The sequence below is a fragment of the Sceloporus undulatus genome, chromosome 8 (assembly GCF_019175285.1).
Source record: "Sceloporus undulatus isolate JIND9_A2432 ecotype Alabama chromosome 8, SceUnd_v1.1, whole genome shotgun sequence".
Taxonomy (NCBI): Eukaryota; Metazoa; Chordata; class Lepidosauria; order Squamata; family Phrynosomatidae; genus Sceloporus; species Sceloporus undulatus.
The window spans coordinates 28,869,454-28,941,542 of NC_056529.1; the positions used below are offsets into that span (position 1 = coordinate 28,869,454).

At 42.6% G+C, this 72,089-nt stretch overlaps 1 protein-coding gene across 3 annotated transcripts; it reads left to right on the forward strand.

The window, feature by feature from the left end:
- Positions 1-14,454: 14,454 nt before the first annotated feature.
- On the forward strand, positions 14,455-58,520 carry PDGFA (platelet derived growth factor subunit A). Of its 3 annotated transcripts, XM_042438730.1 has the most exons (7): positions 14,455-15,313; positions 17,457-17,553; positions 42,501-42,605; positions 43,968-44,155; positions 54,364-54,490; positions 55,632-55,707; positions 57,674-58,520. In XM_042438730.1, exons 1-6 carry the CDS (start codon positions 15,230-15,232, stop codon positions 55,685-55,687), a joined length of 657 nt encoding a protein of 218 aa, XP_042294664.1. In that variant the 5' UTR covers positions 14,455-15,229; the 3' UTR covers positions 55,688-55,707; positions 57,674-58,520. The 3 variants fall into 3 exon arrangements, with proteins under 3 accessions (XP_042294664.1, XP_042294667.1, XP_042294666.1); XM_042438733.1 differs by lacking the exon at positions 55,632-55,707; XM_042438732.1 differs by lacking the exons at positions 55,632-55,707; positions 57,674-58,520 and adding an exon at positions 55,292-55,623.
- The last annotated feature ends 13,569 nt before the right edge of the window (positions 58,521-72,089 follow it).

Genomic DNA, 72,089 nt, shown 5'->3' on the forward strand with positions numbered 1-72,089 from the left:
TTCCAGTCCACCTGTTGGCAACTCCCAAAGGGGTCCAGGCACTATTGGGTGGGTGCATTGGGTCCTCTCCAGGATCTTGCATCTCTTGGAATCCTGATCTACATATGGAAAGTTGAAGCAGGACACACCAGAAGGCACTCCCTTCCCACAATTGCACTAGTAGTCGCCCCCTTCTGAGGTGTCACCCTGTATGGTCTGCACCCCCTAGAAACACCCCTGCTTGGGCTATATAGTTTCTGAATGGTGTTCCAGTTATCAATCTAGGGATTTTTTGTTTTGTTTTGCACTAACTGCAATTTCTGAATCATCTTCAAGGGCAATTCCATGTTCTGAGTACTGCAGGTGTGTTGTCTTTGTGGGTTGTGGGGAACGAGCTGAAATCTGTTTCTCGCTTCACTTAATCTTTTAAAATTATGCATGTTTGCATACCTGCTTTAGATGACATTCATTGTTTGAATGCATCCTTCCCGTTGACTATAGCGTGTTTAAGCATTTTTGTGCACCTTTGAAACAGACAACATTTGTGTATCTGCTCTTTTAAAAAATGCATCGGCAGCAGTTCATCAATGTGAGGGTTCCTGGGTGAAAAAAAAATGCCACGGTTCTGCAGATAGTCCAAGGAATATGGACTGAGATCCAAAACAGAAACCGGATTGGCTTATCTGAACAGCATCTGTTTTCTCTCCTGGGTAGAAACAGGAGAGGAAACCTGTGATTTGCTTTCATATTTTTGCATCCATCCCGATTGGGCAAAGACTGCAAAGAGACTGTGATTTTCCAAAAATGCCTAGTGACACTTTCAGCAAAGGAGGGATACCAGATTCTTCCCCTTTAAATGTTCAGGATGTACTTACATTGGCTTTTTAACATACTTGTGTGTATGCGCCTTCATGCTCAGCAATACCATACAATGTATATAATAAATCATTACTAAATATTACCATTTTTACACCAAATATATGTCAACCTTCTCCCTTCCCCTCATTTAGTAATTTAGTATCCAGTACCTATAATGTAGAATATCTTATTAATAGTTTCCTGAACTTCATTTTATTCCCTTTCAGCCTTGATCCAAAAATCCTGTTTGTCAATCCACATATTTTCATTTTCTTTCCTTTAAAAAAAATCAAATAAAAGATATTCTGCTATTTAATGCAACCAACTTTCCTTCCCAGCATTGTTTATTTCCCCACCCCAATGCCACTAAATGCAACAACAACATCACTGTGTGAATTGCTTAAGGTCACCCAATAGGTTTTCATGTCACAGTGGAGATTTGGACCCTGGTCTCCAGAGTCTTAGTTCAACACTCAAACCACTATTCCGCAGTGACTGTATAAGATTGTTGTTGTTGTTGTTGTTATTGTGTGCCTCCAAGTAATTTTGTGACTTATGGTGACCCTAAGATGAATTTATCATAGAGTTTTCTTGGCAAGAAGGAGTTTGCCATTGCCATTCCCTGCGGATGAGAGAATGTCACTTGCCTAAGGTCATCCAGTGGGTTTTCATGGCTGAGCCACGATTCAGATCCTGATCTCCAGACTCATAGTTCAATGCTCTAACCACTATGCTACACTGGCTGTGGAAGATTCCTTATACAGCTTGGAAAAGTAACTTGATTTTGGAGTGTAGCTGCTTCACACCCGCAAGCAGAAGGTCCACTGGCAATGCTGGCTGGAAGGTTTTGGGAACTGAGGTCTAAAAAAGGAACTTTCCCGATCTCTGGGACTACATCACCAAAAGCCCCAGCAAACCCACCAAACCACAGTGTTGATCTGAGACCTTACAGTCCCTGCAATGGAGTACATATTACCCGGCAGAGACATTTCCAGCAGGGATTGCAGCAAGAAGGGGAAAGAATCTGACAGGGGCTTGCACACAATGGCTGCTTCGCATTCTTTCCTAAGCGTGGAATTTCTACAGGCTGCAGAATGGCTTTATTATGTTACCATGTGTTTAAGATAATCTGTTGATTAGCTGTATTTCCACTGGGTTTTATTCCCCACCACCACCATCACCACCTTTAAGCCACAGCAGCGGCAAAAAACAAAGAGAGAAAGGACGGGGTGGGAAGCAACAAGCACATATTTCAAAATCATTGATTCGATTTGCCTTGGGCAGAGTTTTCGGCACAGTCCCCAGTGGGCTAAGGATTTTTTTTTCCAACAGAGAGAGAAGACGAGGAAGAGATTAAAGCCTTCCAACTTTTGGTAGAAACCAAGATGTGGTTGGAAGACTGCCTTCCTGGCCCAGCTTTATGTTGGGCTTAGGAACTGGCCTAGGTTGAACAATATGGATTATTTCATTAAGTCTTTCCAATATTATCCATGTTGGCTCTCCAATTCCATCCTCAGATCTAAAATGTGCAGCTCGGTTGTTCCCGAAGTCTTTTCCAGGCAAGGTTTCCCTATTTGCTCCAAGCCTTAAAGCTCATGAAAGGGTGCAAAGGGACTCAATGTAGATACTGTCGACATACTAGGCTGCATTTACACTGAAGAATTAATTCAGTTTCACACCGGTTTAACTGCCATGGCTCCATGCTATGGAATCTTGAGATTTAGTATTGTGAGATATTTAGCCTTCTCTGTCAGAGAGCTCTGGTGCCCCAACAAACTAGTCAACTTAAGGCTTCCATAGTTAAAGTGGTGCCAAACCGCATTAAATTCTGCAGTGTGGTCATCTGCATCATGAATAACAGATCTGAATAGACCTGGGATAAAATGCTGCATACCCAAAAAGGGGTTCTGAATGCATTTTCATCATCAACCCCATCTTTATTCGAATGCTTGCACATGTGAGCAGGCGAACTCGCAGAGATGCACATCAATGTGGCTCCTTAGTGTGAATAACAAACCCAGAATGTGTGAATGAGATGATTCCATTGTCACACTTAAAAAAGTGATGTCTGAATGACCCCTAAGTACGCGTAAAGTTACGTAATGCGGACAGCAGCAGAGAATCCTGGCCAAGCTTTTCAAAAGAGGGACCTCAGCGTTTTCCGTTGTTCTCAAGGAGCTTGAGAACTGTCTGGCCAATTTGTTGGGTGGCAGGGGGTGGGGTGGGCACGACGGCAAAGGAAATTGTAGCGGAACCTGGCCCAGGATCAAAGGGAGCCCGTCCAAAGAGTCATGGACAAAATGCTCCATTTGCTTTGCATGTGGGGCTGGGGGGGGGAAGAAGCATTGTGCCAGGAGCACATTCAACCATGTTTGCTTTTTTGGTAGGGGCTCAAAGAACCACACCAGGGGCGGCAGCTGTAGCTGTTGGAACTGGGCCACTGCCTTTGGCAGTTTGGGGAATGGGAAAGAGGGAAGAACGGCAGTCGGGTATACAAATTATTAACTTGAGGCAAAGAGTACACCTGCCAGGCTTTCAGGATGCAGAACTGCAGGTGCATGGAGGGAGTCCATTGCTGCCCAGTCCCCAAAGGCTCTAGCTTGGCAAGATCCAATCACAGATCTGAACTGTGGCCTCATAGAATCCTAGATCTGGAAGGGACCCCAAGGGCCATATAGTCCAAATGCCTGCCAGTCAGAAAGTCACAGCTAAAGCAGTCCTGAAAAATTCCTACCCTAACCTCTGCTAAAAAGTCGCTTGTTTGCAAGCATCCAACTCTTTATGATCTTATTTCTTGCATCCAAGGGGGAATCCCTTTTGTGGAAATGCAACTTTGTGTTGCTGGAGCAATTTTAGATTGTTTCCGTTCCAGATGCTCCATAGACATTTTCTTGTTAATCCTTACAAGACCAGGCTGGCCTCTCATCCTCCTTTACCAGCCAGGACATGTCCTACATTTCAACCTTCTATCCAGGAGGAATTCCAAAATGTCCTCCATTTTGAGCATGACTGTAGTAGTAGTAGTAAAATTTATTCAGTCATTGACCAATAAAACTGAGCATGACTAAGAAGTATGAACTTCTATTTCTGTTAGTGTTTTTAGCTTTTATTTGGCAACGTCTTACATTTTTCCTGAATATCCTCCCTTGTGGTTAGTTTGCTTTTGCCTAAGCCTACTGGGAAGCAATAGCAATAGCATGTACATTTCTATACTGCTTGACAGTGCACTTAAGCACTCCCTAAGCGGTTTACAATGTGTAAGCCAATTGCCCTCAACACGCTGGGGACTCATTTTAGGATGTCAGGCTGAGTCGACCCTAGTTCTAGTTTAGTTATTTCTTTTTAAAAAGGAGGTTTGTGTGTCTTGGCCATGTCTTATTCTAGAAGGTCTAATATAAGTGTGTGCACACAGAGGCATCCCTTTTCCCCATTTGGATTCAAGTGCATTCAGCGCCTTGTTTAGGTGATGCGATTCAGCGAAAAGCCATTCATATTCACCCCTCGCCTGCTTGCCAAACAGATTACACTCAGATTAGAAAGATAATCCGCATCGGAAACCTCGCTGGCTTTCATTTCCAAAGGTAAACAATCCCTCTTGCAACAGGCAATATTTGTCAAAGATTATATGGAGATTCATTCCAAGTGTTGGTCCTCACCTTTAAAGCCCTTAGGAGTGCCAAGGTGGTGTTGTGTTGGATTGTGTGTGTGCGTGTGTTATGTGCTTCATGTTGTTTCTGATTTATCACTTCACAGCCTAAGAAAACCATACATGAAATACATTGGGTCACCATAAAGCAATAGATGACTTGAAGACATATTCTACTCCTAAACCCTGGCATGTCCTCACCATGTTCCAGTGGTGATCAGTCTGGATGATAGATGCAGAAATACATAAATATTATGTTATATTATATTATATTTATATGTATCCTGCTTTTTCCCTAGAACTGTGACTCCAAAAAGATGCCCACCCAACTTCTGTTTAAAGACCTCCAACGATGGAGAGTCCACCATCTTCTGAGACAAGCCACCCCATTGCCTACAGATGTGTTTCCTAATGTTTAGGTAGAATCTCTTTCGTTGTATCCTGAATCAATTGGTTTGGATTCTAGTCTCTGGGGCAGCATAATGCAAGCTGTTTCCATCTTCTACATGACTTTACCAGAGCTCTCCTTGGATAGCCATTTTAAAATCTGGAATCATACCCCATGTGGGTCCACCACACCCCTGGATACACAAACCTCCAGCTGGGCCTGTGTGCTGTGCAGGAAAAAACATACAGTAATCACAGTAAAAAAGTCATCAGAGGCACTACTGTGAGGAATTTCATGCCATGGGCCCTAAAGATTTATCGCCTTTCGTGCCTTTTATAGCCAGCCTGAATCCTTCCATTATCTCTTTATGTCTGGCCATTTCTCTAATAGCCACGGACAGCTGTTGCCACACGCAGAAACCAGAAGGACCTTCTTGCTCAGCTAAGTCAGGCCAGATGCCAGCTGGGGAGAGATCTTGGAGGAGCGCCCAAAAGCCGGTCTCCTCTCGATGCGGATCTCAAAGGTTACCAACCAGCCTTTCTCTCACTCTTGTTCATAGCATAGCTGGACCCAGAAATTTCTCAATGTGCATGCCTATCTATCTATCTGATTTATAAGTTGCCTTTCTCCCTATGCAGCATCCAAAGCAGCCTGCAGCATTTAAAAAAGAGGGCACAGTGGGTCCTTGGTATCCATTGGGGTCTGGTTCCAAACCAGAGGTTGAGAGAAGGAAGGCAAAACCCAGCTCAGTGGCTCAACTCCAGAAATCTAGATGGATCTTGGGAGCCTTTCATGGCTTTATTTCTCATCAGCCCAATTTGGGATGGACTTGCCACTGGACCTAAGAAGGCCCTTCATGGCCTTTACTCCAAAGAGGCCCAGAGAGCTGGCACCAGAGCAATTTCTCTCCCTTCTCTTTGGCTTTTTCAATTACTTTCTGTTTGCTTGATCTGCTACCAAAATATACCCTGCGGTTACCCCATTTTTCTTTAGCCTCTGCTAAAGCCTTCAGCCTGCTTCTTCTCTTATGACAAAAAGTATGTAGAATTGGCGAACGGGGAAATTCTTGTTCTCACAACATTTGGAAGGAAAGAAAGAAAGAAAAAGAAGAAAAAGAAGAAAGAATCATCTCGTCTTTGTTTCAGAAAAGGGAAAAAGAAATAAAAGGAAAGCACATCAAGTACTTTTTAAAGTTATGGCGCTTGCCCAGATGGTTCCCGAAAGGATCGCGAGTGGCTCCAGTCTTTCTTGAACCAATTTGCTGCAGCAGCTCTTTGGAATGTGTCAAAAACCACTATAACCAGTAAAACAAAAGAGCCAATAGACTGGGACTGAACCACAACGCTTTGCTGCCTGAGCAAAGCATAAGAAGTTGCCCTGTTGCTGATTCTTCAAAAGAAGCATAACTGTTGATTCTTTAACTTCCAGTGGCTGCAACTGCACTGCAGAAATAATCCAGTTTGACACCACTTTAACTGTCATGGTTCCATCCTAGGGAATCCTGGGATTTGTTGTAGTACCAGAGCTCTTTGACAGAGAAGGTTAAATAGCTCACAAAGCCACAGATATCAAGGTATCTGTGAGGTTAAGAGTAAAGACCCCCACATTTTGCCTCCGTGGTGGGATTGCCTAAGAGACATCCTCACAGTTGGTTTGTAGAGAGATCTTGTAGCACCTTTGAGACCAACTGAAAGAAAGAAGTTAGAAGCATGAGCTTTCATAGACTCAAATCCACTTACTAAGATTTATTTGGAAGGTGCCGAGGAAGTAGACCTAAGTCTAGGAAAGCTCATGCTGCCAGCTTCTTTCTTTCACTTAGTCTCAAATACTGACTAACAAAGCTGTATCTTTGAATTCTCTCACAACTGGTGATGCTGATATGATTCCCGAGTGAAAAACCCAACATATGGTGGTTGCAGTGGTGAGACCTAAGCAGAGGTCCCCAAACTCTCCAATAGAGTAGATAGTGTTAGATCGGATAAACCACTGGCATAAGGCAGCTTCTTATGTTCCTGGTTGGATCTCTGAATGTCACATCCACCAAGTATTCCAGCAGCCAAGCAAATACTTTCAGCCGCAGGGTAGGCTCTGGGTCAGAGCCACAGTCCCTTGAAGTGCTTCATCCATGACATCAGTTTGGGAAGACCACCTGCTGCACAAGGGAGGTAGGTCATGCTCCTTGTTCCCCTGCCCTTAGTTTTGCAGCCAAAGCAGGTGTAATTTTATGACAGTGTTGTTGTTTTTTAAATGACGTGACCATGGGTACACTAGTCTGAACAGAACTGAGGCTGGGTTGGGCAGGGCAGCCACCTATCCAAAGCAAGAAGGACATTGAGAGATCCTACACAGCATCATCATTCTTCTCAGATCACCATCATTTTCTTTTTTGCTGCATTCCAACACATCTGGATACCAAATTCCCCTTTCTTTCTGTTGGAAACATCTTTTCAAGTCCAATTTACAGCCACATCCCACTTCACTGCACCCCGGTGCATTAAACAAACACGAGATTAAAGTTTCACAAATCATGCCGCAGAATGAAATGTAATCTGGACAGCACTTCGGCAGAACTGTGTGTGCTCTGCGCTTGCCGCCCCCAATGCGGTCTGTGCCATGGAAACCCAAATGTACACTCCGACTTAAGTTGTGTGCAAAGTAACACTCATGCTTATTTTGCCTAGTTTCTTCAATTGAAGCTCCATCCTCCAGATTGCTTTATGCTCTGCCAGGTGTATGTAAGTGCCCTTCTCCCTCCTATCACCTGCAACTTACTGTTCAGGTGCCAGGGAACATTGAGAAAATGAGCCAGCATGGTGGAGTGGTCTGAGTGTTGGACTATGACTCTGGAAACCAGGGTTTGAATTCCCACTTGGCCATGGAAACCCACTTGGTGACCCTGGGCAAGTCGCACTCTCTCAGCCTTGGAGGAATGCAAAAGCACACCCTCGCTGAACAAATCTGGACATGATAGGTTCACTTTAGGGTCTCTATAAGTCGGAGACAACTTAAAGGCACACATCAACAACAACTAAATTCGAATATTCAGCCAGAGTGCTCCAGTGTCTCACCAAACTCCAAATCTTATTCCATAGGATGCAAGCATGGCAGTTAAAGTGGAATCATAGCACTATAATTCTGCAGTATGAATAGGCCCTGGCTGTAACAGCACCACCATTGCCAGCAGCTTCCTTATTCCCATTATTATTATTATTATTATTATTATGAGCTAATATTACCAAAAAAGTCGAGTTCACCTGGTTTTGCAGCTTTGGCTGCTTCTTCTTTTGAAAAGAAATGACCGCTGATGATTTCTTTCCCCCCGGGTTCATTTCCAGCCAATTTCATTTCTAGATAAGCCTTTGCCAATGAACTAATGTGGGGGGAAGGATAATTGTTCCATGAGATTCCTATTAGGAAAATCTTCAAGGCCTCCTTTTGAAGGAGTGGTTGTTGTTGTTATTACTATGACAACCCTAATCGTATATGGGTGGGTTGCGGGGGAAAGAGACTTCTTCACCCCCAAGAATGATTATGGGAGGTCAGACGTCTTTAACATTAATAATCATTATTTTTCTTGCTGGTTGCGTGAAGTCATCCATTTCCTTGGAAAGGTGTGAACGGTCAGCCTGCCTGGCATGAGGCCATGCATTTGTTGCTCCTCTGTCTGCAAAAATGAGTGATCAAATGTCTTTTGCTCTCCTTACAAACCGACCCTTGTCCCTTCAAGAACCAAATGCATTTGATTTTTTAAATACAATAACTATAAAAAAAGACCCTCCTTTATATTGGCCAGATGCTTCTGCTTGCATCTGTCCCTTGACTAGACTAAAAATGCATAGAATAACTTGTAGAACTGATTTTTCTTCTTGGTTCAGAATATTTTGGGGGGCTGCATTTTAAATGCATGAGCTACATCAGGGCTGGGAGTGAATCAGGTCTCCAGATGTTGATGTATTACCACTCCCAGCATAAATGATCATTGGTTATGACGGCTGTGGCTGTTGAGAGCTGCAATCCAAAACCATGTGGAATGCGGAATGGTCCCCACCCTCTGATCGAGGCTGCATCTGCACCACTGAAATAAACCAGTTTGACATCTCTTTTCATAGCTTGACGCTATGGAATTCTGGGATTTGTGAGATTATTTAGCATTCCCTGTCGGAGAGCTCTGGAAATGTAGTTTTGTGAGACATTTAGCCTCGATCTGTAGGCAAAGGCGGGATATAAATTTATCATCATCATCATCATCATCATCATCATCATCACTCTCTGCCAGACAGTTCTGGTGCCACAATTCCTAGGATTCCCTAACAAGGAGCCAGGGCAGTTAAAGCAGTCTTGAACTGGATTATTTCTGCAGTGTGTTTCGGAGCTCAAGTCTACTTCTTCATTAGGTTTCTGCTAGGGATTTGTAATGTAAACGGTGATGTAGGTTCTCAGCCACAGTTTTACCTTCATTAGTGTGTGTGTGGGGGGGATATTTGATCCCATTTGGTACTTTTTTGTAAGTAGCTCTTCTTCCAAATCTAGAAGATAAAGCCACTTACTAAAGGCTGGACTGCCAGTGATCTTTTCAAGAGGGAAGACTCCTCCAAAGACCACCCTGGAAGGCTGAATGACATCTTGGGGGCACTTCAAAGACCACTTATGTTTTAGGAGAAACCTGAAAAAGGGCCCATTAAAAGAACATTTTTATACAATGGAGATGGAGTGGAGAAGAAAGCAAGGAAGAACATATTCAGGCCTGGGGCTGTAGCTCTCCTCCAATGGACCACCTTGTTTCAAAAGACAAGCCTTCCTCCCCTTTGCAAAATGCTGAAGGCAAGCTGCAGATGCAACCTTGGGGCTGTGCATTTTGCAGGCAATTGTCTCACCCAGTTATCGCCCCTTGGGTTGTGTTATTGCAGTTAATCCACTTAAATGCTCTCCAGGCTTATTAGCCTTTACCACTGAATTCCTGGCTCTTTCTATTAACATGCTTTGTTTAGACAAGGGGAGAAAAAGAAAAAGATCTGTTGTTTAAAAGAAGAGTCCCAGCAGGGAGCAATGGCAAGGTAGAGTGGGTGAGAAGGGTGCATCACCTTGGATTTTTGCAGGTACTTAAAAGGCTCAAGAGAGCATCCTTGTATGTCACCACGATCCTTTTAAGGTGGGACACCAGTTTGTTGTTGTTGTGTGCCATCAAGTTGTTTCCAACTTACCTATGACAAACCTATCGTGGGGTTTTCTTGCCAAGATTTCTTCAGAGGAGGTTTGCCATTGCCCTCCCCTGAGGCTGAGAGAGTATGACTTGTCAAAGGTCTCCCAGTGGGTTTCATGGCTGTGCTGGGAATCGAACCCTGGACTCCAGAGTCGTAGTCCAACACTCCAACCACCACACCATGCTGGCTCTCACAGCAGGACAGTGGTATTATTCCCATATTACAGATGGATACGTCGAGGGCTGAAAGCAGAGATTGCCTAAGGGCACCATGAATTCAAGGCTGAGATGAGATTTATATATAGGCTGAGCCTCCTTTATCCGAAATGCGTGGGACCAGATGTCTTTTGGAATTTGGATTTTTAAAGAATTTTGGAATATCTGTATTTGCATAATATGATGTTTTGGGGATGGGACCCAAGTCTAGACCCAAAACTCATTTGTTTTCCATATACCCATAGACTGAAATCAAAGGCTGCATCCCTAATGCGGAAATAATCTGGTTTGACACTACTTTAACTGCCACGGCTCAATGCTATGAAATTCTGGGAAGTGTAATTTGTCACGGCACCAGAGCTTTGAATTCCATGGCACTGAACCATGGTGGTTAAAGTGATGTCAAACAGGATTCTTTCTGTAGTGTGGACGCAGGCAAAGACATAGCCATGTTAGTCTGGAGAATCAGTATGCAAGGGCATCTGGTAGCACCTTTGAGATTAACTGAAAGAAGTTGGTTGCATGAGCTTATCCCTTGAAGGAAGCAAAGAACGGAAATCACCACTGACTCAGTAATAAATGCCCAAATATTAATCTTTAACAGATTTCTGTAGAAGTCAATTTGGAGAGGCATCAGCTTGGCTGGGTAATCTCTACTTGGGTTCTTAGCTTCCAGAAGGCCAAGGAGGGGCCAAATCAATATAAAATGGGTTTAATGTGTAACCCAAGGGTTGTGATGTTGACTTTGAACTCCTCTGGGCCATGCTGCAAAGACTCAGACAGACGGAAACCCAGGTCACACTGACAACTTCAAGCAGAGATTCTTCCCAGAGAGGCTGAAAAGTCTCCACGCTTGAAGTTCTGGGTCACTTCCCAAAGTCTACTAGACAAGTCTGCGGAAATAAAACTCTGTAAACCAGGGTCTTCTTAGTCCAAGTATTAAAAAAGACCTGATTGAGTGATCTTGAATGAGTTGTGCATTCTCAGCTCCCCCAAAAACACTACAATAGGTTCATTTTAGGGTCGCCGTAAGTTGGGAACAACTTGAAGGCACACAACAACACACCAGCAACAATGTTTGCATTAGTCCATTCAAACAAGAAAAATCAGTCAACTGATCCTACCAATTTGAATCTATTTTGTTTTTGTACACAATTTTGCACCAAGGAGCACACATTCTTTGGCAGAGATGCTGCATCACAACAACTTAATGGTGACGGAGCTATGTCACGGACACAATACACAACCATGCTAGCGAACTGTTAAACGAGGTATGCCTGTATGGATACAGCTGTGTGTATATGGGACAACAGGTGTTTCTGAACACAAACACAATTTCTTCCTATTCAGAGATTTGCAGATAGGAGACCGTTTGGGTTTCGGCTTCTTTTTTATGCAATGGTGTTACTCCTGTTTCCATTTAAACACTGGCACCTAAAATGTGTGAGGCGCACACTTCAAGGCATGGTTTGAGAAGTGTGCAGGAAACACTCCCCTAGTAGATAGGAAGCTGAAATTGGGTAAAAGCATAATCCCAGATTCCCTTATGACTTCAATCCTGAAGGGCTGGGAACATATTGGTCCATTGCCCTCTCCAAACCGGAGACTCAGAATGCACCTTCCGATACAGAAAGTACTTCCAGATGATGCGGAAAGTTGAAATTTGGCAAATTCGTATTTATTCCAAGCCGTCGTGACTTCTACGTTTCTCTCTATAGAGTCGGAGGAAAGCATGCCTTCCACTTCCATTGTTAGAGTGACTCCAAGATGTTCCCAAAGCCAGGAACATGCGCCTCTGCTTGTAGAAAGCACTGTGGCATGTGTACATGTTGCACTGTTCTGGTGTGGAAAGTTGGCTGTTGCTCTGTGCTACCAGTCTTCTTCCAACTTATGGTGACCATAAGGCTGCTCTATCATGGCTTCGGCTTCAAGTCCATATTCACTTTGTTGTTCTTTTTGTGGCCGAAGGCGAAGATATCATGGGGTTTTCTTGGCATGATTTGTTCAGAGGAGGTTTGCCATTGCTTTCCACCGAGGCTGAGAGCGTGTGACTGAATTGAGGTTACCAGTGGGTTTCCATGGCTGAATGGGGACTTGAACCCTGATCTCCAAGTTTGTGGTCCAACACTGGGGTTGAAAGAATCCAATTCAAACCATCACTTGTCATTCAGGGTGCATCTACACTGTAGGGACAATGCAGCTTGACACCACTTTAAGTGCTGGAACACCATCGTATGGAATCCTGGGATTTGGAGTTTACAAGGCCTTCGCTGTCAAAGAGTTGATTTGGATGGAGCCACAGCAGTTAAAATGGTCTCAAGTTGCATTTCATTTCTGCTTCTTTCTTCTTCTTCTCTTATCTTTTTAACTATTGGTTTTATTCTCTGCTTTAATATCGTCAAAACTGAATCCCGTTTTCACGCAACACTTTCCTACCTTTTTTTGGATTGTACTTCTTTGAATCTTGTAAGTCCTTCTGAGTCCCAGTTCTGGGGAAAGAGCGGAGGTATAAAATACCCGATTTGCTTGACTATAAGTCGACCGCATATATAAGGAGAGGGTACGTTTTGGGGCCCAAATTGTGGATTTTGCGATGACCCCTGGATAAGTCGAGGGTGAAACGTAAGGGGCATATAGCAAAGGTTCATTAAATTATTGCTCAAATTAAAAAAAATGGTTCCCCCTTTTTTAATATAACTCTCTCTCTCTCTCTCTCTCTCTATATATATATATATAAATTTTGCAGAGAGGGAACCAATTTTGTATGTATGTATGTATGTATGTATGTATATATATGTGTGTGTGTGTGTGTGTGTATGTGTGACAGTGTGTGATATACTGTGTGTATATATATTGTGCATATATAAATGTATGCACAGTATATATCTGTGTGTGTGTATGTGTGTGTATATGTATAGTACCACTAGAAATCAACCAGCAACTCTATCTTTAAAAGCAGGGCCTCCCCCTGCAAAAGAATCAGTATGAGATAACCACCAGAAAGGGGCAAACCCAAGTCCCCCCCCCCCCCCCCGGAAAAAAGGTACTTTAATTTCAATTATTCCATGTGGGAGAGGGTTAAGTCCCTGAAAATGATCCCCGATCATTGATTCCCCCATTTCTGGAAAGGGTTAAATTGATGAAATTGATCCCTGATCATTTCTTCCTCCTCCTGGGAAAGAGTTAAATGGATGAAATTGGTCTTTGTGTGTGTGGTGTGTGTGTATATAATATATATATATATATGAAAGTGCATATATATGTGTGTGTTATATATATATATATATATATGAGAGTATATATAATATATGTGGTGTGTGTGTATATAGATGTTATAATGAGTGTTTGTGTGTGTGTAGATATAGTAGGTATGTATTTGATAGGTTTTTGAGTGTATCTTGTGTGTGTGTGTGTGTGAGAGAGAGAGAGTGCGAATCTCTCTCTCCTCTCTCTCTCTGGTATAAAGAGGTATATGTGTGTGAGGGTGCGAATAGTGTGTGTGTGCGTACCTAAGAGAGAAACAGCGGGGGCATCTGTGTGTGTGTGTGTGTGGTGTGTGAGAGAGAGAGAGAGAGCATGGTGTGTGTGTAATAACAGTGTGTGTGTGTATGTGTGTGTGGTGGAGAGAGAGCATATGTCTCTTTGGTGTGTGTATAACTGTGTGTGTGTGTGTGAGAGAGAGAGAGAGAGAGAGCATATGTCTTGTGTGTGTGTGTGTGTGGAGAGAGAGAGAGAGCGTGTGTGTGTGTGGATAACAGTGTGCGTGTGTGTGTGTGTATGTGTGTGTGTGTGTGTGGAGAGAGAGAGCATAGTCTCTTGTGTGTGGTGTATAACTGTGTTGTGTGTGTGTGGTGTGAGAGAGAGAGAGAGCATATGTCTCTGTGTGTGTGTGTGTGTGTGTGTGTGTGTGTGTGTTATAACAGTGTGTGTGTGTGTGTCCGTGTGCCTCGCACAGAGCAAGCCTTCTTCTGTGGCCCCTGTGTCTGGTGTCTCCCTGGGGCCGGGGCTTGAGCCTGAGGGGTGTGTGTTGTTGTTGTGTGTGAGAGAGGTGGAGCCTGTGTGTCTGTGTGTGGTGTGTGTGTGTGTGGAGGGAGGGAGGGAGGGGGAGGGGCGGGGGGCCTGGCCAGGGGCTGCCTCCTCCTCCTGCTGCTGCTGCTCCTGGCTGCCTCCCTCAGACGCAGGTGAAGGAAGCAAGCAAGGAAGGAGGGCGTTGCGAGAGAAGAGAGAACCCAGGCGGAGGCAGCCAGAGCCAGAGGCAGCTCCCTCCTTCGCAGCAGCAGCTCCCACCTCTTCCGCAGAAGGACCGGCGGCGGCGGCTGCCTGAGTCCCTCCTGCTGCTGCTTCCAGGGAAGAAGAAGGAGGAGGCAGGCGGGAGAGAGCCCCGGCCCCGACGCCCCTCTTTCCCCCTCCGACGAAGGGCACCAAGGAGAGCCCGCCAGGAAAAGGAAGCCCCCGAGGAAGAGGAAGGGCTGTCTGAGGGGAGCCCAAGGAGACCCCTGCTGAGGCCCCTCGGAAGGAAGGAAGGAGCCCTGAGAGGGAGAGAAGACCTCCAAGGAAAGAAGGAGGGAAGGACCCCCTCTTCCCTCAGGTGCCTTGGAAGGGAGAAGAGACCCTCCAAGGAAGGAAGGAAGGAAAGAGCCTCTTCCCTCAGGAAGGATCCCGGAGAGGGAAGGAGTCCCCTGGGAAGAAGGAAGGAAGGAAGGAAGGAGGGAGCCGGTTCCCTGCTGGGTCCCGGAGGAGCCCTGAGACGCGGCGGCGCTGCTTCCCCGGGCGGCCCCCGAGGGATGGTGGCTGTCTTCCCCGGGGGCCGAGGAGGAGGAGGAGGAGGAGGAGGAGGAGGAGGCCTCCGCAGCCGAAGCAGCAGCAGCAGCAGCAGCGAGAGGTCGGGCTCTTCCTCCGGCGGCGGCGGCGGCCAAGAGAAGGAGGCAACGGAGGAGACGGCATGAGGCGCTGGGCGGCGGCGGTGGCCACGGGCGGCTTGTGGCTGCTGCTGGGTCTGGGCTCGGTGGCCCTCGGGGAGGCCCAGGTAGGACGGGGCGACTCAGGGGGGTGCAGACACACGGCGGGAATAGCCCGCCTTGGACCCGATTTAACTCGGCCTCTGGAATCCTGGGAGTTGGGCTCGGTGGCCCAGGAGAAACTCCGACTCCCAGGAGTCCAGAGCCATGAACCAGAGGAGGAGAAGTTAAAACCCCGTCCTCCATTCCTCCTCCTCAGGATCACGAAACATTGCGGCTCCAGATATTGAGGCCATGATCCCCGGCATGAAAAGGGCTAAGATAGAATCAGGGAAGGAAGGAAGGAAAGAAGGACAGAAGGAAGGAAGGAAGGAAAGAAGGAAGGAAGGAAGGAAAGAAGGAAGGAAAGAAGGACAGAAGGAAGGAAGGAAGGAAAGAAGGAAGGAAAGAAGGAAAGAAGGAAGGAAAGGACAGAAGGAAGGAAGGAAGGAAGAGCCTGGATTCGGATCGAGGGCCAGTCCCTTTTGGGAAGGCTCAAAACCATCATCATCAGGGCTGTTTCAGGGCCTCTCCCAGAAAGGATGCCTTTCTTGGGGGTGGAACTGGCATCTTTCAAGGGAGGCCAAACTTGGTTCCTGGGGTTTCAAAGGCTAAGTCTGTATTCTAGGATTTCAAAGGCTAAGCCACTATTCCGGGATTGTAAAGGCTAAATCTGAATCCTGGGACTTCAAAAGCTAAACCTGCATTCTGGGTTTGTAAAGGCTAAACCTTACATTCTGGGATTTTAACCTGCATTGTAGGATTTTCAAGGCTAAGCCTGTATCCTGGCTTCTCTCCTTCTCCTTCTCCTTCATGGACCAGAAGCTGGAGGGAACTGAATGGAGAATTAGCCCCTCTTTCCAATGTTAAGTTATAGGTAGCCATTTCTGGGGGCCAGATTTGTGGGGATTCAGTAGCCTATAGGAAGGATTTCTCTCCCCCTTCAAAGGCTTATATAGGATATGTGTATATATATATATATATATATATATATATATATATATATATATATCTGTTGCAGGTCAGAAAGGAGCACTCCGACATGAGAAACCTGTAGGAATGACTGTAGTTTGAGCTATGTATGTCTATACACACATTCATGCCCCATCTAGACACATTTTTGGAAGGCTGGAGGGGAGACCAAGTTCTGCCTTATTGCCCCCTTCAAGCCAAAGTGCTCTGCTCTGGATGGGCATAATAAGGCGACCCTCTCTTACCTTGCATGAAATGGTGTTTAAAGGAGCCCTGCAAACATGCGCAAGGGGGAACGCCCTTGCCTTCCTCCTCCTCACGTGTTTACACACATATACATACCTAAAGGGGGGTTTACTCCTAGGTGAGCATGCATACATAGGGAGACTGCAGCTGAATGTGGAAAGCACATTGCAAGCTCAGTTGGGAGCCGGGGCTGCCTGAGCATTGGGGCACATTTTGCCTTGCAACAGATACCATGCTGTGGCTAGCTCTCTGTCTGTCTGTGCATGCGCTCCAAGAAGACCCTTGTAACCACAGACCAGTCCTAAGCATGCTCACTCCAAAGTCTATGCCTTGTGGGACTTACTCTCACATTGGATTTCACCTGCGCAGTGGCCCAAGGCAAATGTATTGACTCAGCCTCCAAATCCCACTGGCTTCCATGGGCTTTGCTCCTAAAACCAGTGCCTTGAAAGCAATGCCTGTTTCTCCCCCAATCTCCCCTCATCCTCCAACGCTTTCCCTTCATTGCTTTTTCCCCAAGCATCCAAGAAATCTCAGGACACTGAAGGAGGGAGGTTTCCTTGGTGGGAGAAGTAGATCTCCTCTTTAGGAAGCCTTTCCATAAGGAGAAGAAGGCAGGTGGGGCTTGGGAATGGACCCTGCAACCTCTTGGCATTATAGGCACCTGCCGCTTGCAAAGCCTCACTCAGATCCATGTTGGTTGTTGGATACAGCTTGCAGATGGGTTTATTCTTTTTAAACTGTAGCCCTTCTGTCTGTTTTTATTTAGTAGCTTTGAGGGGGAAGGCGGGCAAAAGGTGGGCGCAGGTCCAAAGTTTGCCCCAACCGCATGCATGATGGCAACCTCAGAGGCTCTTTCTCTGCCCCAAAGGTGATTTCTTCCTCTTTTTTGTTGGAACCAGAAGAGAGAATGACTGGCTGCTTCTCTGTCTTTCTTTTTTTCCTTTGAAAAAGGAAGCTGAAATCCCCCAAGAGGTGATTGAAAGGCTGGCACACAGCGAAATCCACAGCATCCGTGACCTGCAGCGCCTCCTGGAGATTGACTCCGTAGGTAAATTATTCCCATGCTTTCCCTACATTCAAAAAGATGTTGATGATGATAAGCCATGTATCCTCTTCTTTGTCAGTTATTATTATTATTATTATTATTATTATTAAAGGAAAGCATCGTTGCGAAGTAGTCGGTTGTGTTGTTTCAGCATTGCAGGGAGGCCCAGCTGCTCTGCAGAGTCGGTTTCTGCAGGACTGATGGAGGGTGTCCAAAGGCGTTTCAATCCCCTCTTCATTCACTCCCTGCTTTGGGCAGAGAGAGGGCTGTGTAGCCCACAGGTCAGATTTCAGGGCGAGTGGCTGAGTCGAGCATTTTTCAGAGCCGCCGAGAACATCTTGGCCTCGGAACAGAGAGTCCAAGGCTTCCAACCTGACTTAACGTCGTATTTGGAGTTGCTACGGTGCTTAAAATGTGCAATATACCCAAACGTGGGATGTAAGAATCTTACTGGATCAGAACAAGAGGGCATCTGGCCTGGTTTTTTCTTGCCCTGTCTGGCATTTGGGTCCCCATAAATGGAGTCAGAGGGCAATGATAGATTCATCAAATCTTAGAGTTGGAAGGGAACCCGAGGGTCATATAGTCCAGCCTGCTGCCATGTAGAAATACCCAGCTAAAGCACTCTGGAAAATCTCCGTATTGGTCTTCTTCTTTTCCTGCTGCCTTCCACTTTTCCCAGTGGATTATTTTCTTTTCCACTGAGTCAAGTAATCTCATGGTATGTCCAAAGTCTCATGGTCTGTCCAAAGTTTTGGCTTCTAAAAGGGTGTTCAAGCCTGGTTTGCTCTTGTTGCTCCTGTTCTGTGTTGGTCCAGTTGGCTTCGACTTTTGAGGTCCCCAGCTGTCAGCAGCCTGGCTTAGGTTTTGCAAACCAAAAGCAGCCATGGCTTCCTTAATGGAGTCCATCTCACCTTTGCTGTAGCCTTCTTCTTTTTCTGTTGCAAACTGCTGCCTCTCCCCATTGCAGCTGAAATTCAGTCCTGTATACTGCCACTGAACTTGGAAGCTCGTTTTAGCTGTTACAGTTAATATTGCTGCATGTCTGGCTTTGAAATGTTGGTTGGACAGCCCTGATTGTATTGGATATTGAAAGGCTAGATGGATTCTGGTTTGAGTTATGGTATGTACCTCAGAGACAAGCTAAACAGACTCGGTGCATTTTAATAATTCTTATTTGTAGTTGATATTTATACATTGTTTTCTCGCCTATAACATGCCTTTCTAGGCCTTGCAAAATCTGAGTATACTTGTTCATTAATTTGGCACTTAAAATGTAGAAGATACGTTGTTTTATATCCTTTGCTTGGTTTATATTCATGGACGATAGTGGGGCGGGTAGGCCATTAGTATTCCCATTCTGCAGATGGAAAACTGAGGCTGATTCTCAAAGCTTCCTGCCAGTTTTTGTTGTGATTTGAACTTGGGAGGTCTGGCAAGCATTCTCCCCACTGATAAAATCAGAGTATTTTCTTACTTTTGGTTGAGTAGCCTTGGTGCTGGGTCACACATGCATGCTCTGTCTCTTGATGTTCCTGATGAAAAACCAGGTTGCAATGCTATATACCCTTGCATGTGTTCAATGCAAGTCGCATTGAACTGAGTGGTACAAGATTGCTCTGTCCATTGCTGGTTTAACATGAGAAATGGCTAGACTAAAAAGCATCCCACTTGAGTTGAACTGATAGGGAAATTCTGACTGCAGGTTTAATTCTGTATCAATCCTATTCATATGTGCAGATTTGTTGCTTGATTCAGGATTGTGTATCTTTGAACTTTGAATTTCAGATTCCACAACCAAGTATTCATGAGGGTTTTGTCTGTATGTGCCTCTATGGTAGTCTTTTGATATATTTATTTGTGTCTGTAAAATTTCTAGCTGGCTTTTTTCCCTCTTCAGAGGTTACTTGTATTCCAGAATTCAACAGCTTCATAAAATAGACACTACAGCGTCAGTGCATCCTGTCTTGCACTGTCTTGCAATGCTATGTCTGTCTTGCAATGCTTGCAATGCCTTGCAATGCTGTGTCTTGCAATGCTATGGATTCACGACTCTTCCAAGTTGGATGTGACTTTCTATTTTGGTCGGCTTCATATATTTCCAAGGGAATTTCTGCAGCCGGGAAGAATTCCCACCGCATTGCCAAGAATGTATGCCACTGTGTTCTTATCTTTAAGATCCACTGCCTTGGAGTCAATCTCATACACAAATCCCAGGTCATGTTTATGAATGAAGTCATGTCTCTACATGACGCTCGTGGTTGTTTTCTCAAAGTGAAAGGGAAAATAAATCCCTTCTTTTTGACTTTAACCAGAGAGCTTTCCCTATTGAGCTTTGAAACAACCATCATTCACATACTTAAAAAATAATAATAATACCCCAAGGTTATTTTCTGCATCGTTGGAAATACAAATGCTCCGAATGGCAAACATGCGCTTTACTAATATTTCTATATTGCAATAGGCAAAATCCTGTTGTTATATTTCATCTCACACAGTTGTCATCATTCTGTCCAAGTCGATTCCTGATGAAATGGTTTTGTTTACCTTGCAAAAATATGGAAGGGGAAAAAAGATACCCCACTTTTTTTAATACACCGAGGGAAGTCTCTACCCATCTTGTTTCCTGAGCCAAGAATCTGGCAAGTTGTTGCTTGTGTTGTTAATAGTGGAGCTGCTCCGTTTAAACAAAGACTGCATAGTTGTTAGACTCTCTCTTTTTTTTTTACAGAGAAGGATTCCAGGGGCCCTTTGAAAGTTGAACTTGAGCTCTAGCACTTGTGGCATTTTTGTGCCACTGGGTCTTCTCTGGAGTAAGTGGCTTCGTGCTTTATGACCCAAAGGGGAAATCTTGCTTGTGAAAGCCTCCTTTCCATAGAGCCGAAAAAGAGGTAGGGAAGGGCAGCCAAAATAATAAAATTGTTCCTTGAACGTTTGGGAAACCACACCTCCGGATCATCTGGCCTCATGTAAAACAAAATAAGCAACATCCAGCGACATGTTGTTGTTGTTAACTGCTGTCAAGTCGACTTCCATTTGTTGTTGTGACCCTACAAATGGGAAACTTCCAAGTCAACCTGTTATCAATAGCCATGCTCAGGTCTCGTAAACTCAGGGCTGTGGCTTCTTTGGTTGTGTCTATTCACCTGTAATACTGTCTTTCTCTTTTCCTACTGGTTTCTACCACAAAGAGCCTCAGTGCCTTTTCTAATAGGTCATGTCTTCTCATGATACCTCCAAAATCCAACAACATATTACAAAGTAAATCTTTTCAAACATACAGTACTACAATCTTTTCAACCTCTGTTTTGTTTTAAAAGGCCAAATTGTTGTTCTTACTATATCTCTTGTAGGAAAAAAAAAGCTCTAGTCTGTTTAATATAAAAGCTTTCCCTCTGGATGTACCCCAGAATCAGATATTTTTAATTTAAGCTGCAGATCTTTAAATCAAGCTCAGCCATCCTGACTTCCAGAGGCATGAACCTTGTATCTCAGAAGATGTTTGGAGGAAGCAAATTGGAATGAATATGTCCAGATTTATTCATCAGTCCATCATGGAGGACTGAAGGATTTCACTAAAGCAGGGGTTCTCAACCTTTGATCCTGTTTTGGACTTCAGTTCCAGGAGACCTCTTCCAGCATGGTCAATGATGACAGATGAAGCTCAAAACGTCTGGAGAACCAGAGGGTTGAGAATCACTATTCTATAGTCTAGCCATGGAATTTGGAGTGTCAGTTTCTATATTCATTTAATTTATACCCCAACTTTCTCCCAATATGGGGTTCAGACGACAAGTTAAAAACAAAGCACACCTAAAACCTATTACAGATTCAACTGAGCATCCCTTATACAAAATGCCTGAGACCAAAATCGGATTCCCTCCCCCAGCTTTTGAAATATTGGTATATACATAATGAGATATATTGGAGATGGGACCCATATCTAAACATGAAAGTCCTTTATGTTTTGTGCACATAGCCTGAAAGTAAATTTATACACAATGTTTTAAAATAGTACACTGAACCATCAGAAATCAAAAGTGTCACTGTCTCAGCCACCCATGTGGATGTTTCTGAAATATTTCAGGTAAGGTATATTCATCCTGTAGTCACAAAAGTTTTTTTTTTTTAAGAATTGTTAAATAAACCAATATATCAAAACCCTTAAATTATGACAATTAAAACATAGGAGGGAAAAAGAAAAAAGAGAGCCAGCGATGCATGGTGTAGTGGTATAAGTGTCAGACTGACTCTGGAGACCAGGATGCCAGTCTGCCATGGAAAGCACACAACAACAACAACAGCAACAACAAATATTAATGCACAAAGCACCCTGTTAAATGTTCCTTATACCACACTTAGTTAAGAGTCAAAGGGGTGCCTGAACAGAAGGATCTTGCCTGCTGGAAGAAGGAGAGTAGAGCAGAAACCAATAGGGAATCCCACAACCTTGGAGCAGCCACTGAGAAGGCTCTCACCCTCCTTCTCAGCAAATGCTACCTGTGATGGTGGTGAGACAGCGAGAAGACCCTCCCTTGGAGATCTCAGAAGTTCTCCATGCTCAAAGAAGGAGTTAGGGTATTTCAGATAGTAGTTTGAACCCAAGGCACACAGGGCTTTACAAGACATAACCAGCGTTCTGAATTCTGCATGGAAGCACACAAGTAGCGAGCGAAGTTCTTGCAGCTTGGGAATTAGGTGTCCCCTGTCACCAGTCATGGTCAAGCAATCTGGCCACAGCATTTGGGACCTGTTTCAGTTTTTGATCAGTTTCCAAAGGCTACCCTATAGAGTGCATAACAGTAATTTAAACAGGACAAATATCACCATAGCCAGTTGACAAAGAAAAAAATGGCAAATGGCAGAGGGACAGACTGCAGTATTTCGAGGAAGCCTGGCTGACATTCACCTTTTATTTCAGGTTTCCCTTGTTCCCCTCTTTGTTGCTGTGTGCCTTCAAGTCATATCTGATTTATGGCACACTTCAAGTCATATCAGATTTATGTCAGCCCTAAGCCTTTCTTGGCAAGACTTCATGGGCCTTTCCTTGCAAGATTTCTTTGGGAGGGTTTTGCTGTTGCCTTCCTCTGAGACTTGAGAGAGTGTGACCCACTCAGTGGTTTTCCATGGCTGAATGAGGATTCAAACCCTGATCTCCAGAGTTCAACCCTCAAACCACTACACCATGCTGACTTTCTGTTCGCCTCTATCAGGTTAAAAACAGGTTGATAGAACTAAAATAGTATACTTCTCAACACTTTGTTCCCAGTCTATAAGCCCATAATGTTTGCCATCTTGACAACACTCTCTTGTTGCTTGGTCATATGTATCCCAGTTTCCATCTTTGAAATGTAGGGCACTATATAATTGACACTCCTGCTGTAGACATAGACCATTGTGCCCCTGTCTCAGGTAGATGCACAATCCAGGTTCACTTCAGAGCTGGATGAAGATACTTTGCTGCCTGAGGCAGAGCAACAGATGGTACTCCCCACCCACTTAACTACATAATACCCAAAGCCATCCAAGTTATGTTGGCACAGAGCAGAACACTCCTGCAAATGATTCTTCCCATGCTGGTAGTAAAAATCTAGTAATAATAAAATAACAATTTAGTGTCCTTTTATGACACCCTAGATCTGCTGCCTGAAATGATACTTCACACTGCCTAGCAGAAGTGTTGGACCCTGGGCACCTTTAGTCAAAAAGGATTAGGTGGGTCATGATGGACAAGGCCTCTGTTGGCAACCCTTCATCAAAGTAAACAGTATTAAACTACAGGAGCAAAACAGCCATCTTCTTTGCAGCACTTTCCCAGAGCAGAACATGTTGTCCTAGAGTCCTTATCACAGTCAGCCTCACCCCAGCCCTGGGAGTGGATTTGTTAGCATTCTTACTCTGCAGATGGGACACATGGTGCATGTATGTCAGTATCTGTGTGAAGAGAATTATTTGTTCAAGACACCTGCTGCAAAGGAGGGAAATGACCAGAGCTTGGGAAAGTGATGTTTTTGGGCCGCATCTTCCAGGATTCTGCAGCCAACATAGCCAGTGACATCAGGGAAGTCAATGATCATGGTAGTTGTGTGTGTTTCTGGGTGACAATTTCAAGCTCTGACCAAATTCTGACTTTTCACAGAATGCAGCAGGACCCTACGGTAGATAATAATAATAATAATAATAATAATAATAATAATAATAATAATAATAATAGAAATTATTTCTGTCCTGTTTGATTCATCGGCCATTTTTGAGTATTTTTGGAAACAGTTTACATTGTCAGTGTCACATCTCTGTATCCCAGTCGCACTACATAATTATAGCACTATTGTTGCACTTAATTGCCATGGTTGATTCCTATGGAATACTGGAATTTGTAGTTTTGTGAGGCATTGTAGTGCTCTGACTGCGAAATCCAAATACTCCTTCCTATACTGCCAATCCCAAGATGTCATAGGATGGAGCCATAGGAGTTGAAGTGGAGTAATAGTGCTATAACTGCATAGTGTGAATGGGTCCCTAGTCCCCCCTAACTTATAACTGTGTTGTTGAAGTTATCAAATGCACCTGAAGAAGTAGACTGAAGTCTATGAAAGCTCATGTTGCCAACTTCTTTCTTTAGTTAGTCTCAAATGTGCTGTACAAGATCTCTCTGTATATTGAAGTTATCAGGCAACTAGACAGCCTTCTTACTTCTCTCTTGCTCTCATTTTTGGTCTTTTGTTTGTTCTGCAGGCTTGACAGTTTGTGGGTCATTGCTAGTTTTCCCATCTTGGTGGAGAAATTGAAAACATAGTCCTGCAGACTATTATACAGGAAGGGCATTTGAACTCTTGAGAGCATCCCTCTTATGTTCTGACCTTCTGAGATTCCTTAGCATATAGGAAATAACTGCAGAGATTAATTTAACAGAGGTTGCTCCTGAGTTTTCCTTAGCAGCTCTCAGTTACCTGGCTCTAGGTTGCATTCCGCTCCCACTTCTGTGATATCTGAGTAGTTAAGCAAACGCCTGCCAGAGAGACTGTCTACTGATTTGAGTTTACTATCCTTTTACTGTCTACCACATGAGACATCTCCAAGGATCCCTGTCCTCTGCCTCTCTGCTTGGGTTCTGCAGGCTCATCCTGGTATCCTCCTTTATGGAGTCTATCTATCCACCTAGAATGCAGTCATCCTCTTTTGCTGCTATCCTTCACCTTTCTTAGCATTATTGTCTATTTCTAATAATTCATTTTGACTCATGGCCAAAATATGAAAGAGAGAGAGAGGAAGAGAGAGAGTTCAGGCTTGAGCTGTTCTAGAACCAGTTTGTTTTCTTGGCTGTCTATTGTATTCTTAGTACTCTTCTCCAGCACCACATTTTAGATGAGCAGTTCCCAACAACAGCTACTACTACTACCTGCTGCAATGTGATGCTTTGCTGATGACATCAGGAGAGGTGTGGATTGTAAGAGTCATCATGATATAGTGGTTTGAGTGTTGTATTAGGATTCTTGTAGACCAGGGTTTGAATCCCCACTCCGCCATGGAAACCCATGGGGTGGCCTTGGCCAAGTCACAGTCTCTCAGGTTTTTCAGAAAGGCAAAATCTCCTCTGAAGGAACCTTGCCAAGAAAACACCATCATAAGTTTGTATTAGGGTTGCCATAAATTGGAAATGACTTGAAGGCACACAATAGTAACAACAACAAAGCCAGGAATGGATTCACTTCCCCACTGACATGGAAACCATCAGCCAAAAGCACGTGAAAACATGAAGCACAAAATCTTTCTTTTAGTGGTTAAATCCAGATCCTAAAGAGGATTTCAAACTGAATGGCAGCAACAACACTAACAGAAACAGCAACAAAAATAACAACAAAGAGGCAATAGAAAGTGAGGCAGTGGAACCTCTTATCCTCATGGAAGGTATTCTGTATATGTTCAGGGTCACTTAATGTTAATAGCTATTACCTTTTTTGGAAACAAAAGCTGGTAAATTTTACATTGAATCCACCTTTTTTATGGCTTCCACTCAAGGTTGTGTCTCTCTATAAAGACACCCCCCTCTTAAGAGATTTTTAACATTACCCTATTAGCTCTGTGGTTTGACCTAAAGCATTTGTTCTGCATTGCCACCCTTGGCATCAGCTGCACAATTCATGAGAGTCTGCTGGTCCATTTTCAATTGACTACCATTTTGGATCAACTGCATGAATTATAATCTATTTATAATCCTTTTCTTCTTTATACAAAGCCAAAGTGAAGAGGTAGGAGGCTTGGATGAGTCCTCAAAGGAATAAGTCACAAATCTTTCCCATTGGCCAGCTGGAAACATTACAGGATTTATTGTAGAGTCCTGTATTTTGCTTCTCACCCCTCTTTCCTAGGCTTGAGTGAGGAATACTGATCTGCTAATAGATTCTTCTTGTTTAAGTCTCCTTATATTGCTGATATGATGATGATGATTATTATTATTTTGTCCAGTCATAGGACAGAGTTACAAGAGCTGCGACTGGGAGTAGGTTTGTGATTGCTACCTATGTTATCTTTAATGCAAGCCCAGAAAGATGTGCAAATGAAACTGGCTGACCTTGTCTGAAACTTGCTGAGGTTTTTGTGAGGAAGCTTGAGGGCAACATGCTCCATTGAGTCTTAGACAGAATTCTTAGAAGACAGAAGAAAAATCAATGGCAATTTAATAACCTGAGGCCCTTTAATTCCAGGGCTTTGTTTCTTTTTTAACCTAAGCACAGTCATTTGTTTTCTCACGATTGCATCTGATGTGTCTTCAAGTTTTTCCAGAGTAACCAGTCTAGAGCAACAGTACTTGGAAGGCAGATGGCAGGCTTCAGATTCTGGTTACTTGTCTTTGAATGGAGATATCAAATTGCACCATATCATTCCCTCCAGCCATCCCAGTTTGGTAGGGACAATCATGATTAAACCTCTGTCGTCCACTTTTCCAACTGCTTTTAAAACGTTCCAGTTTTTCTCTCCTCCTTTCTTCCTTTGTTCTCAGCTTACTTCCGTTGCTGCAAACTGAGTTTGAGGTACAAAAGCAGTCTGTAATTGAGCAGGAAGAAGAGGAGAGGAGAAGCAGAATCATGCCCTTCCCAATAGGCTCAGGCAAAAGCAAACTGCAGCAGACTCTCCTGGCTTCCTCATTAATAAATTTGCTATCTTGATATTGCCCCAGTTTCCATCTATGAAAGGATGGAGAGTGTACAACAGCAAAATAATAATCTTGTCGAGGAAGGCAGTCTGTTGAATGCAGTTTTACTGATTAGCTGCTCCTGAAAGAAACAAGGGAGAAAGTGTTCTATTTGACCTGTCCAGTTTAAACTCTTAAAATGTGTTGGTTTGCCCAACTTGAGCTATGAACTATGCTTTTATTTGCAACCTGTTGGATTTGGAGAGAGATGTCATTCTTGAATTCTGTTCAAATAACCACTGCCCCTGTTTCAAGGCTGTGCAATCTTTGGCTCTCCAAATTGTCCTGGCATTCCTTTCCATGGGAAGCTGGGCAGGTCTGCTGGGAATTTCAGTCCGAAAACATTTGGAGGGATGCACAATTCCCATCCCTTTGCCACACCAAGGCTTGGGCTTCAACTATATAGCCACTGTGTTGTTGTTTTTGTGTACCTTCAAGTCGTTTCCAACTTATGGCGGCCCTTAAGTGAAGCTATCATGGGGGTTTCTTGGTAAGACTTGTTCAGAGGCGGTTTTCCATTGCCTTCCCCTGAGGCTGAGAGATTGTGACTTGCTCAAAGTCACCAAGTAGGATCTATGGCCAAGCCATGAATCAAACCCAGATCTGCAGAATCATAGTCCAACACTCAAGCCACTGGCTCTTCTATATTCACTTACCTGAGAGTAATTCCACTGAAAACAATGGGACTTCTGGGATTTACAGAAATGAGCCAAGGTGAATCTTGGTTTTGTATGTTGCTCCCCCTTCCACTTTCCTCTTACTCCACATAGAAGGGAAGGAAAGATAAAGCTTCTTCCCTCAGTTTATTTTTAAAATGTATTTGTTTCCACCAGAAAGTGATGGTATGCTTTGTAAAAAGACCTGTTTATACACCAGAAGGCCTGTTCTCCAAGTCTTTTCCAAACAGTCGATGACCTGATAGTAAAAGGGAAAACACACATACGCACAGATAATTCTGGCTATAATCATGGACAAAGCAGGACAAATTGCCTGAGTTTCACATCCTTCATATATATTGTTACTGCAGCAGTGCATAAAAGATTCAGGAGAAAGTGCTTTTTAGCAGACTGTTGTAAAAAATAAAAACAAAATCCCATCTCGAAACAAAAATGTATGACGGTATCTAAGGGGACCAGATGCTCTCTGTAGTAGTTCTATTTTGTAGGGAAGCCATCCAAGAAAGGAATTTTTAACTGAGTAATCACCTGCCTTTTACCTGATGAATTGATCATAGCATACATAATGATGTTACTTAACTGAACTGATGAGATGCTGCTTTTTTGGCCCATCAGTCTTTCCCAAACTGATACTCTCTGTATGTTTTGGCTATAACTCCCACCATTTTGACCAGCGGTCATTCTACTTAGAGCTATTGGAAATTGCAACCGGAGATGGCAAAATATGTCAGTTTTGCTTTCCCCAGCATTTGGATCTTTGAATGTTTGTTTCTGTCCTGAATACGATCAAATTTGTGAATTTCTGGAAGTAATTCAGAACTGAAATGAGTTTCCCCCCATCCCTCTTTGTAGCCCCAAACACTTAAGAGCACTAGGTTAGGAAGGTTTGGTCCAGAGGCATCTGAGCAGCAGAACAGAATACTGGATGAATTGGACTTTGTTTTGACTTAGTTACCAATACAATCTCCATTGTTGGGAATCACCATTGACTGGCGAATGCAGTAGTTGCTGGTGGTCTCTTTAGGTTGCAAATCCCTTCTGGTTTTCAGTGTGAACTTTAAAGTCAGGATCAAAATAGGTTCCCCAAAGGTGCTCCCCAGGTTTAGCACCCTGGTTAGCTCCTTAAGAGGTCAGTCAAAAGACAGGAATGGATTCGCTTCCCCACTGACATGGAAACCATTAGCACAACCAGTGTGTGTGAATGTGTAAAAAGACCTTAGTGGCTTTGTGTGTGTGTGTGTGTCAATTTCAGCTGAGTTCAGGCTTCAGCTGCTTAAAGAAATAAAACCATCACCAAAGGGGCTTGGTATTTGCTTCTCTCTACATTTCTGCTTATGAAAACAACACAACTAGTTAATTTTTTCCCTTAAAGACAACAGAAAGTGTTGTTGCAGTTGTGCTTTACAGTGTATTGGGGCTGCAGTGGAATTTTGTTTGACTTAGTGGTGCAGGCCAGAGCTTTACAGATGAGGTTAGGATCTTCCACGCTATCACATTTCCAATTCTATGTATGTTTGTGGAAGTTGGACAGTGAAGAAAGCTGTTAGGAACAAAATGAACTCACTTTAAATGTGTTACTGGTGAAGAGTTCTAGAGATAGCCTGGGCTGCTACAAGACAAATCAGTGAGTCCTAGAGCAAATCAAACCTGAACTCTCCCAAGAAGCCAAGTTGATGAAATTGAGACTGTTGTAATTCGGACATATCATGAGAAGACATGATTCAATACAATCATAGAATCCTAGAGTTGGAAGAGACCCCAAGGGCCATCTAGTCCAACCCCCTGCCATGCAGGAAATCTCAATCAAAGCATCCCTGACAGATGGCCATCCAGCCTCTGTTTAAAGATCTCCAAAGAAGGAGACTCCACCATATTCCAAGGCACATGAACAGCCCTTACTGTCAGAAAGTTCTTCCTAATGTTGAGGTAGAATCTCTTTTCCTGTAGCTTGCATCCATTGTACTGTGTTCTAGTCTCTGGAGTAGCAGAAGACAAGCTTGCTCCATCCTCAATGTGACATCCCATCATATTACCTCTTAATTGTCTCTTTTCCAAGCTAAACATACTCAGTCCCCTGAGTCTTTCCTCATAAGGTATGGTTTCCAGACCCTTCACCATTTTGGTGGCCCTCCTTTGGACATGCTCCAATTTTTCAACATCCTTTTTGAATTGTGATGCTCACAACTGGACAAAGTATTCCAGGTGATTCCTGACCAAAGCAGAGTAGAGTGACACTATTACTTCCCTTGATTTAGACACTATACTTCTATTGATGCAGCCTAAAATAGCATTGGCCTTTTTAGCTGTTACATCACACTGTTGACTCATGTTCAACTTGTGGTCTACTAGGACTCCTAGATCCCTTTCACACATAGTCTCCTTAAGCCAGGTGTCCTCCATCCTATATCTCTGCATTTCATTTTTTCCACCTAAGTGCATTATCTTACATTTCTCCCTGTTGAAGTTCATTTTGTGTGGATTGATTATGCCGAGGCAAAGAAAATAACCACAAAGTCCAGAGCTAAAAAGGAAAATGATATTATACTAAATCATTACAGGCTGTATTTAAGGGCAAAACCACTTCTATCCCCATTTACTTCAAAAGAGGATCCAGGATGGCGGTTGAAAAACTATTGGGCTCGATTCCCATCGGAACATTAGCAGGGCTTTGCTTTTGGATTGAGCCAAAAGTACATCTTAATCAGAGCTCTTGACTTGCAGGGAAGAAAGAGTATGTTTGAATGTGTCTGGTGTGGAGGAAGCATTTTGCAAGAATATATATTTTTATCTGCCCTGAAAACTAATGCAGGCTGATATAAATTTATTATTTACGTGTGCAATAACATCCAAAATAGACAAAACAGTGACACCTTTAGAGAGCCATCCAAAATGCACTAAATACATGTTGCAAGCTTTCGAAACTCCACTGGCTTCTTCATCAGACAAAGGTGTAAAAAATCTTATGGGAGAAAGAACAATATGAATGTTAATCATGGGCCTACATTTGGTCAAGATGCTGTTGTTGTTTTTAGTTGTGATGGTATGTATGGCATGTTTGACCCTGGGCTTGGAAAATGTATACTTCATGGGCTACAAATCCCAGAATTGGCCGGTCAATACTGTAAATGTACTGATATGTCAGTGTTTCTGGGAGGTGTAGTCGAAATTTGCAGAAATGTGCAAATCATGAGGGAAAGCTCATGCAAAAATAACATTAAGGCTAACTGACCACTGTAAAGATCTGAAAGACCTGTATCACCTTACTCAGCTTTTGAAAATTTAGGCCAAAGACCATGATTTGCATCTTTCTGAATCCTTTTACATCCCATCTCACTTCCACAATTGTGTAAATATGCATACATTATTTTTAAACCAATTATTTTAAAGTATGTATTGATGGTTTTTAATATGCATTGGGTTTTATATGCACTTTTAACTGGTATTGTGTGTCTAATCTATTGTTGTGCCTCAGCTTGATCTATATAGGTGGGCAAGTGATAAATATTGTTGTTATTAAAACTGTCCAGATTGACAGCTGTCACTGTATACTGTAGTTGTGAATTGCATAAGTTAACTATGCACTGTATGATGAAGGACGTCCTGTTATCTCTTCTGTAAAGCTGCTGTGATGGAGTGTATCCCAATTGAGTTCCCTGTTTGCCATCCCAGTTGACTAGTGCTTTGTAACTGGTGATGACTGGAGCTTCTTGGTTGATGTTGCTGGATAAGTATTGACCATTATTAACTGGTGTTGTGTGTCTAATCTATTGTTGTTCCCCAGCTTGATCTTTAGGGAGAGGTGGGTAAATAATACATTCTTGGTTGTTATTGTTGGAAAAGTATTGACCCATATTTGACCATTCAGTAGACCATATTGCTTGGGGCAGTCTAGGTCTATGTAGATCCCAAAAGTGTGTTTAAACTTCATTTCATGTTAAGCATGTCTCCATCTTGAATCTGACACGTCACAACCTTGCTTCATTCCAGTTGTCAAGCAAGTGTTGTGTCTGTGTTACTTTTTATAGTCAGACATCAAATCTGGTATATGAAATGGGTGTGGGCAGCCAGTGACTGTGTACACTCTATTTGTAATGGATGAACTGTGAATGTGGCTTAAAACCACATGTTCTAATTGTTAGATCAAGAGAAGGAAGTCCAGATTACAACTTCAGTTCCCAAAAGATCAAACAGCGTAACCAATGATAATGTGATTATTTCAGCCTTTGTCCAAAACATCTGGAAAGTCAAAGGTCCCCCCGCCGCAACTTGATAAATATCTAATCAGTTCCTTGATGAGTGGCATTTTCAATGAGCAGAGATTGAAGTCAAGAGCACTTCTTTTTGGAGCTGGTTTGGTTTGAAATGTAACCGCATTGGAATGGGGACTTTTGCTTTGTGATGTGGTTTAATCCTCTGTACTTACTGATAGTACTATATAATAACAGTTCTTGTTCTGGAGTGTTATTGTTATGAGGAATAAAAATATGTTAAATATTACCTTTCCTTCCAACAAGCAGTGGTTATTTATTAAACTGCGTGTTTAACTTGAGAGCCAGTGTGGTGTAGTAGTTGGAGCATAGGAGTATACTGCTTCAGAAATGGAAACTGTTTGGGGCAGAGGCCTGCTCCCTTCTGCTTTGTAAAGTACTGTGCGCATTGATAGCATCAACTGAATATAATAGTGATATGAACGTTCAAACTAGGAGTGGGCAAAGTGTGACTCGTGGCCCGCATCTGGCTTCTAAGGCTGGTTTTGTGCCCCAGGTGTTCATCCCCCCCATCCCAAATTTGCTATAAATGGGTCTAAAGTGACCTCTAGGGCAGTGATGGCGAACCTATGGCATGCATGCCAGAGGTGGCACTCAGAGCCTTCTCTGTGGGCACATGTGCCATCGCCGAAGCACAGAGTTTGCCAGAGTTTGTTACTAGAAAGCCAGAGGGACACGGCACTTTGCAATAAATAAGTGGGTCTTGGGTTGCAGTTTGGGCACTCGGCCTCTAAAACGTTCACCATCACTGCTCTAGGGAGTTTGGAAGGCATAGTTTGGTGGTCCCCAGGGGTCAAAACAAACATGTGCATTTTTAAAGCTCACTTCCGAATGCTTCAAAGTGCCCTCTAAGGGCCCAAGATGAACCCAGAGCATGTGGAGAATGTCACTATGTCCCCCAAATTGGGGACATTTGGAGGCAAATATTATTTTGATTTTGATTTTTTTGGGTGGGATCAGGTACAGTGGAGGGTGCTTCTCTCTCAGATCTCTTGTGGGGCTAAGGCAACCTTCCAAAGTTGCCCACGTCTGATTTAAACGATAGGTTAAAAGGCTGATGATTAATGAACTAGAAATCCTCTTGCTAGACAGACTTAAAATAATAACGCTTCCCAAACAATGCACAGAAACAACATCCTGGTAAAGACTCCATGGCTGCTGCTTGTCTGTATGTTGACAGCAAAACCACAATAGATTAAAAAAGAGAAAAAGGAAAGATGATGATCGTGCTGGTGATGATGATGATGATGAATTACACCCTGGAGGGTGTGTGGTTCCTTTTAAAGGTGCTGAAGGCACCTGGGCTGTGTCTTTTCATCTTGCTGTACACCTGAGGCTTGAAATGATTTCATGACCGCAGGCCCTGTTGGGTGTGATTCCTCGGGAAAGTAAAAGGAACAGGGTTGGTTTATTTACAGAGCAAGTCGGGTGTGAGCTTTACTGTTAACATAAGCCAGACGTCAAACAGGTCGCAGGCCGCAGCCTAATGCGAATGCCTTGTGAAATATGCATGTAAATGGGTTTAGAAGCGGAAAAGGCTGAGGGGGGAAAAGAAGTTTAGGAAAGCAAAAGGCTGCGGAAACGACAAGATCATTACATGGTCTCTTAACCAGCAGTGTGTAATTGATTTATCTTCTCCCCCCCCCCCCTTCTTCTTTGCTTGCCACCCACTTGCGATTTCTTAATGCACATTATCCATTCGCCTTGAACATATTTGTCAGATCTCTAAAACAAGGGTGGGTCGTGGAAACGCAGCAAGACTTGGGTAGGGCTGCAGCTGACTTTCTCGACAACCCTTTCATCATGAAGAAAAGAAGGCAAACAACCCGTCCACCTGCTGGGGAATAGGGCAGGAAGCTGTGGGTTTTTATCTACAGGGAAATGGATGGAGGTTAAACATTGGGAAGAACAGCTTGACTATAAGGGCAGCTCAGCCGCAGAAGAGGAAGAAGATCCATTTGGAGATAGTGGAACCTTCCCTTTGGCATTAGTTTTGTCCTACTTTTAATGGTGGTCTGGCCTCTAAATATCATGGAATCAAGTGGTTGAATCTTGACTATTGCCTTATGGTGCTGAAACACTGCCTTGTATTAAAATCTCCTTGCAGGGAAATAATTCACAGACATTGAGCACAATTAACTCTACTACTTAGGAATTTTGCCACCTGATTCCCAACTAACCTTTTTGCAGGTATAAATCTGACCAAAAATTGTATCCTAAAACGTATCCAATGCAGGCATATAACTATAGTTTTTTGTGGGTTTTTTGGGCAATGTGGCCATGTTCTAGAAGAGTTTCTTCCTGACGTTTCGCCAGCATCTGTGGCTGGCATCAAGCCACAAAAAACTATGGATGCCGGCCATGACAGCCTTCGACTTCACAGCAGATAACTATGCTTTGCAGATAAATGTCAGCAGCAGTGGATGAATGGCCTTTTAGAGCCACAGTGTGTGTGCCTTTGTGCACATGTGCATGAGAGAGAGAGAGAGAGAAAGAAAAGAAAAGAGAGAAAGAGTGTTTTCAAGTCACTTGTCAATTTATGGCAACCTGATTAATTTCATAGGGTTTTCTTAGGCAAGGAATACTCAGGGGTGGTTTTTGCTATTTCCTTCCTCTGAAATATAGCCTACAGCACCTGGTACTACTCCTTGGCAGTCTCCCATCTAAGTACAAACCAGGGTTGACCCTGCTTAGCTTCTAAGATCAGCCAGGATCTAGTGCCTTTAGGGTCACAGGTTCCCGACCTGTGCTTCAAGAGCCTTTAGGGCTCCGCATGCCCTTCCCAGGTGCTCTACGGCTGCTCCAGGAAAAGAAATAAAAATTGAATGAAATTAAAGAATAAGAATATATTCTTATATATATGTTCCTAAACACAAAATGTAAGACATTGGTAGGCCTCTTAGGGGCTCCGCCATAGAAATAAGGGTCCTGCAAGTCAACAAGGTTGGGAACCCTTGCTTTAGGATATTTAGGCAAGGGAAATCTACGCATTTAGCAGTGAGTTTGCTAGCCTGCTGTTATAGATGTCCTCTTCAAGGGGCTTCCCATTAAAAATCACAAGAACCTCAGCGTTCTGTGATGCTGTGGAGCAGGATATATGCTGAAGGATACATTGCTTCTCTTCCAATTCATGACTTTGTGTTTGCACAAAGTCTCAAGTTTAATTCTTGGTGTCCATGGCAGAAAACTACCTCCTGCATTTGTTGCAGTTGCCCCTCTCTGGCATAGAGCAAGGAACTGACATGATGCATTCAGGCTGTCATGTAAGTTGTGCTCTCCTATGCGGCAGATGAGAAGATCAGTCTGTATAGAGATGCAGGAGGCAGTTTTCTGCCCTGGAAGCGACATGGATTGCCAAAAATGCCCCCTAAATAGGTTTGGAATTAATCCATAGAGATGAACATAGGGACATAATCTTCTCAAGACAGTGCCTTCTCCATTACCGAACTCTGCTGCTTGTTTTTGACTTATACTAATGTTAGCAGCATGAGAAAATGGGATATGAGCATACCTTTGCAGGCTGGTTTCACATGTTTATTTTTTGATATGTCAGATGCTTGAGATGATTTCTAATTGGTTTCAGAGGGTATAGGTATTCTTTGTAAATGTATCTGCTGTGGCATGGGCTGCTACTTAGCATATCGAGGGGGGAAATTTGGAAAGCATGACTAAATGCATCAGTCAAGGTGTCTCATGGGGAGATGGACAGAGAGATTGTGGTTCAAGGGAGAAAGAGAAAGGAGATTGGATCAAGCCATAAGAGTGCCCAGAGGACAAGTGCGTTCTGCAAAATTAGCAATGCTGTTTCCTGCACAGAAAATATTTTTCCTATGTAGATCAACTATGTGCAAATTTTGCACTGAGAAAATCCTCAACTACAGCATTTACAGCACAGAAAGCAATATTTTCTCCATAAGAAATTATATTTTCTTGGCAGAAATATTATCTTCTGAGCAGGAAATGCTGTTTTCGGCACAACAGAATACAGCAACACATTTATAACAGAGTAAGTCCAGAGCTGCAAAGATTCTTGTTAGTACAGGATTCTTCTCATCAGTGTTTCTAAATATTTGAGAAACATGTTTTTTTTAACCATGTTGCAAAATTTTCAAATATCCTTCCCATCCTTAATTTATATATCTCACCTTTCTTAGGTGAAGCTGAGGGTGGCATACATGGTTCCCAATTGTCATTGTTTCCTCACATCAACCCTGTGGGGCAGAAAGAGGAGAGAGTGGCCCAGTGCTACCCTTAGAGTGTCATGGCTATGTGAGGATTTGAGCATGATTCCTCCCCATTCCTGGTGTGATGCTTAAGGGACATCACAGTGGCTCCTTGGGTTATTCAGTAGTCCAATCAGATTCTCATCCTTCCACAAGAACAGTAAATAAGAGCCGTGCGGTTATAGTACTTGGTTGCTTGGCAGTGTCTGGCAGGCTTCCCAGTGTCTTTGCTGCATCATGAGTGCTTTTATTCTGGGTGCTTATGCTGTTCCATATATATAACGTTCTGGTTACTGTGTTATAAAAGGATCTCATGAATCAGTTCTCCACCCACTTGAGGGTGATCAGATCACTGGCAAACATGATGAATCAGCTCCCCAGAATCACAGAGTTTGGGGTTTGTATTTTTTAATGCACAAGGTAAAGGTGTGTTAACTCAGGCTTCTTTTAGTTTGTCACCATGCCTGCAAACATTTAAAGCACATTCCTGCTGAGTTCTCTCCATTTTTTCCTCCTGAGTGAAATCTGTGTATTTTAAGGCTTTAACTAGAGCCTGCATGTAAGCACCTTAGACTGTCTATCCTTGCTGTGAAATACCCCATTGTGTTGCAAAAGGCAATTTTTACAAACCCAAAGCCTTGAAAATAGGATTCCTGTTAATGCGCAGGGATCATGTTAATTTCTCTCCCTCCCTCCCCAGTGTCTTGTTTTGCAGTATATGCCGCCGCCGCTGAAATTTTGCTGCCCAGGCCTCCTCCCTTAACAAACTCCTCCTCCGACTGGTTTGTTGTTGCCTTCCGATAAGTGAAATGCCAAGTTTTCTATCTTTGCTTTTTCTCATGGCCCCATTAACCCATGTGGTTGGATTATTTAAGGAACAGGACATGTCTGGATACGGTCCCAGAGTTTGCAGTTGTTTCGGATGCCACTTTGAAAGGTTAAGGCTCTCCGAGAAAGATTTGTTCTGCAATAGAGAGGCTGAGAAGGAAAACCTGACAGGTTGCGGCTTGTTCTAAAATTATTTGAGGATTTTAGAGGTGTGCGTGTGTGTAAGAAGCAAAAGACTAGATAATTTATAGAGGCAGCATTGTTACTACAGAGATGGGGAGCTGCAACCATCACATTTTATTTTTAAAGCATCCAAAGAAGATCCTATGCCTAATGCTAATTAAGCATCACAAGACCCTGCCCTCAGGCTTTCCATCTCAAAATCAGTCATGCTAAATTTTGCTTGTACCTAAGGACTTGCCTCTCTTATTTCTTTCCTGCATTTATGTCTGGTCTTTCTTCTGAGGTGCTCAAAGCAGTGCATGATTTGTTCTCTTCCCATGTTACCCTGTGAGGAAGCTTAGGCTTAGAGACCATGACCAGACCTGATTTGAAAAGTGCATTTATGGCTGAGTGGGGATTTGAACCTGGGTCTGTTCAAATCTAACATTCAGTCTAACATTCAGATCACTACAGTCTAACATTCAGATCACTACAGCATTTACCAGTGATGGTGAACCTTTTAGAGGCCGAGTGCCCAAACTGCAAACCCAAACCCACTTATTTATTGCAAAGTGCCATGCCCATCTGGCTTTCTAGTAACAAACTCTGTGCTGGGGCAACGGTACATGTGCCCACAGAGAAGGTTCTGAGTGGCACCTCTGGCACGCGTGCCATAGGTTTGCCATCACTGGCATATACTCATCAATATTTCACAGATGAAAACCTGGATGTGAATGGCCAAGCAACATCAGAGTGTGGTCAAGATGGCAAAAAAGTTATTCGTGACTTTTTGTAAGGAGAGGCTGCAGCCATTTGATTTTGCCTGAACCTACTGGGAAGGGCAAGACTCCACTTCCTTCCTTCCCACACAAGTTAACTGAGTGCAAACTACTTTGGTCCTTTAAACTCAGTTTGCCTGTTAAAATAAACTCAGGGCAAAGGGGATAGTGGGAGGGGAGAGAGAAATTGGGGCTTTAAAATGCTTTAAAGATCTATTCTTATTGAACGACATATTGAAACAGGTAATTCTCAGGTAATTATTCTCAGGTAATATTGCATGACACATACCCTCCCGGTCTGCACTCTGGTAGCTACAAGATTTAACATTTGCTCAGTACTGGGAAGTAAGGCATGAATTTGCAAGAGCTGGGTGGCTCTTTTATTGAGCCCAGTCTATCAAAGATTAGCACTGCAGTCTGATAACAAACAATTAGTATGTCCATATTTCAGTAGGATGCTTACACATCAGTGAAAAAATGGCGGTTTAATGATAATTTGTTTATTTGGCCTGGATATGATATGTTTGAGCAAGTGTGGATGATGAATAGACACAGTCATGGAGACCACAGGCCTGAATCTGCAAGAAGAGCAGTGGATGACAAGGAGGCTTGGATACGTTTCAACTATGGGGTTGCTATAAGTCAAGATCAACTTGAGGGCAGTTAACGATAACAGTGCATATAGAATAGGGCTCTAAATATCCTATAAGCACCAGATCCTAACCGATCTTGGAAGCTAAGCAGAGTCAGCCCTGCTTAGGACTTGGATAGGAGAACATCAAGGAAGACCAGGTGATGTAGGCTATATTTCAGAGGAAGAAACTGGCAAAACCACCCCTGAGTTCTTCTTGTCCAAGATCATGGGACTGCCATAAATCAGCAGGTAACTTGAAGACACATACACACACTCATGCATATAGTAGGAGCATTTTATGATCTCTTCTTCTAGTCCCCATGTATAATGCAAAGTTCATATGCTACATTTCATGACACTCTAGAGCAGTGGTTTTCAGTCATAGGTTCTCCAAATGTTTTGGACTGACACGCTCACACTTTCACAATCCTTGACCATTAACCTCTGCCTAGTGCTGTTGTGATTTGAAGTTTGAAATATGTGGAGGACCAAAGGTTGCGAACAGCTGCTCTATATGATCTGCAGACCCTTCGACATGTTCCTTCAGAAGTTTGATGAGGTGCAGCAGGAATGGGATCTGAAAAACTCCATTGCAAATGTAGCAGTCCAAGCTTGGATTTGAGTCTCTGGACATTTAAACCTGGAGAGCATTTGACTGTGCATAAAACACTCAACCGAATGTGTAGAAAGTGTGAATTGTCCAGACATACCACAGTTCCCACAACAGGCTTTAGAACTGCTTTTCTCCTTCCTAAAATGATATTTCCGCTTATGAAAGCAGCCCTGAAGTGGCCCCGGATATGTGTAGATAAGAGTTTGTTTGCTCAACACTCTCCTTGATAACGGTGTATTGGATAAATGTACAGTTGCGTGCTGTTCTTACTGTTTGTTTTGGAGAAGGCCCATAATTCAGAGGTAGAACACATGCTCTGCATGTAAAATATTCAGTTCTCAGCTTCTTAAGTTGTTTTTAAATAAAGACTTCTAGGCTGGGAAAGACTTCTGAAGTAATCTTGGAGAGCTGCTTCTGAATGGAAGGAAGGAGATGGTGTAGGGCTGCATGGAACAGTGGTTTAACTAAGCTAAGTGTGGCTTCATGTTTTCCTCAAGGGTGACACTTGTCATGAACATCTTCATCTGTGGCAAAATATATGTTATGCTCAAAAACTCTGAGGAAGCAGGAGTAAAGAAAAAGCATCTTCCAGCCATACACTTTAGTCTGCTTTGGAACAGAGAACAAGAGTTATAAGGTATAATAATACCTTCAACTGATAACAGAACAACATGTTCCATCCTTTATCTACTCATAGTTATGGCCTTGGCTCTAGTCCCTTGTGCTCCTTCCTTCCTTCCTTCCTTCCTTCCTTGCCTTTGGCGAACCAGATACATTGTTAATAACCAGTGCAGGTGAAATGATGACACCTGGCTGAGCAATTGTTGTTTTGTGCCTTCAAGGTAATGTCTGACTTATGGTGATCCTGACTTATCATGGGTTTTTCTGGGGCTGAAAGAGTGTGGGCTTCCATTGCTGAGCAGGGAATCAAACCCTGGTGTCCTGGGCTGGGTCCAACTGTCTCAAACCACTACACCATGCTGGCTCTTACACCACGGTGGATGGCACCACTGAGTATATCTAGCCTTCTGTCCTGGAGAGAAGCTCAGCATGACTTGTGTTGCTTACAAAGTAATAAAAGCATGTTTCTCAAAGAATATAAAATATTATAATCATGCTAAACCAGGACCATAAAACTCAGCTTTGTAGAATGCTTGCCTAAACAAGCATGCTAGCTTGACTCCTAAAAATTTGTACAATGGTCTGTCTTGAGAAGCATCTCCAGAAATGTCCTTTTCTTCACTTGCCAGAGCAGGGTCTAGTCGGTTGGTTTTTGTAGACTTAACATGGATGTTCACATGAGAAGCAGTGCTTCCTGTGTTACAACAGCTGCATAGGAGCCTTGCATATTAACTCACTAATGTTTAGTTGCCCTTAAAGGTGTTTTACTAGCCAGATAACTATGACATGTCAGTGGCCTGATACAAACAGAACAAGAGAACAAAATAAGTTCTCTTCCCCATTTACAGAGGTTTCCTTGGCTGGAGGCAAGTTGATCATTGCTTTATCTGCTGCAGGCAATTGTGTGAAGGGCTGACTATGAATCTGATGTGTAGGGATGGTGATAACGCCTTATCTGTGAACAACTTGAATGAGAGAGCTGAGAATTGGATAGATGTGGAAGGGCAGCTAAGGTGAGACAACTCGGGCTGAAAAACAACTGTCTTGTAGTCCCTTAGATTAACATTTATTGCAGCATAACCTTTCACAGACTTTTCTCAAATGCAAACAAAACTATCCATGCTTGGATGGTATATAGGGGCATATGAATACAGAGCAGGGCATTATTGTCATTGTGTGCCTTCAGGTTGTTTCCAGTTTATGGTGACCCTAACACAACTCTATTGCAGGGTTTTCATGGCAAGATTTGTTCATAGGGAGATTGCCATGGCCTTCCCCTGAAGATGAGAGAGTGTAACTTGCCCAAGGTAAGCCAGCGGATGTCCATGAATGAGTGAGGATTTGAACCCTGGTCTCCCAGAGTCCCTAGTCCAGCACTCACACCACTATACCACACTGCTTCTTAGCATCAGAGTTAGCCCAAGATATTTTCCTAGAGGGTTCAATGATAAAGTGTCACCCTTTCCCACATACACAGACTCTCTGAAGTGGGGGAGTGTGAAGTCCTAGCCCATATTTTGTGCCCCCCAAGACTTAGGGTGACTGGGCAAGTCGCACACTCTCAGCCTCAGAGGATGACAATGGCAAATCCCCTCTGGAAAAAAACTTGCCAAGAAAACCCTGTGATAGATTCACCTTCACTGTAAATCAGAAACAACTTGAAGGCACACAACAACAAAAGGGATCATTGAAGGAGCAGCATGAAAAGGCTAGTCGATGCAGCCACAGGCTTTCAGTCTCAAGGAGCACAGAATGTTTTTCTCAGTGCTTGTGGATTGTAAAGGACAGGAGGGCTATAAAGGTTGCGTACAAAGCAAATAACGTCAAGGATGGTTTCTCAGAGAAGTACTTCCTGTTTTTTTAGATATATATTGCTTCTAAGAAGGATACGTATAAAATGGCCTGCTAAACCCAGTCGTACATTGTGTATCATTCTTTCTGTGAACTTGACCTCTTGTGGCTATGAAAAGAGAATATGGAAATGAATTCTGTTTGAAATAGCTGGTTAATGAATTGTTTAATGCATTCCTCTTGTGTCTTAGAAAAACTGTGCAGCTTAAGAAAAAACCCAAAACAAATAATAAGGAATATATATGCAAAACATGACAAGCAAAAACAATTATTTACTGTTTTAAACCACATTTAAAAGCAACTCTGTTTGGTTTGAAGAAGTAAATAAATAGTTAATACAATGGCAGAATGCTACAGGTTCCTGGCTTATGGTACAAAACACAACTAATAGTGGAACAGCCCCCTGTACTTATAAATAACTAAAAAGTTACTGTTGTACCACAGAAGGTGTGATGTTATTCCTTGTGAACTTGTAGTCATAATGTAACACCTATAGGCCTGACTCATGTTAGGGACTTACACACACACACACACACAAGTTTCCTTTATGCATGCTTATGTTCTCTTTTGCGCACTGTGGGGATTGCTATTACCATCTTCCTTCCACATTGCCCAACCTTCCCCAACTTAACTGAAGACCCTCTTTAGCCCCTTTAGCACCACAGCTATTCCATGCTTCATGGGAACCAGGATGGATTAGAGAAGCACTTGGCTATGTCCCTGGAGCTGGGTGCGAAATGATCACAGCAGCTGAGACCTCTGGAGGACCCTGGCAGATCTCAGTGCTTATGGCATTATTTCGTGTTTGGTTATGAAGATGTAGGCAGGCACTTCTGCAACCCTGTCCATAACCCACAAACCATAATGGCCATGTACCATTCTTCAGCAGCTCTTGAGTAAGTCTGGCATGTGGTATATGGCCCAGCTGAGCATGCGGATGTGAATGCAGATCTGCTATACTGAGCCATGCAGGATCTTATCCATAGTATCTTTTGGAAAATGTAACTGTTTTCGAGCAACCGATTGTTCTAAACTGTTTTACTTGTTGTCCTGTGAATGTAAGACTCTAAAGGTTTTACTTCTTTGTTTCTTGGTTTTTAGGATATGATGATATCTCAGAGACAAACTTGATATCACACAGTGTTTATTCCGCCAAACACGTACAAGAAAGTCATCCCAGACCCATTCGCAGGAAAAGAAGTGTCGGTAAGGAACAAGAAATTGGACTATCTGTACAAAAATGGCACGAGGCAGTGGGGATCGATGCAAGTGCTTTGTGGTTGGCCTTGGGGTAAACAAAATAGAGTAGTTGTTTAAGAAAAATGACCTTGTAAACACAAGGAGGAACATTTCATATTTTCTGCTCCTTTCTACAAATCAGACATATTCTGTTACACAGAACATTCTTTCATTCATTTTGTTCATGTTGCAGCATGTTCACAGTGAAGTGTGAGCTGGGAGATGCCATGCTGTCTTGATTCAATTTAGCCATTTCCAAACTATGTATAGGACTGAATTAAATGACAGAAGAGCTCTGTCAGCTCAAACCAGGCCAAGATAGTTTGCTGTTTGAGTCAAAGGACAAGATGGCACAAACATGCTTTCATTCAACTTACAGGGTGATCTGAATTGCCCCTTGAATTTTACTTCAACACCAGTGAAAGGTCATTATCGTCTGTTGAATATGGTAGTAGCAGGCTTGATTGGCGAGTGCACATGGGTTGTGTGATACATATATCTCTATTCTTTAATAGCATGAACAGGAGTTGCCAGAAGCAGTTGCCTCACTTTGGTTAATGTCAGGGTAGCCTTCCTCCAAAGCACTTGGAAAAACGATTCACATAGCAATGGGGTGGAGAGGGCAGAAGCTTTGCTCTGTCTAGGTTGTGTAGTTGTTAATTTAAAATAAACCTGGGTACTCATTTTAGCGACCTCGGAAGGATGCGAGTCTGAGTCAAGCTTGAGCCCTTTTGCTGGTCTTGAACTTGCAACCTTGTGGTTTTGAGTGAGTACAGGCATTTAACCACTGTGCCACCAGGCCTCATTCTTACTGCTCTCATCACAAAATGTTCTACTAAAACAGACAGTAGTTTAAGAAAGGGTGTTTTGAATTCTCGTCTAGAAAGCTCTAGATAGTGGTTCCCAACCTTTGGTCCCCCATAAGTTGTGGAGTCCAGCTCCCACAATTCTAAACTGTTGGCCAAGTTGGCTAGGGCTTTTGGGATCTGAAGTCCAAAACAAATGGAAGGGACCAAGGATTGGGAACCACTGCTCTAGTGCATCAAAAAATTATAAACCCCATGATTCCATAGAATGCATCCAGCAGATAAAGTGGAATTATATTGCTAAATGTAATGTGAAATGGCCCCAATTCGCCATGGATTTGTTTAATCTTTTAAAAACTGATTTAATTGCTGACTTTTTCACTACCCCAGCAGCATTCTTGGTGACTCAAGGGGGATTCTCACAGCTAGGTCCCACACAACAGCGATAAGCTATCGCATACCCTGTGAGCTTTTTCAAAACAAAGGATGTTGCTAATCCAGATGTATCTCATTCCTTTTACAGAAGAAGCCATTCCTGCTGTCTGCAAAACACGAACCGTTATATATGAGATACCTCGGAGTCAGATCGACCCGACATCTGCTAGCTTTCTGATATGGCCACCGTGTGTGGAGGTGAAGCGCTGTACAGGCTGTTGCAACACCAGCAGTGTGAAATGCCAGCCGTCGCGGATACACCACAGAAATGTTAAGGTGAGAAAGGCAGGGACATTGGTGTACCAAGGTGGGCCAGAGGACAGGGTCTCCAAGTATGGTTACACTGACCCCTTCCCTTTCCCCTGGCAATGGTGACACCTGCACAAGGCAAATGGGGCATCTCTCTTATTCACTCTCAGTGGAAATCATTACTTTTGTATGCCTAATGATACTCTGCCCTTACTTTCCAATGTGTCCTCACCTGTGTCCTTTACTTTGACACCAGCACTCCCAGCCATCCCCAAATCCCCCACCATCTAAACTATACAGCCTCTTTTCCCTTCTGGCTCCTCAGACCTTCACAAGTGCCATGTTGTAGTACTCCCTCCCTTTCTTTTTCACTCCCTGTTCTCCATTCTGTCTTTCTGATCTCACTTCCTTATCCATCCCTTTGACTCTACCTATAATAGCAATACAAAAGACTCTTGCTCCTTTAATGGTTTCTTCCCATTTGCTCCTACTGTCCCTTATGCATGGGATTCCCTTTCCATCATCTACATGGTGTCAGTTCTCTAAACACTTAGCATTTATTTAGGATGTTTAGAGTACTTAAAATGTTTCATATGGGCTACCATTTTATGATCCTTTCAGTAACCTTCTAAGGAACTTATTGTTTTATATTCTGGGGAAGAGAAGCTAAGTGTGTGTGTGTGTGTGTGTGTGTAGAGAGAGAGAGAGAGATTGAGAGAACAAAATTGGCCTAAGGCCAGTGTTTATATGATAGAGGCAAGATTCACATTGGAAGTATTTCAAGTTGTACATCCCCTTAGCCATACATTACAACCAAGGATTGCTGTTTATCATGCAGGGACACAACTAGGAATCAGAATTTTGTTTCAGTTTGTGTTTGATTAGAATTTGCCAAACTTTGCAAATTCCAAATATGGTAGCAAAACTGATGGACACAACTAGACAGTGATGGTAGGTGTGTATGTGTGTGTGCATGTGAGTGATGACAAAATATGTCTTATAATTCTAGTTTTAATCCTATCCTACTCATTCACCTGAAATCTTCGTAGATTTAGGGCTGAAAACACAATGCCAAATGGTAAACATACAGTGTAATAGAAAGATTGGATAGTTGTTGTGTTGAGAAAGGAGACTTGCGGTTATGTTGGAGTGCTTTGTATCTACAACAGGAATGGTTCTACTATTAGCCAAAGAGAAGCAACCACTTCAGGGGGCGATGAAGGGGTGGGTGGGAGTGGATAACAGTGATGGTTTTCCCTGACTTTTCCTTCTGAGTTGTTTGGACTTTCCTCTTTATCAGAAGTCAGAATTATGTATCCCTACACAGCTTGTTCTGATCCCATAGATAAGTTTGCTAACATTTAGGATGGTGGAAGATTGTGCTTCACTCCTGCTGCCAGCATCGTCATCGTTATAATGATTGTTGTTGTCATCATTAACCCCCTACTTTGTGTTTATATCTTGCTTTATGTCCCCAGAAGTGGGACTCAAGCTGGCTAGTATTAAAGTTGGCTTCTTTGTGTGGAATGGAGGAGTTGTCTAGTTGTGCCATCTTGTCCTTGACCCCAGGCAGCAGAACGACTTGGCCAGCCTGGGCTTCATCAACTTTTCCCTTCTCATTTCATTTTAAGTGGAGTCTAATTGACAACCTCACCATTCTTGAGAAATCCTTAAAGTATAACATATACGTCACACAGAGAGACAGAACGATAGTGGAGACTGAGAGTGACAGCTGTATTTAAATATCTGAAGAGATGTCATGGAGAGCATGGACCAAGCTTGTTTTGTGCTGCTGCAGAGACTAGAACATGAACCAGTGGATCCAAATAGCAAGAAAAGAGGTTCCACCCAGATGTTAGGAAGAACTTATTCATTGTTAGAGCAGTTAAACAGTGGAATTGATAGTGGACTCTATGGAGGTCTTCAGACGTTGGATGGGCATTTTTCAGTAGTGCTTTATTTGTATATTCCTGCATGGCAGGGGATTGGATGAGATGGCCCTTTTAGCCACTTTGAGCTCTGTGATTCTGTGAAATATTCATAATAACAAGTTCTCCTGTTGTAAGAGAACATGTAGAGAATGAAACAGTGCAGATATAAGGGGAGTTTCCCCCCTATATATTAATTTATGTCCCTCTGGGGTCAGTTATGACCAAGAATGCGTAGGAAGGCAAAATGGCATAAACTAGCAAACCGACTTGATTATGCCTTTCCCACAAACCTTCACAGCCTCTCTCTTGATTTTAGGATGATAGAAGGACTCAGGGGAGATTTTGAATGTAAAAATCCCCATACAGCCATGTTTCCTTAATTAAACATCATGTAGGCAAAACTAAGCTTTTATTTGTGGAAACTTAGTGCTTTTGAACTGGGGTGGGGAAAATGTGTTTCATATAGACTCCTCTCTTGGGATTTGAGACTCCTTATGGCTTCATGCCATATTTACTCATTAGGCAAAATCCTTTTTTCTCCTGCCTGCCACAGTCTATCAAACATTTAACAAAATGAATGGTAATTATTCACTGGCTCATTCTTAGTCCAAATGGAGTTTATCACACGGGAGGGATCCCATGCAAAAACGGGATCTATCGTGAAAAAACCCTGCATAATCAGATTTATCATTAGATGACATCTGGGTTAACCCAACATTAACCTAGACAGAAAGTAGAAAAGACACGCAAAAGCGCAATTGGTTTTCAGACGATGTTGCTGTTAAGGTGCATTAACACGACATTAACCCGGCAAGAAGGAAGACAAAATGCAATTCATTTTACTTCTGGAAAACCCCCAAAATAAAAAGAATCACATTTTGTCAACTTTCTAGCCAGTTTAATGTTGCGTTAAGCCCGATGTGTCTGAAAATCAATGGCGCTTTTGAGTGTCTTCCTGTTTTTCTTTCTTTCAGGTTTTAAATCTTGTTTCAAATCCCATTTCTGCATGGGATGCCTCCCGAGTGATAAACTCCAGTTGTGGTTTTACATTGGTAAAAATTAGCAACACTACTTTGGAAGTTAAATTCACTAGTAGATCTGTGACAAGGATTTCATGATCCTGGGAGACTCCTATTCTCTATAGCAGTGATGGTGAACCTTTTCGAGGCTGAGTGCCCAAACTGCAACCCAAAACCCACTTATTTATTGCAAAGTGCCATGTCCCTATGGCTTTCTAGTAACAAACTCTAGCAAACTCTGGGCTGGGATGATGGCACATGTGCCCACAGAGAGGGCTCTGAGTGCCACCTCTGACATGTGTGCCATAGTTTCGCCATCACTGCTCTATAGGCAGATATTGTATTTATCTCTTCCACCTTCCACTCTCTGCCATTTCCATTGATTTACATCTCTCTGTTCTGCTTCTCACAGTGGCTCACTAGATAACTCTAGGAAGCCAGCAGTAAAAAGTGATATCTGTCAAATCTCCCCTTCCTTGGCACCTCAGCAACTGATATTTAGTCCAGAAAACCCAGAACATCCCTATGCTCTTTGCTCAGGCTGCTTGGTAGTCAATGCAAAAAGCTGCACAGCATTTTATGAGTTTTAGGTATGAACAAGCTGATCCAGCTGGTGTCTTCTAAGCTGAAAACACAACACTCAATATGTGTGTATGTTTTGTGTTGATGGCTGGGGAGGGGAAGAGTGCGATTCTGACATTTCAGATGTTATTACTACACAAAACCTTCTTCAGTCCCTAGTCACATTTTCAAATGTGCTACTTCTCTCATCCCTCCCTCCTCCCAGCAATATGCTCTGCAAACATTAATTTTAAAAGCAAGGGAGGATTGAGGGCAATCTAATTAACCTGAATGCTGAAGAGCAAACTTAAAGGTTTAGCAAAAACAAGGCAGTATTAATACAGCTGGGTACCGCAGTGCTATTAATCTTGGCATCTTTCTTCTTCTGTTGGGGTATTGGGCTTTCTAAGTGAACTCAGGGTTGCTGTTTACCAGCTCTCATTGGGGATGTGATGACTTGCCATGAGTGACTGCTTCAAGCCTTCCTTTGCTGCTGCTTCCCTGATGGCTCTCTCAGGTCATTGCTTAGGAGAGATATGAGGAAAAATTGGGGTGAGTTTTGAGAGTGCGGAAGTCTTGGGGCTCTTTCCTGGCAACGTGGTCCCTCAACTTGAATTGGTAAGCAAATGCTCAAGGAGTAGCTGCTGCCAGGAGTATCTGCTGCAGTTTGCTTTTGCCTGAGCCTACTGGGAAGAGCAAGATTCCAACTCCCCGCTGTTGAATGAATTGCCTAACTCCTAAATATAAGCAAGACACCCCTTACACAACTACTTGTACTATTCTCTGGATCCCAGTAAACATGAAATAAAAGGGTAATTCTGTCAGCCCCTTGTATTTACAACAAGCAACATCCGATTACTGTCATCCATACCCAACAGTTGCACTCTAGAGGTCTTGAGAAAATCCTCCCTGTTCTAAACTTTAATTAAAACAGGAGCAAAGTAGCCTTTGTAGAGAAGGGCAAACTGACCTCACTGTCACACCAGTCATTTCCAAACAGAAAATCCATATTTATTTCCTCTTGCCTCAGATGCTCAGGCAGCTCTCTCTCTGTCTCTTTCTCACTGCCTTTGATATAACTAATTGTTTCACAAGCTCTTTGGAATTCCCATGTTTGGAGATGAATGGCCTATGTGTGCCATAATCCAGAAGATCCTCTTTTGGGGTCACCCAGAAGGTGCTGAGGGTGGAGGGTGGGATATGTTTTGCTTATTCCCACAAGAGAGCTGAGAGCTTCTCTTGTTCTGATTCTGTGATGTCAAGCTTATGTAAAAGTCGCTTTTTGGAATGACATTGAAAAGACCTCCATTTCTCACCCTTCTTTTATTGACAAGATGGTGAGATCATAGTGCAGGGCTCAATAAGCCCACTCTGACTGGAAATATATCCAGTTAGTGGAGAGGTCACTGTGTAGGATGTTGAGAAGCCAAAGAAAGCATGCAGAGACAAATGCACAGCCAGACTTGAGCCAGGAACACTGGGCGTGTATGGCTACCATATCCTGCAGGCTGGTAGCCAGAGGCGGTTGCCCAAATAAGCAGGTCAGCAATCCTAGAATACCGCACCTTTCTCATTGTGTTGGACCCAAAGTGTCATGCCTGGCAACATGCATGATGGTTATGAGGTTGTTTGGTAAAACATGTTTATTTAAACACGTTGGAAATGAAGAAGGCCAGATGGGAAAGAGATAGAGAGATGGTCAGTAAAAAGGTTTTGCTACTTATCTGCCTGGCTGATCGAAGTTTTAATTCCCAAGCTATGGACAGTCCTGCAGCTTTGTTTACAGTCAAAACATCATAGAATCATAGAATTGTAGAGTTGGAAGAGACCACAAGGGCCTAAATGTCTTCTGGACATCCTATTACAATTAATGAAGTAGATATTTTCCTCGACATTACTTCTTTTAAAATACGAGAGAGTGGCCATTCTTATATGGTTTCCCCGGGTGAGCTGCCTGATATATGTATATAGAGGTATTGTAGATGCTATATCTATATGATGTAATAATAAAGGATATGGGAATTGTTGTTGTATATCCACACATCTCGGCTCACCTCAGCTTGCTGTTTTTTGACTCTGGGACACAACCTGTGTTTTTGATCACCTTACGCCTTTAGAAAAGGAGTTTCATCAGGTCCAGTGTTGTAGGCACACTTCAGTATGTTGTTTTTAGCCGTTAAAGCCCTAAGTGGAACCTAGGCATTTTGAAAGACCATCTTAAGAGAACTTGCCTATGATCAAAAATATTTGTTTTGGAGGCCTTTCCTTGCGCACTTTCATCAGAAGTGAGTGTGTGTGATGATAGGAGATTACAGTCAGTGTATCCTAACTGGCCACTGTGCAAAACAGGATTAGACAGGCCTTTCACAATGTAGACACTCCTGTTGTTTTTGTGTGCCTTCAAGTCGTTTCCGACTTATGGCTACCCTAAAGCAAACTTATCATGGGGTTTTCTTGGCATGATTTGTTTAGAGGAGGTTTGCCATTGCCTTCAACTGAGGCTGATGAATTGGTGCTGGCTTCTTTAGCATTCAGATGCCCCCCTCCTGAGCTTTTCACTCTCAAAAAGTTTTCATTGTGTCATGAGTGGTCCTTGGCTTTAGTCCTATTTTACTTACTCTTTTTCTGTTATTGTTTGGGTGTGTAAGGTTGCAGATTGCTTTACCATTTGCTGTATTTAATTCAAAGGGATTTTTTTATTGGCCTGCTGTTCTGATAATATGGTAAACTACTTTGGGTATAGATTTGCATAGGAGGAATATTTTAAATTAAATAGCATTGCCTAACTCTAAGATGTTACTTTTAAAAATCATAACACTAAACTTTAAATCCTCCCAGTATTTCAGATTAAGGCGGCCAAAGCATCGATAAATAACTTTTGCAAGCTCTGAATTAAGCAGATCAAAGCCACCTTCTATGAATCAGTTTCTCTACTATTACTCACAAGAAGTAATTTTTTTTCTTGTATTAGTCCAGAGTCCAGTAGTTTCTAAATTTTAATGCCTACTGAGTAAAGTGCAGAGTACATGATGTAGATGTTTGGTAAACCTTTTGTGAAGCATAACAAATTATGCAGCCATCATCAACCCACTCCATGTTTTTGGGCTACAATTCTTGTCAACCAAAGCCAGAGCAAATGATAGAGGTTGTAGTCTATCATATCTGGAAGGCACCAAGTTGGGAAAAACTGCATTAACAGGTCTCGGCAATTTGTTGTTAGCAGCGAAATAAATGAATGCCTTCCATTTAGCAAATTGCCTTTTGGTAATTTGATCACTACATATCTTTGCTATCCACTCAGATCACTCTCCCTTGTCATATAGTTAAGATGCTGTCTTGTGTTCTGCATTTTCAATAGGATGAATGAATGTTGTAAATCTACTCTGCCTTCCAAAAAGCTCCATCAATTAATTCCTTTCTCCCTACAACATAATCCAGCTCTTGCTTCTTGAGCCACTTTACACAAACATCCCTGGTCTCTCAGCTGTTGCTTTTGTGTCCTGCTGACTTTGTGTTGTCTATTTAAACCTCAAGAGAATGCCAGACCTGTATCCCGGAGCTGTATCCTGACCCTTGCAACCCTTTTGGAATGGCCCAGTTCCATCGGCCGTCATTCCATCACACTGTTGTTAATCCATTTGAGAGCTGCAGCAAATAAAAGGTCTTTTGAGAAAAGTGACTTGAGTTTAAAAAGGCATTCCATCATATGGAAGCTGCTGATGGTTTTGTTTCTCTTAGTGGTTTTTGCAAAATTGGTGTAGGCAGTTTCCCCCATTAATTTCATGTACTTACTTAAATGTTCCAAGCACTGGATTCATTTTGATGGTTTAAAATTAACCCTGGGTTCTGTCTTGTGAGTCCCAGAATAGATGATGCTCTGAAAGGAATTGCAAATAAATAACACAGGGTCACCAGTTGTAGTCACTGTGGGATTGTTATGTCATGGCATATCATCCAACATTTCACAGATGAAAACTGGGATGCATGTGGCCAAGTAGTATCAGAGTGTGCTCAAGATAGCAAAAGTTACTATTGAGGAAGAACAGGAGATGCTAGGAGATGCTGTATCAGTTTGCTTTCTGAATTGAGGGTAAACTACTTTTCAACTTTGACCTCAGTTTGAAGTAAGAGAAATGGTGAAAGTGAGAGGATGAGAGAGAAACTAGGGCATTTTAAAAGCATGTGAAAAAGTGGGATGACAGCAGAGTAAATTGGGACTGTCATTGTCAAACACTGAGACATTTGGAAGGTATGCCAAGGCTTGCAGGTCATGAATGTTTTGGGTTCCAATCTTGCATGGAAGAGATTCTAGTTGACCAAATATATGTACAGTTTAGGCCTCTTATGAATTGATTGTGGTCATTTTTCTAGATTGACAGAACCTGTGTATTGATGTGATGTTGTCTTTACAAACTCTCACAACACTTGGTTTTACTATGTTGCTGGCACATTTATAGAATATGGAATATGAAATATATGTGCATATAGTTTGTCTGCATTGGAAAACAGGAGTAAAGCAACATTTGGCTACAGTTTCTGGCACATATAATTTTCTACACTGCTGATCCATTTCATCACCAGAAATACATATAGCTGATATGAAAGTTTTTCCATTATTGCTGGGATTCCATCAGGATCTTTGATTGCAGAGGTCTTAATCTGTGTTTTGTTGTTGTAAATGGGATGGATTCATCATCCTTTGATGTTGAGTGACTCAGATTTGCCATACATTTTTCTTCCAACTTTGCACTTGGTGAGAGTTAGACCATGCCAGAGGAAGCTCAAAGCATTATTGCTTCAACCCGTGGTTGACCTTTCAAGCAAAGCATTCTTACGCATTGCAGCCTGCTGTAAATCTTCCTTCATAGAAAACTGACAGCTTTGGAAAATGTTGCAAATATGAACACACCAGACACTATGTCTTTTGTAATAAGGACAGCTAACTTTGCCGCTAGGAAGACTGGTGCCTTGTTACCACCCAAAGTGTCTGCAGATGGTTGAATTTCTGGATATGTTTTAGGTAGCTTTCCTTTGTCCTTGAGATGCTTTGGCATGGTAACCTTTATTTGGTGTCGAAAAATGTTGTCAGATGATAATAGGTTAATCCTGTACAGATTTGGGATATAGAAGAGATCCTGAAACTATGCCTATTATTTTCTAGAAGAGGTAGCTTGGTAGTAGGGTACATGCTTTGCAAGTTGGATATTATAGATTAATCTCAGGCTAGAAAAGAAGCCACTTGAGGATGCATATTGTTGCTGGCAGAGTTGACAGTATTAGATCAGATCGCTCCAAATAGAGCATCTTCATGTACTGTATTCATGAAGTTGGAAGAGAGATGGCTTTTCCAAATGATGCCTTTCCCCCTTACCTTGGATGAATAGTAATTTATATTGTAAGCCACTTTGGGTCCCATTCAGGAGAAAAGTGGGATATTAACTAAATACTTTCTCCCCTTGAAGGAGCATCCAAGTGGTGGCTGCAGCTAGTAGCTCCTGTGGCATGGTTTTACTAAGCCATTGTATACAGTGGGACTTTAGCATCCACTAATTTTTGCATCCTGGAATCAAACACCAGTGAATACCAAGTGAAGAGAACTTGGATTACAAGTCCCTTAAATGATATTTGCTAAATTAAAGCCCATAAGTTGGATTCCCCATCACTGTCAGAAGAAAACACTTGGAACCTCAAACCAAAGGTCACTGGCAGTTTGCTCTTCCTGTCTCCCAGGAGTAACAATATGGCCGAAGAAAGGCCAAGCTGGCTATCCACTCATCCTCCAACACCTTTAGTTTTTCTTTCCTCTTCCTTTCCAGATCTCATCCCCTTTTGTATCATGTCTGTTAGACTGTGACCCTGCAAGAACTGTGTTACCTTTTAAAAATCCCCACTATACATTTTAGCTACTTTATAAGATGATAACATTGACTGCCACCTCCAAGACAAAAATAAATCTCAAATTACTTTTTGAGAGTGGAAATTGAAATGGCAGTTTTGGAGCCGTTTTGATGGAGCCAGTCAATGTTTGCTGCTTGTGGTATGGCATTGCATTGATCAAAGTGAGCTTGCGTAGTGGTGACAGGACGTTTTGCTGGTATTTTGTAGCTCTCCATCCCATATAAGTAGATTGAGAGAGCTATTTCTCTGCATAAGAGCAAAACACAAGAGCATCCTTTTGTTGAGCCAGTAGGTTGGGTGGATGCAGTCATTCTTTAAAAGAAAAGGAACATCGCTCATCAGCCGGAAGTTATCCAAGATAGCTCTACAAGCATTTATAGTATGACTGGCACATGGCCAAATGCTACTCAAATCTGGGTTCCCAGCCTAGCATGACTTCCCTTGTAGTCCTGCTTGTTTTTAAACGTCCTGCTTCTGCATCTGGGTTATTTTGGCAAGCGAGTGATTTTGGAGTGTGCTTGTAAAACCGTTTTTGTTGTTGTTTAAAAAACAAAGCATTGAAGGCCACAAGTCTTTATTATGAGCAATTATGAAATGCAGACCTTCTTGAACCATCGCACGTTTGGGTAGCTGGGGAACCAACGGCGTTATTTGTGTACTTCTTTGAAGACAAGTTGAACTGTAAACTAAAGGGGTCTGTTCAATGAAACCTCTGTCTAGTTCCTTACCTTAGAAAATAAAATAGCCACATGAATGCCATATCAATAAACACTTTTTCTTTGCAACGTCATTCCTGATGAACCTTCTTCTCTTTTTTAAACCACAGGTGGCAAAAGTGGAATATGTTAGAAAAAAGCCAAAATTAAAAGAAGTCTTGGTAAAGCTAGAAGAGCATATGGAGTGCACCTGTACATCATCAAATTCTAATTCAGATTTTCGAGAAGAAGAAACTGGTAGGTGGGATGATGGTGGGATGTTAATTTGGTGGTGATGGAAATGGCGTGGCTCCTCATTTTCTCAGTGTGGGCTCTTGTGCATTAATGTTCAACAAGGGAAGATACATTGGTGATGGTGGTGGTGTGGTGGTGGTTTCTCCTTGGTGATGGAGAACTGTTCCAGTCATGTTATTAGGACTCTTATTTGGAGTGTTAGTATTATATTTATTTAATTTAAAAATGTTTACATACCATCTCTTATACTGTATATAAAAAAATTCAAGGTGGCTTATAGCTCTGTACATGTTAAGGACAAAGTTACCAGACCATAAAAAATTACATAATTAGTGATAATAAACAATAATAGCTAAAGCAAATAGAGATGACGATTAAAATGGTATGGATTAATTTGCCCAGGGAGCTAAAATGAAAAGCACCTCAGGCTAAATGCCTACGATCTTCATAAAGAGGTAGGAAACTGTCAGAGAAGGAGTGATGGTCCTTCACATCCCATCCTCCTTCTGTGCAACTTGCAGCCAGTGTAGTGTAGTGGTTTGAGCATAGGATGTGGGACCCTGAGGACCAGGATTTGATTCCTTGCTTTAGCCATGGAAACCCACTGTGTGACTTTGGGTGAGCCTCACTCTCTCAGCTCCAGAAAGCACCATGATAAAAAATAATCTTAGATAGAAAAATCCTTATGTCGCTGTATACCAGATGCGACTTGAAAGCACACAACAATAAACTTAAAACAGCAGACACAATGTAGTGTAACTGGTAATATCTGAATGGTCCTGTTTGCCCCCCCCCCTCCAACAGTTACGAAGGCACTACACACAGGGCATCCCTTCTTAAAGCGATAAGAATAAACACATCAAGAAGTACAACAGATTACTTGTCTTCTCCCCATTTGAGGCATGAATCGGATTGTGGAACCAAGGGTCCTCTAGACGTATTTAGATTCCAACTCCCATCAGCCTCAGCCAGCAAGAGGATGGAAAGTTGCAATCTGACAGTATCTGGAGCACCATGGGTTCCTAACCCTTGCAGTGAAGTATTAATATGCTTTAACGTTTTATTGAAATGAGAAATGCTTTGCCTTTGGGGTTTTTCTTTGTTTGCTCTTTTTTTTACACCAACCCTGCCCTTATGTCAACAGGAAAGCCTAGGGAAAAGGTTAAAAAACGGAAACGAAAAAAGTTAAAACCCTCATAAAAAATACTGCTGATGACCAGGTAGGACCCGCGTACTGAAACTACCCCTAATAGCACCAACAATGGAAACCACAATCAACTATCCTCACTTTCCTTCCTGATCACTGTTCAACATGCTCACCTTTGGCTACCTTTGAACAGATGCGAAATCAGGCATGATTGGCTTGGATAATTCTTTTCATTATTATTTTTACCTTTAAAACTGCACTCACTGCTACAGACTATCCCACATCCTGAAATTACTTTCTTTCCCTTGCTCTTTCTAAAAAAAAGAGGGTATTACTAATATATATATATATATTATTGTCATCTGCCATTCCCTGCTCTTCTCTAATTATTGTTGATTTCTGGGGGGAAAGGCGTCCTATGATATTACTAGAATGGATAGATATGGTATAGTTGGCTGTAAAATCACAATGTACATAAAGTTAGAATCTGCTCAGTCTTTAAGGTCCCATTCATCCAAACATGGTAAACTGGCTGAACCTCTTAGATTCAGATGAGACAAAAAGAAGGACTTTGTCACCCAGTGTATTCTTAAATTGTGGGATTCATTTGCTGCCAGTGTTGTAGTTGAAGCATATGTAATGTTTAACCTGTAATCCAGGTTTGACACATGCAGTGGAAGTGAAAAGGTACAATGATTTTTGAAAAAATGTAATAACACATCAAAACATTGGCCCAATACAGACATCCCAAAGCACCGTCATAGGGCTGATTTTAGGGCTCCGGAGGCCTTATAGTGGAGCCTGTGTGCCATCTTGCTGGCGCCCCGCCCACACGGGGTGTGTGATGATGACATGCAGGTGTGTGCGCGCCCATACCGCGCTCGCCGGAAGCGTTGTCATCAATGCACATGAGCGCCATTATAGTGCTCTCAAAAAGAAGCCACTCTAGGCAGCTTCTTTTTAGGGTGTGCGTCGGTGTTGTGCGGTGCGGCTGCTGCGGCACCGATGGGGGGGGGGGGGAGAGATGGGTGGCATGGAGTTCCCCATCTGTCCAGCCCCATTATTTCAAAATTTTAAAAAATCCTAAAATACAGTTTTGAAACAACTAAAACAGAGCAGTTTCAAACATTAAAGGCCATGTAGAAAAACATTGTTTTAGCTGCTGATCAGAAGCTCAAAAGGGATGGAACCAGCCTAACCTCCTTCCTATGGTAGAGACTTCCATTATTCAGGTGCCGCTACAGAGAAGACCCTTTTATGTATTCATACCAAGCTAACCTTGCGAGGCAACAAGGTCTCCTCTGAAATCCTCTAATTTTGGATAGTAAGGATGCATGTGGTGCCATGCTTTTAAATGCTGAGAGTTGTTATAGTGTAGTGTTAGTATTATGTATTCATACTAAGCTAACCTTGCGAGGCAAGAAGGTCTCCTCTGAAATCCTCTAATTTTGGATAATAAGGACCTATGTGGTGCCATGCCTTTAAATGCCGAGAGTTGTTATAGTGTAGTGGTTGGCGTGTTGGATGGAGAAGGGGAGATCCAGGTTCTGCTCGCCATTGAGCTGTAGATAGCGTTGGGCCTGTTACACTCACTTTCTCGGCTTGACAAGCCATACAAGATTATTGTGAGGATAAAGTGGGGAGAGGCAAGGCCATGTAGTTTGTGAAGTCGAAGGCTTTCATGGCCGGCATCCATAGTTCTTTGTGGGTTTTTCGGGATGCCAGCCACAGATGGCTGGCAAAACGTCAGGAATAAACTCTTCTAGAACATGGCCACATAGCCTGAAAAACCCACAAAAGATGCTTTGAGCATCTTGCAGGTAAAGCAGATGTAAACGTAACTGACAAATTGACAAACAGTGCTGTGAGAACAGATGTATGGCAAAACTGCTGCTGTACTTGTTTTCCTGCAAAGGCCACCTAAGTTATTTTTCAAGTGGATGTAGTGTGAATATGTGAAGAGGGTCTGGGAGGGAAAACAACGTAGATCTAATTACAGAATTACAGTGTGCACCTTTCTTTCCCTTTCTTTTTTGCAGATGTAAGGTGAAAATAAGCTCGAAAACGTTTTCTCTCTGGGACATGGATGTACATGGTTTGTTACATTCCTGAACCTACTGTGTATGGTGCTTTACTGACTGTATACTTCGTTCGTTCTCCTACGTGGGAGAACCCCAAAAAACTGGCTTAAAAAAAAGAGGGAGGGAGAAAAAGAGAAAGAAAGAGAGAGACTTCACGAGAACAACAGAGACAATGTACATTTGTTTAATATGACATCAAAGCAAGTATTGTAGCACTCTACAAAACAATGCGAAGTTTCCCTGTCCAAAAAAAGAAGAAGAGAAAGATGACACGAATGGAACATAACAATGTGACAAAACAAAAGGAAAAGGAACACTAAGTTAAGTGCAGATTTCCTCTTAAAAGAGCAGTCAATGGTGCTTTATTTCTGTTTGTTTTTGTCAAGAGATGTGCCTGCATTCTTGATGAAGATGGATGGACACTGATGGAGTTTAGGCACTCACACAAAGAAAAAAGAGAGCAGGAATGTATCAAATGCCACGGCAGACACTATAGAAACTGTGCGATTTTTGCTTGGCAGTGTTTTAAAGTCTATACAAAAAAAAATCCTTCTGGGGCGCCTTAAGTGGATGTTTTTGTTTTTGTTTTGTTTTTTTACACCATAAAGTTATTATTAAGCTTTCTTTTTACTCTTTGCCTAGCTTTTTATTATCTCTTCGGACTACATTTACCAATAACCCATATAGAAGACTGCTGTAGTGGTGATGATGAAACAGGACACACACACAAGTATGGAATTTTCTCCTAGCGGGATGCAAACGAATGAGATGTATTAAAATAAAAATGGTATACCTATGCATAATTTTTCTAAATGTTTCTTGGTTTATGTCCCTGCCCCCTTTTTGCCTCGCTGATTTATTTAAAACAGTGGTTTTCAAAAGTGTTCCCAGGGCATTCTCAAAAGGAGAACAGTAATGGGAGAGAAGCATCACTGGAAGATAACTGTACCTGTCATTACTGATCTTCCCTTGCAGTTTGCAACTCTGGAGGGAGGGAGAAGCCAGAGGTAAACATTAGACACATTCTAGGGCACACATTTTACTTTAACGTTATGGGACTAGAGCAGGGCCTGACAGTACTCTCTGGTACCCTGTGTAAGTTGAGCACCTAAATCCTGTTGTTAGTCATGGCTAGAGTAGACCTAAGTGTTGCATAGTGGTTTGAGTGTTGCATAATGGTTTGAGTGTTGGACTAGAACTCTGGAAGACCAGGGTTTAAATCCATGCTCTGCTACCGAAACCTAATGAACTTGGGCAAGTCATGCTCTCTCAACCTCAGAGGGAGTCAATGGTAAACCCCTCTGAACATACCTTGCCAAGAAAACCCCATCCTCCTCCTCCTCCTCCTTCCTTCAGACCCTCTCCTTCCTCGGGGATGCCCACTGACCCTTTCCCCCAGCTCCTTCATCCTCCTCCTGCTCCGTTTTAAGATCCCTTCCATGGCTCCCTTCCTCCCACAGCCCCTTTCTCCTCCTCTTCTTCCTCCTCCTTCATCACTTTCTCCACCCCCACCTCTCTTTGACAGCCTTCTGCAGCCCAAAAGTCACCCCTGATTTCCCCCTTTCTCCTGTCACCCTTTGCATCCAGCGATTCCCCTTTTTTCGGCTCTTTCCTCCTCCTCCTCCTGCCCCCTCCCTTCTGATGATGGGAGGGAATGCTCTGACCTCTGCCCGCCCCCTGACCCTAATCCCTCCCTAATTTGCCCCAATCATGATCGAGGGCAAGTTCAAATTTCGGGCAAATTTTGGGAAGAGACGGATTTTAGCCCGAATCTGGATACCCCAGGGTAAGGGGCATTTCCTTGTGCAAGCCCTGACATGGATTGTGAAGGATTCAGATCCAATATGAACTTCACGTGCAAGAATCGATTTCAGAACTGGGGTAAATTGTAATGTGAATGGCCCCATAGTTTCACTTTATGGCCACCTAGTTCGGAAATGACTTAAGGCACAAAAGAAGAAGAAGAGTGGACCCACTGAATCACTGAGATTCACCTCTCAACAACTGATGGAACAAGTTTATTCTAGCTATGACTAACCAACTAACTAACCAGCTAAAATGTGTGCCCTAAATGTACACAGAATCCTCAGCAACATGGGACAGTTCTATGACTGATAACACATAGATTCCTCAGCAGACAAAGGGTTTCTGAGGACAGGTTTGAAAGTCACTGTTTTAAAAACATTACAACGGACAACCGATGAGCATGAGCGACCTTAAGCTTTATGCAAGCAGAGAACATGTTTTTCTTTCTTTCTTTCTTTTCCTCCCGAAGACTTATACCAGTTGCCCACAAGTGATATTGTGGTAGCAATGGCTGTTCTCCTCCCTCGACAGATCTCTTTTGCTATTTCACCTGTTTAAGCTGTGTGAGATGTACAAAGTCTTCTTGTTATCCGTATTGTATGATGTCACTTGCGGCACGGGGACGACCCGGCCGGAAAGCCTAAAATTCTTTATTTTTGGTATTAAAAACAAAGTTATGCTTTATGTGTATTCAACAAAATAAGTGTCTTTTGTAAAGGTGAAGTTTGTATTTTTTAATCTGAAATCAATGGTTTTATATACCCGAGAAAGCCTGCTATGTTTTCTTGAACCAAAAAAAGAATTAAAGGCAGTGGGGAGTGGGGGGAGCATTGGGTGGGAATCGGGCCTTTTATGGACATATTTTTCTAGCAGTGAGAGCCCATATAACTTTAAAATATATTTATTTTTCATTATAGCAGGGCAGATGAAGTGAATCAAACCTCATCTCCTATATTTTCAAAGGACAAAATGCACAATTCAGTATTCTAGCCACTGTTGCTTCAGGCACAAGGAGATGAGTGTCTGAAAAGGCATCTCCATGTTTCTATGTCATGCATCGAGTTTTATCCACTATTGATGGGGAGGGGACCAACTCTTGTCCAAATGGAGACCTGTGTGCCCAAATTGGCCCTTCCAAACTGCCTTTGAGCTGCTTTCCTTTTGTCTTTGGCTCAGATCATCGGAGGTAACACTTGTCATCCTCTTTGAAAATATAGGACTATGCAAGATACTTTATGGTAGCCCAGCTTGTATGGCTCATTGATGTTCCTTCCGTGGCTTAGCTTACAGTATAGGTTCTTTCCCCTGCACCTTTTGGTTACAACTCAGACCGTTCGAGATATTTTATCTGTTTAGTCAGGTCAGACGAAACAGAAGTGCTGCTAATAGAGAGGGTTTACATTGCAATAATGGGGACACTTCCCATATTATGGGAATATTACGAGGTCTGCTTCCCATATTATGTATTCATAGCAAAGGAGTGCTCCTACACACTGATCTCCTGCCTGTCAGCATAGGCCATGAGCCTTCTGATGGGCTTGGGCTATGTCATACTCTACAGCTGTCCCAGGGACAGTTTGGATTAATACTCTACCATCCTACTTTCTCAGTTGCTTTTAAAACATCCCATTTTCTCTCTCCATCCACCTTTATCCTCAGCTTACTGAGTTAAAAGTGCAAAAGTAATTTGCTCTCAATTAACTAAACAGGAGGAAAGGAGAGAAGAGGAGGAGGCAGAGACCCACCCTTCCATGTAAGCTCAGGAAAAAGAAAAATGGCCTCTGTAGCTTCTCTTAATGACTTTATCACACGGCCAAAAGTGATGAGGGCATAGCGGGATGCTCCCATTACCATCGCGCAATTGCAGGAAGATTATTAGATGACGTCGCATGACGTCTCCATAATTCCATCCTTATCCCGCAAATAAGGAGTATTCTAGCACCACTTTTTATTCACAGGACATTCAAGGGCCATCCAGTCCAACCCCCAGCCATGCAGGAACTCACAATCAAAGCATCCCCGACAGATGGCCATCCAGCCTCTGTTTAAAGGCCTCCAAGGGAGTGTGTTCCACTGTCAAACAGCTCTTACTGTCAAGAAGTTCCTCCTAATGTTTTGGTAGGACCTCTTTTCCTGTAGCTTGAATCCATTGTTCCGTGTTCTAGTCTCTGAAGCAGAAGAAAACAAGCTTGCTCCATCCTCAATGTGACATCCCTTCAAATACTTAAACAGGGCTCCCATATCACCTCTTAGCCGTCTCTTCTCCAGGCTAAACATACCCAGTTCCCTAAGTCTTTCCTCATAAGGCATGGTTTCCAGACCCTTCACCATTTTGGTGGCTCCCCTCTGGAGATGCTCCAATTTGTCAACATCCTTTTTGAATATGCATTGGCTGTAATGCGGGAATAAGGAAGCCATTGAATGACAGGCATGCCAAAATTTATTTCTTTTCTTAATTCTTGTGCATATTCTCCCTGTTAACATTCCAGAAACTGAAGGTGAAAGGGCTATCGTAATGATCCCACCAACATGGATAGCTTTAAAAACCTGGATTAGCTAAATTCTTGGAGTCTAAGCCCATCCGTGCCTATGAAATGTGATGTCTATATATTACTTGCATTATATCAAAGAGACATTATGCTACTGAGTGTCAGTTGCAGGAGAACATGAGTGGGAGGGTGCTTGTGGCACTTACATTTTGAGTCTGAACTTACCAGAAGCATTGGTTGCTCACGATGGGAGCAGTATGTTGAATTACAGAGGCCTGTGGTCCGATTTAGCACAGTTTTTCTGATCGCTTTCTCCCCTCCAAATTCACAATAACGTAAAGTTCAGAACAAAAACCTAAAACAATTGTGCTCTTGACATAATTTAGCCCATTTCCCTCCTGATATGGAAATGGGACCTTTGAACGTATGTTCTGTCCAGTGAACTTTAGAGGTTCTGGCTTAACCCATACTTGTCCAGCTTGTTTTCATTTTCTGATTTGTAAGAAGGAGAAGAACTTGCATTAAACTAAATGAGAGTTGAGGTTTTTGAAGCAGCAATATGTGTCAGGTCCCAAACTCTCCAATTTCAGACTTGCAGAATCTGTGTAGGAGCACTTGAACCTCATGAATTCATAATGTGTTAAGCAGCTCTAAGTGAATTCGGATAACAAGGAGTATGGGATGGACAGAATTATCTTGCATATGACTTTATGTCCCCCTCCAGACTCTATTTTGGTTATATTAGTTATGTAAAATAAAACTACTGAGCTAACTTACAAAATGGTCTCCAAAGAAATAATCTTTTCCTGCACCTCAAATGTATGGACCAAGGAGTTTGTGTTGAAGATAATGTTGCTGTCTTCAGTATGTATATGGATGTGTTTTATGTCTCTATGTTGAATGACGTATCTCATTTTGAAAAGTAAAATCTTCCTATGCGAAAGATAAGGGAAACATTTCCCTCCTACCCCACTGATGTCAATATGATCGGCTTTTGGTTTCATGTCGGCCAAACGTTTCTTTAGATTTGGTTACTCATATCTCTTGCTTTTCGACACTTCTGCTCCATCCTTTCTGTGCAAATGTGGCCTAATGAAAGCAATTTGTATGAAAATGAGGCATTCTTGGTTTGGAAAGTCACAGTTCTGGGTTTCTTTTGGGAAATATCTAGACTGGGGGTTAAAAAGGTTTTGCTATAAGTGTCTGTGCTTGTGTTCCACCGAGTGTAACAGTCTCGCAATGTTATTCACATGAATGTATGTGTCGACGTGAAAAAGGAAAAAAAAATATGTATAAAATGTAATTTATATATTTATGTCTGAGTGGGAGAGCAGTCATGTTGCTTCGATCTTGATTCCCCTCTCTACCCCTATTAAAAAAACCCAACTTATAGATTTCACATATCAATTAAAAACATATAGATGATAAATAAAATCAAGGCTGAAGGCTTGGAAAGATACCAGCGTCACACAAGTGGGCTCATGGCTTTTCAAGACTGTGTAAGTGTGAAGCAAATTACATTGGCGTGGAATACTGTGTCCAGTTCTGGGCACCACAATTCAAAAAGGACACTGAGAAACTGGAGCCATGTGTCCAAAGGAGGGTGACTAAAATGGCGAAGGGTCTGGAAATCATGTTCTATGAGGAACGACTTAGGGAGCTGGGGATGTTTAGCCTGGAGAAGAGAAGGTTAAGAGGTGATATGATAGATAGATTTTGCTGTAAAGGTGCACTTGGTACATGAAACCAGAGTTATTTAGAAATCAAAGAGTTGTATAATTGTAAAAGAGGTGCTCAAAACAAGTGCCCATCGGCTCTGTGAATGCTAGCAGGTTTATAGTCCTATAATTGTGTAAAGCTAGCATGCCTAGTGGTTTGAGTATTGGACTATGACTCTGGAAACCAGGGTTCAATGCCTTGCTTGGCCATGAAATCCAAATCACAATCTCTCAGCCTCATGAGAAGGCAATGGCAAACCTCCTCCGAACCAATCTTGCCAAGAAAACCCCATGATCGGTTTGTCTTAGGGTCGCCATAAGTCCGAAATGATCAGAAGGCAACAACATAATGGTCTATGTAGAAGTAAATTCATTTGGACTTGCATCTAGGTTGCAGCCTTAAGGTAAATTATGTTCTTTTGGGGGGGGGGGGGAACGTACTTCTCCAAAAAAGAGAGTGTGAGCAAGTAAAGGCATGTACTGTATTTTATCAGTGCCAGTCTAAGATTTTTACCTTCAAAGGAATGGGAAATTGAAGACTGGATGAAGAGCTTTTCAGTAATTATGCGTCTGAGACTTAAAGCCCTAAGGCAAGTTCAGTACCAGTAGATATCTGCGAAAACCCTGAAGTCCTTTGACTCTCTTGGAAGTCTCCAGCGAAGATGCTGTTAGGACCCCAGGTTCCTCTTAAAACTGATAAGACAACTGGTGATGAGCTTAGTGTTATTGCAAGGCAGTGATGCTTTCCTACTATACAAAGCTATATAAAGTCTTGCATAAGGATGTATAAAGTGTGACCGAGAACAAATGGATTCCTGGGTGACATCTCTGAATGACCTGGTTGTCCTTATGAGGCCGCCATTAAAAACCCTCATAGCTTTTCTTGGCTTGGCTGTTGTTGTGTGCCTTCAAGTTGTTTCCAACTTATGGCGATCCAAGCTCACCTGGTGGATTTCATGATGGGGTTTTCTTGGCAAGATTCGTTCAGAGGAGGTTAACCATAGCTTTCCTCATCTGCTGCTTTCATATAACAACCCAAGCCCTAGATGCTTGGGATGCGGAGGGCATTCCTTTTGATGTAATGGAAACTTAAAGTGATATGTGGCTTCAGTTCTAGCCATTCTGCAATGCAATTGGAAAAGCAAGGTTCCTTCAAGGGTTTTCCTTAAAAGAACAAGACTATTTGGGTGCTCCTGGCATTTTGCTGGAACATTGAGATTAATCCAGTTGTACATATATGGGGGCAGAGCTTGGAAGTAACTCATTACAAACAACAAATTGCTTGAAATTAATTCCTTTTCTCAATACCAAAGTCCATGTTACTATTGTAATGTGGTATGTTACGGTCGATTCAGTGAGTTATAACTTCACTCCTTTTGTGGTGTTGTGCATGGCCAACGTGTTTTTTAGGTTAGCAGCTTGAAGCATTCAGTTCTCAGGTTTCAGCATTGTAACAATATCTACTTATTTTAAAATGTGCTTTCTCAATTTTTAATATAGAGACAGTATGACATTGAATACCAATGGCTAGGAATGAGACAAGTTGGTGCTTTTGTGGCCCACTTCTGGGTTTCCCATAGACATCTTGCTAGTAGAAACAGTATGTTGGACCAGATGAACTTTAAATCTGATCCAGTGTCTCACCACTTTGGAAACCAAGCCTTATGAGGGATGGCTGGATATATTTAATTTGGAGAATAGCAGATTGAGAGGTGACATGATAGCCCTATTTAAATATCTGGAGGGATGTCATGTAGAAGATGGAGCCATCTTGTTTTCCGTTGCTCCAGAGACTAAAACACAAACCAATGGGTTCAAATGACAAGAGATTCCACCTAAAGCTTAGGAAGAGCTTTTAAAATGTAAGAGTTTGGCAGTGGGATAGATTGTCTTGGAGGGTGATGGACTCTCCATCTTTGGAGGTCTTTCAATAGTTGGGTGGGCATCTTTCAAGAGTCCTTTAGTTATGTATTCTTGCATGACAAGGGGTTGGAATGGATGGCCCTTGTGGTCTCTTTCAACTCCAAGATTCTATAATACATATATATATACAGATTGGTACCTGCATAGGGTCTCCTTTCATGGCCTCCAAAGACATGGGTGACCAGTGTTTATGTTGGCAAGGTGTAGAGGTGGCCACATCATTGACCTTAAAACATGTGATGGACTAGCACCTGAATCACTGCTGGTGTTCCTTTTCTTTAAATGCACACTTTTCCTTGCAGCTTTCAATACCAGAAGGTGGTATCAATCCTTTTCCCCATCATGCCTTTGGCCACATGATTGAAACCCATGCCATATCCTCAAAGGGAATGTGAGACAGATGGAACTTCAGCATTTGCCCCATTTATCATAACAAATAAATAATAATGCAGAGAAGATCAAGGCTGTTGTGCTATCATCAGCTAGTCATTTCCTGCACATCAAAATAGCCAGTCTCCCATGACTCCCGTGGCAGCAGAGCATGCAAAGTCAGCGCCGCCGATTCAGCAAATTCTGACTCGCACATCCTGGGAATCAGCAACAATTTATCAGACACTTTATGACATGCGTACACTCCCCTCCGCCAGCAATTATGCATTCCCTCAGTTTTGTGCTTAAGAGACAGGCGGGAAATAGAGTAGCGATTTCAGGTCCTATTTGTGGATGTGTGCTGCACACATTTTCTGTGAAGGACATGTTATGCTGTCAGAAGCCCTGCTGGTGAAGGCTTATAGGTAGGGCTTATAAGTGCATTTAGAAGTGCACCCTCAGACTCCCTGCACAAAGTAGTCTCCTCGCTATCTTTTAAAGTGCCCAATGTGAATCTGTTTGAGCAGAATGAGATTAGAAACCCCTCAGTGAGCATGCTATCTGGCAAGCTTTTTGGTATTTGAAGAAATTGTAAATAAAACATCAGGGGCTTGCGAAACAAGAGTTCCTGAGAGTTTTCTTCTTTTTAGCCCCTCTTTCCCCAAACCCCATCACTTTCTTAAAAATCATCTCCCCGATCCACGCAACTTTTGGCATCGGCTAAAGTTCAGTTGCCAAAATTCTGACAAAGCTCTTAATGATGTGGTACATATGCAGCCCTTTTGGTACTCGGGACTAGAGAGGCAGCAGTCCGAAGGTGCAAGAAACAGGTGCTGATGCAAAAAAGAATGTCACAGGGGTTATTTCCACCTATAACTCAATGGAGTCGTTTCCCATGGAAGGTAAATGGACCACAGAAGCAGAGCTAGGTGTGCAGCCACCTCATGCTATTGGTTAGTAGCTTCCAAACAAGCAAAGGGCAAGGTTTCCATACTCTCCAACATATTAGCAGGACATAATCTTTCTCCTTGACAGGTTCATTTTCTAGGGATGGGTTATTGCTTCTGTGTACTTGGGAGGACATTCAACTGTGTGAACCCCTTTGCAGTTTGAAGAGGTACCACCCGGGCATATGTTTGCAACACAATCGGCCCTCCATGTACAGATTGCGCATCCATGATTTCAACCACCCACTGATTGAAAATATATTTTAACCCCCACCCAAAAGCAAACCTTGATTTTACCATTTTATATATAAGGCATACCATTTTACTACCAAATTGTATATAATGGGACTTGACCATCCATGGATTTTGGTATTCACAGAGCGGTGTGTGCCCTGGAGCCAAATCCCAGTGTATACCAAGGGTCCATGGTACCTGTAAAAACAAGGCCTAAGTTAAATGACAAAAGGGTTTCCAAAAGGGAATCTTTCAGAAAAGAAATCACAGGGTCTTAAATACCAGGACCAAAACCTTGCAATAATTAATTAATTAATTAATTATTCTGTTTTCCTGCCCAAGAAGGTCTCCTTTGTTGTCACAATTAATGAATTACAGTGAACCCTTGTTATCCACTGGGGTTTGGTTGCAGGATCCCCCGTGGATACCAAAATCCGTGATGCTCAAGTCCCATTAAATGCAATGGCATAGTGAAATGAAGTCTCTTATATAAAATGGCAAAATCAAGGTTTGATGTTTGGAATTCATACTTTTAAAAATATATATTCAAGCCATGGATGCTTGAATCCGTGGATAAAGGATCCATGGGCAAGGAGGGGTGACTGTAATGATACAGGACAAACCATAATTGATCACAGATGTCTTTATGAGAAAGCTGTCTTTCATTAAAGAGCAATGAGTAATGGACAGATGCAATGGACAGAACACTCATTTTGCCATAGGGAGAGGATGGTTCAGTGCGTTGATCTGCCATGTAATTTTTGGTAGCCCTTCGAAAAGTTGCTATCCTTCATCCTAACCTGCCATGAAATATAATGAGTGCGATACCTTAAAGAAGTGGTTCCCAAACTTTGATCTTCCAAGTGTTTTGGACTTCAACTCCCAGAAACCCTGATAACCTTGGCTAACCTTCAGGGATTCTGGGAGCTGAAGTCCAAAACATTCAGAGCACAAGCATTGGAGAACCCCTGCCTTAGAGGAAAGATTGCATCCAAGCAGATTATTACTTTGGGAATGCTGCCTCTTTGCACCGTAAAACCCAAAGACCTTTTTTCATCATCTCCTTAAAAAGACGTCTCTGTTTTTATTATCTTGATATTATTAGCCTTACGAAAATAAGATTTATTTCTCAGACTCTTTCAAGTAGCGATGTGTAATGTAGTTTTCCCAGCTTCCCACAGAAGTTTTTCCAAGTCGAATTGGACTGGTAATCCAAGGGCATGATGAGATGCATTTTTAAACGGTATCCTTTTTCTAAACAGAAAGAAAGCCTCATTCCGACCACTTTGTTTAAGGAGGCATTTTGCTTTGTCAAATATGTTAAGTATTTGTTATCAGACTCTCCTCCAATTAGTGAGGAGAAGAACTCATGAAAATTGGTTTGTTTTGCTTCCAAGAGTGGAATGAAAGTAAATACATTCAGCATATCCCATGTGAAATAAGAATTTATTCCCACAGAGCCAAGCCAGGCATACACAGCTCAAGTTACTCTGTTTTCCATAAATCCTCTTATTATTCAGACTGGTCAACTGAATGCCTCTGTATAGTTTCACATTAGGGAACGATGGCTTCGTGCATTTAGCAGCGGACCCGTATCTTCCAGCATTTCATAGATTTAAATAGGAACGTGCTTCTAAATACACATTTCGCACACCAAGGCTTATTCTCTCAGTTCTCCCAGACTGTATACAACAGGAATGGAGAGATTTCAGACTCAATTCCCAGGAATTGCACAAGATCACCCCACCCCTAAATTCACAGAATTTGGTGCAAAGACAATGCACTTAGAAGTAAAGGATTTCCAAAGTACTGGAGCTGAATGGACCTTGCAATCCTTGTTCCTGGTTAAATTTGGGTCTCTTCATTGCAGCAATAAAATTTAGGCCTGGGAAGGGAATGAATGAGAGGAGCAGACAGACTTGCTGCAACTTGTTTTGATGTCACAGACGCTGCAGCCACCATCTGTTTTCAGGGGCTAGAAGTTGAAAGAAAAACCCTTTGGTGTAATTTCATACCTCATAGGAGCATTTTACATTTGTGAACCTTTGCTGACCTTCTTCTCATAATGGAGAACTTGACGGCCTCCTCTGATTTATACTTCCCCAAGTATTTTCTTTGCCTTTGCTTGGAACAATTTATTTAAACCCACTATAAGTATTTGCTGGATCTGTGCCGAAATTCACACAGTTGCAAAGACGAGAGGAGAGTACAGAATTGTAAAGTGGATGCAAGTTAGCAACAGCATTCCACAAGATATGGCATAGCCAGGTGTGCCTCCCATTGGTTTTGTGCTAAAGGCTAAATCCCATTTCTGCCCAAAGGCAGACATTTGAAGATCAGTGGTGTGGTTTTCACCCCTCACATACCCCTAGCGATGCCCCTGGTTGATACAGTGGGTAGGGTGCCAGCTTGTTCTCTGCTACCCCAGAAGGTAGGACCAGGTCCAATAGTTCTAGGTTCGAGGAGGGTAGATTTCAATTGAAGGTTAGAAGGCAGTTTGGGAAACTGAACCAACGACCAAGAGAGGTGATAGGGGTCTCCTTTTCTGGACACCCTCAAAAAGAGGCTGGACAGCTCCCTGCTGGAGAAGCTCTGGCTGGAGATCCTGTGTTGAGCCTATGAGGCCTCTTCTAACTCTAGAATCCTCTAAACCAGTGATTCCCAACCTTTGGTCCTCCAGGTGTTTTGGACTTCAGTTCCCAGAAGCCCCAGCTAGCTTGACCAACAGCATGGAATTCTGGGAGCTGAAGTCCAAAACATCTAGAGGTCCAAAGGTTGGGAACCACTGCTCTAAACCCTTCACCTTAGAATCATAGAATCATAGAATCACAGAGTTGGAAGAGACCACAAGGGCCATCCAGTCCAACCCCATTTTGCCATGCAGGAAATCTAAATCAAAGCATCCCTGACAAATGGCCATCCAGTCTCTGCTTAAAGACCTCTAAGGAAGGAGACTCCACTGCACTCCAAGGCAGTTTGTTCCACTGTCGAACAGCCCTTACTGTCAGGAAGTTCCTCCTAATGTTGAGGTGGAATCTCTTTTCCTGTAGCTTGCATCCATTGCTCTGAGCCAGGGCAGTTAAAGTGGTCTCAATCTGGATTATTACTGCAGTGTGCTTTGGACCATAGTCTTCTCAGGAAATCTATAAATTTTCCATTTGTGGTCTGCTTTTGCCATTGTTGCCTTCTTTGCACACATCTCCTTTTACTCAAGCTTGAAAGCTATTGCCACTGCATTTTTAATCAGCTGAAGCACTCCCAGCATGGTTGCCATTTCTTTTCTCTCCACCAGCTTTTCCCCAGTGCTCAGCAGCTTTGCATGGAGAAATTAAATATGCCAGTTTTTTTTCTCTCCGTCTCTTAACCTGATGAATTGTCAGGATGCTGTTAGAAGCATAGGCACATGCCTACCCCATAGCATTGAGCATTAAAAGGAGCTCTGGTGGCGCAGTAGTTAAATGCCGGTACTGTAGCCATAAGGTTGTGAGTTCGATCCCAGGGCTCCAAGGTTGACTCAGCCTTCCATGCTTTCGTAGGTCGGTAAAATGAGTACCCATCTTGTTGGGAGCAATTGGTTTACAGATTATAGACCGCTTAGAGAGTGCTGAGTTCACTATGAAGCAGTATAGAAATGTAAATGCTATGCTGTTGCTATTGAGCTGCCTAAGGCAAAGCAGAAAATGGTGCCATCCCACCTTCCCTCACCCTCTGTACATGTTATTTATTTTGAAATGCCGGGCAGAAAATTCCCGCAAGTGCCCTCCCTGGCAGTAAAAAGAGACAGTGAGAAATTGAGTAATAATGACAATAAACTGAACAACTGGCTGTTCATCCCAGACAGTGAGAATCAGCTGCCTGAAGCGGACGCCTCATTTTGCTAATTTGCAAGCAAATCTGCAGAGGAGTGGCACCATTTAAAACGGGGGCAAATCTACGCTGGATGCCATCGCAGTACCAGCTTTGACTTCCAGCCCCAATGCCATCGGAATGATTTCCTTCAATTTTTATCTTGCACTGCAAGGTTTTGCCTCTTTCAGTCTGTGTGTCTCTGACTTGGCTTTCCAAACGATTGCCGAGATGGCTGCCAATAAAAGAAATTATATTCTTTTGCATACACAGACAGCGTGGAAATGAATGAAAGAGGGAGACAGAGAAGAAGAAGAAGAAGAAGACGGGGGAAAAATTAAAAGCCTGTTTTATCAGAACATGCAGCTGTCTGCTCTTTATGTAATTGGAATTTCACGCCTTTGGTGTTGACTGTGTCCCATTAATATTCTATGGTTTTGTTTCTGGTGCCTCTGGAAAGAGAAATTTCATTTAGAGGGAGAAAAGCATGGATTTCCTCTGTCTCTAAGCCGCCGCAATGTTTGTATACAGCCTCAATCAGTTAATCACTTGCAACAAAAAGACCAAATTACTTCTTAATTGGAGTGCCTCTATTTGGAGATCCCCGGGGCCATTTTTGTTCAGGCTTTTGGATTTGGATCAGGGCTGAAGGACAGGTGTGGGGTCTCATCCATCCTGCTGTGCCATGGCCTGCGAACTATAAAGGGAAAGAAAAAGTCACTGGCAGAATAGTATTGGACTCGAGGGATACATGGACAGTAATTGTGCAATGAGGAAAGTGTCAAACAAGGACTGAAAAGAGCCCCTGTTTAAATATTTGAAGGGGTGTCACACTGAGAGTAGTGCAAGCTTGTTTTCTGCTGCTCCAGAGAATAGGACCCAGAGCAATGGATATGAATTACAGGAAAAGAGATTCTACCCAAATATTAGGAAGAATGCCCTGATGGTAAGAGCTGTTTGGCAGTGGAAGATGCTGCTTTGGAGTGTGTTGCAGTCTCTTATTTTTCAGCAGCTGAAATAAGCTGAGGACAAAGCAGAGTGG

What these genes read in the sequence shown, in the direction of transcription:
- PDGFA (XM_042438730.1), top strand. Translation starts at nt 15,230, where the DNA reads ATGAGGCGCTGGGCGGCGGCGGTGGCCACGGGCGGCTTGTGGCTGCTG. An exon ending in TCGCAGGAAAAGAAGTGTCG is followed by an intron (nt 42,606 to 43,967) that starts GTAAGGAACAAG and finishes TTCCTTTTACAG; the next exon opens with AAGAAGCCATTCCTGCTGTC. An exon ending in TTTTCGAGAAGAAGAAACTG is followed by an intron (nt 54,491 to 55,631) that starts GTAGGTGGGATG and finishes TTATGTCAACAG; the next exon opens with GAAAGCCTAGGGAAAAGGTT.